Source organism: Melospiza melodia, chromosome Z (genome assembly GCF_035770615.1).
Source record: "Melospiza melodia melodia isolate bMelMel2 chromosome Z, bMelMel2.pri, whole genome shotgun sequence".
Lineage (NCBI taxonomy): Eukaryota > Metazoa > Chordata > Aves > Passeriformes > Passerellidae > Melospiza > Melospiza melodia.
In genome coordinates, this window is record NC_086226.1 from 10623982 (window position 1) to 10687243 (window position 63262).

Sequence of the window (63262 nt, forward strand, 5' to 3'; positions counted from 1 at the left end):
ATTTCATCAGTGGAGTTCAGATGGAGACCCATCAGCAGAAGCTGATGCAGAATCACCAGAGCAGCACAGGTATACTTCTTCTGTAGGCAGCAATGAACATTTCAGCAGTGCAATGTACTCACTAAATGCACAGTAATTCAGAATGAATTACCTTTTCAGCTGCAAGAAAGATGTTCCCATCCACTATCCACTCAGAGTTTCACTTCAATAAAAAAATCTCCTGACATCCTAGGAAAGGTGTAACCACATGATGGGGTCTCTTACTACCACTTCCAGTGAACCACTCACCTCTATAAATGCTCCCCCGGAGAGAAGTAACATTTAGCTTATCTTCCACTCCAGTGTATCTAAACAACTTAAAATGCCAGTAAATGAAGTGCTACTCTAACTCTCACAGGTTTAGCTGGAGGTTAAAAAAGTTACAAGACAAAACATGTGGCCAGTTAACTAAATAACTGTTCCACAGATAAGAAGTATTACATAGTTGATTGGCTAAGCTGAACTAATCAAACCCTGATAGTGTAATTACATCCAAGACATTCCTTCACTCTTAAAGCAGCTGCCAACGGTAAGGAGAATTTCAGAATTATTTACTGATAATATAAAAGTTTGCATTGCTCTGACATTTAAAAGTGGAGTTTCAGTAATTCCAACCTGTGCTGCAGCTGAATGCATCACATTCATCACAGCCCATGGTGCTACAGGAGGGGCAGAACAGCTCAGCTCACTCTGACAGCCACTGACTAAAGGGCAGCTGCAGTTATTCTGAACTAAAGAGAAAGCCTGAAAGAAGAGGTGGAAGTCAGGCTTTTGGTGGAATAAAAAGAGCTGATGGACAGAGTGCATACTAGGACAGGCTTTGCCAGCAGGGGCTTTGACTTTTCAGAATTCAAAAAACCCAACAAAACCAAGAAACCACAAAGCTCGACAACTGCTTCGTGTGCCAACGTTAGAGTCCAAGTGGCCTGTGGAAGATCAAACTTCAGCTTTCTTAATGTGACATTCTTTCTCTCAGGAGAGAAATTAGACTCTCCAGTAGCTATACCTCCCTGCTGGCTGATTTACAGTTTGTGGCTGGCATTTGTTTCAAGGAAAGCTATTTATCATCTCTTTTGTCCATGGCAGAGACCTCTCAGTGTAACACAGCAACCTTCAGAATCCATTCTGTCAGCTAATTTGCTCAGCCTGAAATCCACTCATGCCACCAGCCTGAAAACCCTTCTGTAGACACTGCAGATTTGCCAGATAAGCCCTGTCAAAACTCACTTGGCAGTTTGGAAAGTCACTGCCACAGCGTCTTGCCAAAGCTCCACTTGGCCAAAACCCCTTACATTATGTGAAAAATCACATTAAAAATTGTCAGAAAGTCATTTATGCCACTGCTCAGTTGCTCACACACAAACCCCAGTGTTTTACCTCATGTTGTCAAGGAAGTTGAAACTATGGGTAATTTATGCCATTCAAAATCTTCTGAAAGAATTGTAATTACTGTTTGCAGATGGGATTGCACTTACACTTCCCAGCCAAACCATATGCTGGCCACACCTGAAACTTTTTACATTAACCAAGGAACACATTTAAGCAGCAGTTCTTGAAAGGTGATACAGGATCCATGAAGGGAATAGGGTTTTCCTGCATATCATCTTGTTCAATCATTTGTAAGTTGCCACAATTCCACACAGACCACAGGTAGCATGACGTGTAGGACAGAGGAATATTAAAATGTGAAGTAACAGCTGCAAAAATTTTTGAAGGGTTTGTTCTTTGCTTCAGGAAAAGCATTAAAAAGGGCTAGACTAAAAAGTTTATATTCCAGGAATACTTTCAATAGGAATGACAGTAACTGTGAACATGTCTTCACAGGGTGCTTGATGGTGTCCATGGTAATTAATAATGCGTTGGTTCAACCTTAGACACCTGCAGGCTAAAAACTGAACACAGTATAAAATCTATTAAAGGCCCACTAATTTTATAGGTAATTAAAAATTCTTTTAGTTGAGCTCTAATACAAAGCAGAGTCTTTTTATTGTAGTCTTTTCCATTTTCATTTAAGCTGCCTTTTAATTACAGGTGAGAGCAGAGCTCCAAATGCTGTGACCACAATTTTCATGTCAGTGCTACTGAAATGTTGCTGTCCCCTCAACGTGGCAGCAATGCCACTGGCAGCAGAGGAGCTGCAAGGTTTGCTGAATACCTTTGGCGGCTGCAGTACAAATATGAGCTATCTTCTGTATTACTTTCACATCTTGTTTTAATGCCATACATCTAAAAACCAAGTATGCCAACTGTATGCATAGGTGAATAAGACATATACCCCTTCCACCTTCCTGCCTTTCTACTCTAATTAATCATCTTCTATCAGAAAAAGGAAAGCAACCAAAACCCAACAACCCCTCTCAGAGGAAATCACATGCATAAATTTTATGCAGTTTGAAGTTATAGTTCCCCAAGCAGCTATATTGTGACCACACTGTTCATATATACCAAGGTGTTAACAGCATACACAGCAATGCAAAATACTACCGATGTGGAAGACAGCCAAGATACAGCTATGCAGGGCCCATAATTTTCCATATCCTGCCTACTGACTCTAAAATAAGATTATTCTCCTCCATCTGGAACTGCCCAGCTCTGAATCACTGCAATTACAGCAATTCGTACCACTTCCATGCTTGGTGGGGACCATCAGCATCATCACTTTTTTACTTTTTTTCTATTGAAAAGGCAAACGACATCTCCCACACTTGGTGTCTGCATCTACTTTCCAGTACATCCATAGTGACGTTCAAGTTGTCAAACTCTGGTTTCAGCCCCAGTCAGCAAGGACCCTAGGGAACTGCAGAGGCTGTACCCAAATATTTTGCAAAAATCTTACCAAGTTAAGTAGCTGATGTAATGCTCCTTCTTCTCACACTGTTACAACGTATCTCAAGAGAAGTATTTTTCTAAGCAGTTGCAATTTAACTGCCAGTTCTCCCCTTCTACTCCTCTTTCACCAAGCCAATTATAATTGTGGTCCCTTCTTTACCAGCTTTTCTGAGAAGCCCTGGCATAACTAACTTCTCTCACATGAATTCTTAAAACATATCTTCAGTTGTCTTCTGCTGACTCACTATCCAGCACTATTCACTTAACTCTACAGCAGGGATTTCTTTCTTCCATACCATTTGTTGATGCTGCATATTCCCATTCTGGACTCTGCCACAGCCCATGCTGTTTTAAGTACTTATCTACAGTCCTGAGATGGTCAGGGGCCTTCAGCAGATCTTTGATGAGTTGCCACGACCTTGCTCTGAGCAGCACAAATCCAGAACAAGGTGCTCATGGCTCCCATACAACAGATGATCAAAATATAGAAATTATTCACGTTTAATTGTTTTTTTAAAGATAAAATATCATTATTACATATTGATTTTGTGTTAGACTTCTAGTTCAGGTAATCCCAGTGAGAAACTCTGGGTGGAACTGACATGTAGATTGAGAACGTGAAGCTGTGGGAAGAATATTCTTACACCTGATCATTTCCTGAGGAAAGGTGAAGTGCATTCCAAACCATGTGTGGTTCCAGCTCATGTCTAGCTCCAGCTTTGCAGTAATGTGTTAGTCCTACTGCCATAACACTACCACAAATCATTCTGCACGCTACCACGCCAACAGATTATCCAAGTTTTCACTAACCCACCACCCATCTCAGATCCTCACAGGATGTCTTCATTTGATTGTGCAACAGAAACTCACGGAGCTCCTGAATAACATCTATGGATAACAGCTGGGCAATGCTAACATGCACTGGCACGGGGATCTCCAGGACTCCCAAGCACACCAAATGCAAAGCCACGGGATACACCAATAGTCAGCTGTCATAGACAGCATATCCTGGGGGCCCACAGACAGGGATGGACCCCTGGGGAAACAAAGCAGGAACTGGAAAGGAGAATAAAGCTAAAAGACAGTGAATCAAATCTGTACGTTTAGATGGCTAAGACTAAAAATACAGACTGTTTGCTTGGGCAACCATACTGCACCCCTACTGGACCATAATGCTTCAAACAAACAGTAAGAAAAAGGAAAAAATAATAGAAACACATGCTTTCTTCTGTGAAAGCCATTTCCACAATATTTAATTTAAAACCAAAAAAGAATATATGGCATTATACCAAATTCTGGGCAACACAGCTGTAGCCAAAGAGACCCTCACACTCTATTCACTGATATCCAGTCTCTATAAAAACATAAATGGGCATGTCCTCAGAAAAATGAGGCCAGGGCTCAGGACTTGGTTTTCTAAAGGTATATCCAAACTCACTTTATTATGTGGGGCTGGAACTCACATCTCTCCCTAGGAAAAGAGGAAGAGCATAAGAGTAAAACCTTGTGCATATCTAAGAGAGATCTATTCAAGTACTGTTGCATCCATTTCATGTTTCACAGGGAGACAGGGTTTATGTGGAAATCCCAAAGACATTTTTTTTAGAGGGGAGCACGTGACTTTATTAGTGGGATTCTGCAGGCTGAGGATTATACTCCACCCTAAATTTACAGCTTAAAAATTCAGCACTGCAGTCAAACAAGACCTCACTTCCCTTAAAGGAGGCTTCTTCCAACAAGGCTGCCTGCTTGTGTTCTTCTCCTTGATACATACTATTCACCTTCATAATTTAGCATTCCCTGGAGCAGCAGCGATGCTGAGAGCGGAGGAGATGGGTGTGTGCCCCACCCAAGCACTCTGCACACCAAGCAATGTGTCCCGCACCTGGCATGAGGAATTTGCAACTGAAGCCCAGGTTTAGAGAGCCCCGGGCACAAGCATTGCCTTGCAACTCATCACCCGTCTCCACCATGGAAGAGCCTGCATGCACCATTTGAGAGATGAGACGGGCAGCGAGACCCCTGCTTTTTTCTGCACCTCCTGTTTGATTTGGACACAAAGATGCTGTGCTGCAATTAAGCTCATTTCTTTGAGGGTGAGACCATGCCTCTGCCTGCCTGCACTGTTCAGCTGGTACACGAGCTGATGTGCACTCCAGGCATGCCAAACCACTGCTGCCTTTGTTCAGTCCTGTTGGAATAAGAGGATGCTTATTCCAACAGGACTGAAGTACCACTAGGGACAAACTCCAATCCACTTTAAAGCCAATTGTGGACCAGAAGCCAGCCCTTTGTTCCAAGAAAAGGTCTGCTGAAATAAAATAAATTAACAAGAAGAAAATAAAAGTAAATTAACAAATTTCAGCAGTATCTGTGATTTACTTAAAAAAGGCATCCAAATCCAGGGAGTTAATGGTATTTGTCAGTGAAAGTAATTTTCTTGCTATGGAAAGAAAACTAACCACAAAGCCAGCTTCTTTGCTTTTGTATCTCATCTCATTCTTCAAGCCGCCTTCTTGTTTTTTTTAATGTCCCATTCCTGAATAACTAATAGCTTTACCCACAATCATCTGGCTGGGGCAGCCACAAGTTGCTCTATTGTCTCAGTGGCGAACTGGAGCAAAAATCTATTCAGTCCCAGACTACAGGGCAGCTGCACTGTGAAATATCAGCTAAAACACATCAGGCTACAGTGGCAACTGAGATACAAAGGTGTGGAGAAAACCTTCCACCCCACTGCCTGCAAAAGCTGCCCATTCTCTGTTTACTGCTTGTAACACCCTCCTATGGTTATCTAAAAAATGGCTGTAAACCCCCAGTGCTTGCTGCTAAGAGGCTGGGCAGAAATTGCCAGCTACAGCCAAATGAGCTCCTTCCACTGAACACAGAAAGAGGAACTGTCAGCTCAGAAGAGTTAGAGCCTTGCCCACAGTCAGGTCACACCAAGGGGCGGCAGCTGCTGCACTCACCCCACAGCACTGGGGGCTCAGACCCTCCCCAGACCTGGCCAAACAGGGGCAGGCTGAGCTGAGAACTGCCCTGCTCCAGGAACAGGATGCTCCTCTAGACCAGATCTTCCCCCTGGAAACCCATGTGGGATTTATTTCTGGCTCCATCCATTGTGTGCACTGATTCCTTTTGCAAACTGCTCCCAGCCACTTTACCCCTCTGTGGTTTTGGCTCCTGCATCACCTTCTAATCTTGCCCTTAAAGGGTGCAGCTGATGTATCTAAGGAGCAGAACTGTTTTGTACCAGAACTCAACTACCTACAGAACAATCATTTTGGAGGATTTTCTCCTCTATGTATGATTTACAAAAATACTATTACCTTAATAATTTAGCTCCAAAGGGCCCCAGGTCACCCATCAAGGAAAAGGATAGAATCACAGAACACATTTCTGTGCTTCTGCAGCTAAGGTGAAATATCCCATGTTTATACTGCATCTCTAACATCAGATAAACAGCTAATGCAAAGGATCTCTAGCACATAGCACTGTACTGTGACTGCCTGAATACTGAACAGATTTAACCATAGACAGTGCAGCTGTCATTTATAAAATTAACCTTCCTACTTTTTTAGGATTTCCTGCCTTCTAACAAACTATGTGGCCATTCACATGATGAGTTCCAAAACTATCTCCAGAAATTACACATCTAGTCATAGTGGTGAAACACAAGAGATACTAAAGAAATTATTCCTCTCACACAGATATACGGAAACTAAAATATGCTTGTTTTAAATAGATTCTTCTAAGAATCCCCATTGGTAGTCTGATAATCTGTTACACAGTTGTAATTAATGCTAACATTTTAAGCTGCCATTTAAATCAGAACATTTTAATTGCAGATAAACACTTTGCAGCAAAAAAACCACCACCCCCATCCTTTCATTAGATATTAAGTTTTTGATGTCAGCAGGCAAGAATGTTTTACAAGCAGGAACATCTCAGTTTTCAGGGTGACAGGCACTCATCTGAAAAAATCAGTTCCACTTGCTAAAGTAAGTTAAATTGGTTTAAATTAATGCAGAGATAGAACAAACAGGAAGGACATTTTTTTGTTAAATGTTTATCCTTGTGCAACATGCAATTGTTCTGGGTTCTGGATTACTAAAATTATCACCAAACCACAAAAATCACAGACATATTTTATTTTTTGTGTTAAAAGCTCTCAAGGTCACATCAGTCCTCATGCAAAACTCAGAGGAATCACTGAATCACTTTGGAGACAACTCATATATTCAAACTGAATTTACGCACGCCATAGTAGCTGGTGGGCTGGGGTAAAAAACACATCTGATGAGAAGGACCTTTGCAGCAGATTAGCAAAGATTACCCAGCAGAGCATTTGCTTTACAGTCTTAAGGGCTGGATGAACACAAGTGATTTAGACACAGCCAAAAGTGGTGCTTAGCTCAAAAGTATGCTTGGAGCTGGGTAATTAGTAAGCTAAGATCTTAATTCAGTACCAGGCAAAAATTAGGCACACAAAACCAGGATCCATAAGAACAGCATCCTCACCCTTGCCAGCAGAGGAGGTGGAGAATGAGGGATGATGTGACCCCCTTATTCTCACCCAAGCAGACAACTTTCCACTGCATGAACTCGCAGTAAGGCCTTCACAAATCCTCACAGGGCACCAGTCCTTTTAAATTCCCTGCTCCTTTCATCTAAAAGCCCTGGGCCTCCTGTTACTGAGTTAGCAAGAGAGAACTTCAGGTCCAATGTCTGCTTTCAGAGAATTTGAATTCCACCTTTCCCCTGCCCTGTCTGCAGGGCATCCTGAGGCGGAGGCACTCCTGGAACTGAAATCCAGGTGCTGGGGAAAGGTAGGACCTGCCAAAACCTGGGGGACCTCTGGGCTGGGAGTAAATTATTTCCTAAGAGAGCCCACCTGAGGCTGTGGTTGCCATGACAAATGATCCTTTTATTAAATACCAGGCTAAATGGGCATATGAACTTGTAAACTTTAATGGCATGGAACTAATGCAAACCCTCAGGCTGCTATTAGTCATGCTTCCATTCCAAATAATTTAAAATTTAACTATTTGGTTTTGTTATTTTCTTTCAGATAGTGAATATCTGATGAAAGGTGTTCAGCTGGCTGATTAACCACCCCTTTGCTGGCATCCCTGTGAGGATGCCATTAGCACAGGAGGGGCACAGCAGCTATCTCAGCAGATATTTGTGTGTACCTGTCAGCAGGCACTATGTGTTTCAGGTATGCAGCTGGAACCTTTCTCCCACCCTTCAGCAGCAGCATGGTAGTTAATACCTCTAAATCTGAGGATTTGCAGCCACTCCAAGAAACTAAAAAACTCACTCTTGTAGCTCCTTGCATCCATATTGACTGTCTGATTCCTGAGATCCTCCTTGGTTTTGCTCTCTGAGTCTGTAGTCTGCAGGCTGATGGGCCAACTGGATGCACTGCACACATGCATTTCCCATCAAATGTCAGTGTCCTGCTCAGTGAATGTCACCTTGTTCCCAGCCACAGAGCAAAAGGTGTCCTCACCTACCCTCCTCCTATTGCCCATGCCCCTTCTCATGCCCCTCTTATCCATTTGCCCTGGGACAGAGGCACTCCTTGTCTTCTCAATACGCTTTGATATATTCATTCTTTGTAGAATGAGCTTGACCTTCTCATTTTTGTCCCTGACTTCTCTTCCTAATGAAAAATGTATCTGCTAAAGAGGAAAGGAAAGTTTTGAGCATCCTCCTGCAGGCTCCTATGCCTCCTTGCATGCATGAGAACACCACTGCCTCTATTCACACAGCCCATTCTCACAGGATGACTACATTACCCCCTCTGCATCCGCAAAATTGCTAAATATCCCCTGGAAAAAAAAATAAAAAAATCAGAGCTGGCACACTGTACAATGACCTTTTCTTACAGCCCAACAGAGTGGAGCACACCCAAGCCCTGCTGCCTGTCTTGGTTCTGCCAACATTCACACACCAGGGTGACCTGACTCACCCACGGACTGGCCTGCCCTTCTGTTGAAAGATTTTTTTCCCTCTGGAGAATGAGCCTTTCCTAGAGGTAGGTTCACCTTAAGCTCAAGCACTCAGCCATAAGAAATGAATGTGCTGACATGGCAGCTGATCTCAGACTTGAGGTGTTAATGATTGCCACTTACACTGGTTTCTTAGAAGACTTGTCACTTGTGAATATCACAAAGTTAGACCCTTCCCTGATGTCATTCAGGATCACCTACACCATACCAATGCCCCAGATGAGTGCAAGAAAACTTTCCTGGCCCACCTCAGTCTGGAGAGAGCAACACCTCTGCCCTGGTGCTCTCAAACAAGGAATTCACTTTTCTTGCCTTGAATAATTGTTCTTCCTTTACATCTCTAAAGGAAACAAAGCACGGCTCCTTCCCCACCACTCCTGCCACCCTCATCATCAAACCTTCTGGTTAAACTGCTAGGCCCAGACAGAAATCAAACACTGGACTCTAAACCCCATCTGTGTAACCAGAGTGTGAAGGTACCAGCTCGGGTGAGGTGAACCCTCCACAGCATCTCAGCTGCTGAGGCTGGAGCATCACACCAGCCATCCAGCAAGACAAAACAGCTCCCAGCTGCCTCCCAGGACCCTGCTGCTGGCTGCAACACCACCCAAACCTCCTCTTCATGCCTTGCTGAGCTGAATATTCTTTCAGTAGAGAAGGAAACTTCAAATTCAGTTATATTTTCATGAGATACCCAGGGAATAAGGGAAAAAAAAAGTCTGTTAGGCAAATATATTTCATTTTTCAAGTGACATTTTATACAAAATGAGATAGTCTACCTTTTCCTTCATTCAAACACCTCAGAGCCAGCCTGAAGATCTACACCAATGTCAAAAACCTTTCAAAATTACATTAAAACAATACCTCAATGGGACAAATTAGCTTTTGGCTTGCTTGCAATGCAAACAGCATAGAGAAGCACTAAAACCGGGAAGCAGCCTTTGAGTTTTGCAGGAGGACATATTTTTCACACTTTATTAGTGAAAAATAAGGTATATTTCTAGCAAGTACTTCAAAGAGCACCTTACCCATAAATTTCAGAGTGCCTGTTTAGTAAAGTGGAATGTGAATATCAGTGAAATCCGAGTTAAAAACATGTGGCTATGGAAAATATACAACATAACCATGAAGATCAACTCTAAACTTTTACATTACCAAAAAGTTCAGATGTTGCTATTTCTAGATATACACACAGTTTTACACTGTCTCCTCTATGGTTTAAGACAGCTTCAAATATATGCTTAGATAGGCTAGAAAAACTAAACAAATCCACTGGAAGAGAGAAGAATAATTTCTTTCTTTTACTGTCTTTTATGACATCTGTTACTGGCAAATAACTTTCTATTACACTGTAGTTTTGCCTAAGACCCTGACGTGGATGACACTGCTCCTTCATACACTGAGAAAGCATTAACTTCAGGGGAAAAAAAAGTGTAAAAGTGTCTGCTGTATTCACCAAATTTAGCAGTCCACAGGTCAGCACTCCTCTTTTCCTACAGAAAATAAAGACACTCTCATTAATGCCAAGGGGTGAAGGGTTGGTCATGAAAATCCTAAATATGTTTTACTAATAGAATTCATCTTGTTAATAAGCTGGCATGTGAAACCGTTTTTTCCGCCTGCTGAAAGCAGCTTGTGGTTTGCTTTTATTCTTTCGAACACAATTAGCAAAGCACTCCAGCGGTTGAATAGAACCATTCATTTGAACAAATTATTCCCTGGCAGGGTTTGGGGGTTCTTTCCCCCCCCCGCCCCCTCCCCCTTAAATCTCCTCGAAACTCTCTGCCATCCTTATGCAGTCAGAAGACACAAAAGGCTGCCTGGCATTAATCTCGCCTGCCTGTGCCTGGAAAAGACAAGTGAGAAGGACATTGCTGAATAAGTTACATTTTCAGCATCACAGCTACAAGACTGAATTGCCCAGCTCTCCCAGCCTTATCTTAGCTGGTGTGCAATCCTAATTAAAAGGCTGACGTCAGGAATACACACAGGGAAGAGTCTGGCATGGATGTTATGGATGAGATGATAAACTTTACGAGCACAGCTACCTCCCATGAAGCTTTTGTAGTTAACCGTTGGACCTAAAAATGTTGCTCTAGAGTGCACCTCTTCTCCTTTCAGAGGGCTGAAAATGTTAAATAAAACAGAGCTCCCCTTTCTATTAGGGAATAGCATCTTGCTGATCTAATTAATCTACACAGCTCATTCTTTCATTGAGATTACTGGCAAATCAGGCTCCAGTTCCCTTCTCCCAGTGCTCATTTTCAGGGTGAAAAAGGCTGTGGGTAGGAAATAAATGCATCCATGCATCCACCTTGTGAACAATGCTGTCATGTAGTTAACACAGCAGAAATATTTGTTTAATTAGTTACATTTTCAGCTTTTAAATGAGAAGAAAAAACAAGCCATGGGTGGTCTGTAACCTCAGAAGAGCAAATATTCCTGGCTGTAAACTCATCTGAGCTCAGAATACTGGGTTGGACATAAAAAAAGCATTTATTGAATCCTAGGCCTGAGTCAGGAACAGAAGGTGCATTAAGAACTTCCAAACTGCACCCTCCCACCAATTCATTAAGTGTTCAGCATTATTTAATAAAAATGGATATACTTATGCATATACTTCAACTGAAACACTGTTTATTCATAAACATTTTTAACTACAGTATGTGTTGGGAATTATTCACACACCCCTTTAGAGACAGTTTTAAATTCTTCCTTCAAGTAATTGCATGCAATTCCCACTGCTGTCTGCCTCAACTAGGCTATAGGTCTGCAAGCAGAGCCTCCCCTGTATTTTGCAATTAAACCAAGGATGTTAGTTAGTTTATAGAGAACAGGACTCCCTGCTGTCAATGTCTTGTTAAGGCATTAACATTACAAAAGTAAGAAAACTGCCACCATTTGTTATAAAAGCATTAAAGCAATTCTACTGCATGCTTGAAATCCCAATTTGATTGGATTTTTGAAAATTTTCTTCCTTTTTTTCTTATCTTATCAGAGAAGTTGATCTTCAGGTAGGCACAGAATAAAATGGTCAGACTTTCTACAGAACTACAGGATGTTTCTTGAAAAAACATGAGACACTTGAATGCTGAATGATGGCTGAGCACATTTATTGCTTCAGCCCACAGTTCTTTGGGTTATATTAACATAACAGTAACTGCTTTCACACTCAGACTGGTGAACAAGCAAACTAACAATATTTGCTAATGGATTCAGGGGCTGCTGCAGTGGGACACTGCAGACAGGGAACATCACCGTTGCCCCATGCTGTGCAACCCAAATATTTCCAAGATGCTTTCTCAGAACCTCTCTGCCACTCTTGCTCTCAATGCTGCCTAATTAAAAGGAGCCTAAGGAAGCTTCTTTCTTCACAAGAGAGATTCCTGGAGTGTTGTTTTTTCCACACTTTCCTGCTGCCTCATAAGCCATGAGTTCTCCCACCCTCCCCATTTCCAGAGCATAACACTCATGCAGAAACACTAGAAACTTCTGAGCTGGGAAAGACCTACCCAAAACACGTTTTTCTCTTTTCTGTGTCATCTCACAGCTGGAGATGAAGACAGCCAACACTCTTTGACCTTACTCCTCCAAGGGCCATATGTGTTCTGCATCTGGCAGTGGGACAGCTGCTGCTTTAGGACTTTGCCCTTTCTGTCTCCCTTATCTTTCCTTCTGTCATCTGCTTATTTTCCATTTTTACTATATTCTTTTTTGGTAGATAATAATGCCTTTAGGATTAGTGCTGGCAAGAGGCCAGGACAAAATGGCAGCACTAATGATTTTTGTTTGAGTTAGGGTCACTGTGAGATAATTTAGACCATAGGCCTGGGGCCCCATTTTCCCATGACATTGGAAAAATCCACACAGAAAAGCAGACACAGTGAATGCTTCAAATCCAAACCTCCCCAAGCATCTCCTCTTGGGACACAGCTTGCAGAAAAGAATGAGGACTATATTTCAACACCCCTGGATATGACTTGAGATGGGCTGTACTATTGATTATCTTTCTACATAGTTTTTGTTTTCAGGAGCAGAATCCAGCAGAGCAACATTCATCTCTGTCGCTTCCCACCCACTCAGCTCAAGGACTTTTCCTTCCCAACCTTCCCTTGGAGGACACAGCTTTGCCTAATGCATACCCAGGACACTTTTTTCCCATGTTGACAAAGAAAGCACACTTAATGGGTGCCCACTACCCAGAAATTTTTCAGAGGGGAAGAACTGGCCTTCAGTCTAGCTTTTTGTTTTTCCCCACTAGTTTTCAGAATGCTTTTTCTTTCTTAATCCTGAAAGCTCCCCCAAAATGTTACTCCTCTGAATAGGGCAGCAGGACAATCAGTTAAGGGAATATGATGCATGTCTTTTCCACTGTCTAAAGTGGGGAAATGTATAATTCATCATAAATGATGCAGAGCAAACCAGAAAGTTAAAGTTCACACAGTGTTAATGAAGGAACACAACTATGGGGTTTTTTTGCTATACTCACCCAGAAACTAACTCTCTTAGAGACATTTTATTTTACCATTGTTAGAAGGCTGTGAAAACACAGGTAGAGGAGGCTCTGCTGAAGTCTATTTTATTTAAGCATCCATCTAATAGCAGGATACTCTGCATTTGGAACCAAACCTCCTTCCCCCATAGCCATGACCTGTATCTCCTCTCAGAGAGCTGCAGATGCCAGAGGCCTCCACCATGGAGGCTGCCTGTGAGCCAAGGGCTGATGTTTCAGATGGCAGGATCCTGTGGTAGGTGTACACAGAACACAAGATGCTCTCTGTGTCCCATCAAGAACAGACAGGGAAGCAAGAAGAAAGCCAAATGAGAGAGGAAGAACAGGAAGAGGAGCAGGGAAAGCAGCAGGAGGAGGCCTATGCAGCTTGCCTGGCCCTAGCAAAGGCTCCAGGCTTTTTGTGAAGGAATGCTTGGAACAAGGCGAAGGACCCTGGATCACAGCTGGAAATGGGACACAGGGAGAGGCAGAAGGTGGTCAGGGATGGGGTGGTGGGGAGCCAGCCCCCATTGCTGGCCCAGCACAGCCAGGAGCAGTGACAGCACACACAGGAGCCATGCGGTGAGGAATGACAACAGGGGACTTTGGCAGTGGGTGTGCAGCTGAGGGAGCGTCCCCAGCAAACACATAAGCCTGCAAAATCTCCCCCATGCTGCCGCAGGGGAATTTGATCTACCCTAGATCCAGTTCTGGCTGACACAATAAATGCCCAGAACAAGGCTTGTAACTATGCAGCCCCAATCAACACTGCCCAGGGCTTGCAGTGGGTCCCCATGCCAAAGAAGAGAAAAGCGTCCTTTTGCCTGCCTCCAAACTGCCCACAAACAGCAGCCTGAGCTCTCAGCAGTACAGGGCTTTTCTTATCTGGGGAGATATCACACTGCCCAGACCAAAACAAAACCACAACACTGCAGATGAATGGATGTAAAGTATTTAAAATCCCATTTCTCACCAACCACAACCAAAGGCACATAGCAGGTTTTCAAAGGACATAGCTTGCTACATGAAATCTGCAAAAGGACATATGAAGAGAAAAGGGAGCAACAGTACAAATTAATGTCTCATGGCCTTCTTCAGAACTCATTTAGCAGGTTCTTCAGAGCAGCACCTTGAAACTGTGAGGTGAGGGTTTTTTTCTCTACTAACCCAAGACAAAACATGCCAACAAAAAGGTCTAGATTTTGAAAGTATCACAGGAATAATATAAACGACTGTTCTGATTCAAATTTAACATTTTAGGTAAAATATTGAAATGAAATACATTAAAGTTCTAAAGGTAGCCAAAGTTATACAATAAACTGCAGGAAAGTTTATCATTCCTTAACATAACATTCAAGCACAAGGTGATGAAATAAAGATGGACACAATGCTTAAAGCAAAGGGATGAGATTGAAGCCTAAGTGAAAGGCAGAAAATGAAGGGTTCGTGTTGCTTTCTTGAGTTTCAGGCTCTCATTTTCTGCAGCCAAGGACTGACCACTTTTCTTTATAAGAATATTTGGAAAGCTGACACTGCCCCATGGAGAAGGATGACTGTCTGGGAAGTACTTGTATCAGCATGCAGAAATCCCTGCAGGTACGTCCTATACATTTTTGCTTCCACAGATGACTTTTCTATGAAAATGCCTAATGAACTAATGAACTAGTTTAGCATTAGCTCAGCACTAGCTCAAAAGCAATTTTCAAAGGGGCTTTCCTCCTACATTTTGAGAAGTTAAAAAAAGGCATAGTTTCCCAGGTCCACCTCTGGAAGACACTGGCATTCTCCAAGGCTTAAAGCAACTTGCTTTAAGGACTGTTGATATTCTAGACAGTTCAAAATAAAACCAGCAACTACTTAAATATTCTTTTTCTGAGAAATAATACCACTTTTGTCACTCACATCAGGAATGACTTCATTGTATGTAATACAGATAGTGTAACTTTCTGAGACTGGAATCCAAAAAAAAAATGAATTATTGGGAGAAAACAAAAAAGAAGGCTGTATTTCTTTGCCTGTTAAGAAGACTTATTAGGGGTAGAATGAGAGATACCTGCCTTTGCCCAACCTTTCTGCTGATGAACTAAGAGATGAGCACAGGACAATTGGTTGTGGATGCTGGTGCAGATATAATGCACCTAGACCAAGTCTACCCTTGTAATTTGCATTATCCACCAAAAAAAAATTGTATGTGCAACAGCACACTTTAGCAACTGAGCCCAGGTGATTCTGTCCTGGTAAGGTCTCTCTGCCCCTTCTGCTTTAATTAGGACCGTGTTTTCCAAGATGCTATGACCTGAAGACTGTCATCAAGTACTTACATAGTCATCTTCGTGAAGACCTTGCTTCTGAACAGAACTTTTCACCTCCAGGGAAAACTTCTCAAACTCAGGCTTCACAGTCCTCAGCAGAGTGACAGTTTGGAGGTATGAGTATGCTTTCTTGGCTTCAAGGTCATGCTTGTCTCCTCTTCTCCAAGAGCCATTTCCTAAAGAGGGAAACAAGCATATTTCCAAACTAGGTACCATTATGGGATTCCTTTTTCCATCCTTTTCTGATCATTGGAGTGATGGTAAAGTACAAAGGAGAACAGACCCTTCCTCCAGGTGTGCAAGGAATAACTAAGAAGTGAATGTGCACACCAAAGGACAACTTTACTCCCACACTGGTTTTGCGTATTTTAAAAGGGTGGAATAAATCCTAAGTGTGAGATGGCATCTTGGAGCCAAACACAAATGCCAGATCCCAAATGCAGAGAGATTTAAGTGAGAAGAAGTGAGGGAGGATTCACGCACAAAGTTTTTGTTACATGTCACTCCTCTTGGAGAGTCAGAAAGGCACCAGCAAAGCCAAGGGCATGATCATCACTCCGAATGGGAGGCAGATGGTGCAGCTCTCCCACTGTGGTCAAGGACAAAACCATGTGTGCCATGGCTGCCAGAGCAGCACTGCTTTTAACGGGAAAGCAATACATAGAAATAAAATGGAATCCTGCGCCTACGCTGTATTTACACGTGTTTTGTGTCACAGCAAGGGAACAATTTAACTCAGACCACCAGTAAAGAAACCACATTTTTAAAAAGCAGGATAGCTGATTGGTTGTTTATTAGGAAAGAAGTCCTTCTTACAAACATACCCTGGCCTTAGCAGGCCCTGAGATCCTGATCCAAAGGCTCTGGAGGTCAGTGGAAAGATTCATGTTGTTCTGGAGCAGGTTTTGTGCTATTTGATGTAAATGATAACTAAAAAAGGCTAGAAGGAACAATGGTAGCCCTAAGCAGTGAGCCTTTAAATGTTTACAAGTAATTAAAAGCTAGACAGCCTTTATTTTTTGAACAACGGTAACAAACCCCATTACGGCTAAATGAGCCAAGACAAAACTAATGCTAAATTCCCAAGGTGACCTGGAGGCGCACAGGAATCTGAAATCAGAGAGGATGTGGTTATTTTGCTTGTGGTGAGGACCATATTGTCATTGGACAAGGAGAAGCATGTTGTAGGGATGATAAGGGAGCTGGAATACAGGTAAAAAACCCATGGTGCTTCCCAGCTGCATCACACAGCTGCAGGAACAAACTCTTGGACATGAAGAAGGTAAACACAGCTTGCTTTCTGTCCTCCCAGCACTGCCGCTGGGACTTAACTGGAGATTTGCTCTGCTTCCTCAGGGAGCACAAGGGAAGGAGTAGAGGCCCCGCACTTCCCTGGGGATAAACTCTTTCTCCTGCAGTTTTTGGTCCAGGACTGCTCCTGTCAGTGCCGGCACAAGGCAGGAGACACAGGAGCACCTTTCCCACATCTCTTGTCTACCCTAGTTAAGCTGTATTTACCACAGCCCAGCACCGCCTAGGACTGTAATCTTTAGACACAGCAGGAACTTCGGGGTTTTTTTTAAAGTCATTTAATATTTTTTTAGGAAGGAGCTCTAGATACATATGCCTTGCTTGAGGGATTTATTTCCCAATACAAGGTCAAAATCACTCACACAGAACCATATTCATCACACCCAGTGGAGAGACTGGACAGCAACTCACATCCCACTGCCTGGTTTGGCCACTCTCCCCTGCAGTGCCTGCACCTGACCTCTTCACTGCTTCCAAAGAGAAGGAAATGCACATCTGGCAGCTGTAAGCAAGCACATCTTGCTACCTTCCCAAAAGAGCATACAAGCCTTGCAGGTGCCTCAAAGCTGAACAGCTTCTGCCCCAGCTGGGCACCTGCATTTTGGAGGTGCTGCATTCAAGGAGTGCATCAGAGACTACAGCACAGAGGCTTAGCCACAGCTTTGCATTTGCAAATGGACATAGCTAAAAAGCATGAGATTATAGACATTAAAAAAAATTTAAAAAAAATGTGGTAGTGCTAGTAGAATGTAACTTTCTGTCCTGACACTATAGGTGTTCCTTCTTTAAATCCCAACACTGGGACTGGGAAGGTTCACTTGCATAACAGCGTTCCTAGAATAATTTACATATTTAAATTCCTTCACGGAGTATTTTGTGGGAGGTCATCTTGTTACAATACTTGTGTACAACTGTTGCAGTCTTGGCATTTAATAAGCCTGGTCTTCTGAAAAATTAGAAATATTCAGAACAGAGGGCAACAACGAACTGCAATAAAGTCATCTGAACACAGAGACAGTGCCAATTGCCCAATCACACCCACTCTTAGGTTTTATGAAATATAAAACCTAGTATCTCCAGGCACTGGGAACAAGGATTTTTGGGAGAACTTCTCTACATTTCTCTTGTGTTTGTTTTTCACATGCAATGACCATCTGTGCAAAAGTCAACTTCTGATGCACAATCATTTCCCACTACACGGGAAACACATCCACAAGCAGAAAATTGTTTTAAAACAAATGTCAGGAAATGCCACATTCTAACTACACTACATCAGAAGCCAGACATTTTTCATCCCTCAGAAAAGCTTCAAGAAGACTGGACCAGCTGTGATGCAAAGGAGGGTGGTAATGAGACTCCCACATTGGCTTTGATCTTGATCTACAACTTCATGTTTTAGATATCTGATTTACCTCTTACCTGGCAAAATTTGGCATTCTTTAGCTAATCTTGATGTATGTAGCAGAATCTGTACTTCTGTACATATCTAGATCCCTGAATTTGTACAGTTACATACCTTCACTATACAGTGTGTCACACAGCGCTCTTTACTGTGAAATAATCTCAGGTGTAGTAGGTGAGTAACTGAAACCTTATGCAGAAGAACTCCCAGTTAACAGATTCATTTAAAAAAAACATCCTTTTTTAAATTGAGTTGTTTCTGTTGGTCAGTCTTTGCAGTTTTAAGAAAGAAAACCCCACACTTTGCCTTTTTTCTTAACTTCCACTTGATTTTTAACTTGAAATGAATTTGTTATTGTAGCGGATTAGTTAAAGCAGTCTGAACGGAGGAAATTATTTTCTCTGCATCTGCAGAAGAACATGCTCCTTTCAAGAGCCACGTTATACTTCAACAAAACCTGTCCTAGCTTCAGCCACCTGATGTTTGATCTCAGCAAACACATAGCTCCAATAATACTTTGAATTTAGGTGAGACAGCTGTACCAGCTGAGAGCAGGTATAGTCCCTGCCATGCACTGGTGTAACATGCAGTTACAATTATATTTTGGCATACAGGTATATTAGGTATATTACAGAAAGAAAATACATTTAATTTACATTTTAAATAATATTTTGGTTTGACAAAAATTACTCCTTTTATTTATGAGTCTAAACAGCCACTTTTATTCACTCTGCTATAGAAAATTCGGACTACCTGTGTCCCATCCAGTGCTTTCCCTTTAACACAGCACGGCTGAATATTTTTGCAGACAGAGTCTGTGATCAAAAGATAAATAAATTAGATGTGTAGATGTCCCAGCACAGAGGTGATTTCTGGAGGCCCAAACCTTGCAGCTCCCCAGAATGGTGGCTGTTGCTAATTACTCCTTCCAGCCTCCTGCTCAGCCCACAGGTCACCAGGCTGCCAGGAATGCCCCTGCCCTGAGAGCTGGCAGTCTCAAGGCTGGGCATGGTGAAAGTCACCCAGACCTGAGCTGCAGAATGGGGTACCCACACCATAACCAATGTCTCTGCCTGGTGCTACTTCCCCAAAAGTAATCCCTGTAGCATATTTGGCATCTTGTTACCCACCCAGTAGCAACCATAGCCACCAGGTCTGTTTTATTTCCTGCCGCACCATAGGCCAAGTGGAAGATAACTGCAACAACAGGGAGATACAGTGGTGTTTTCTGGGACTCAGTGCTGCGTGTTTTGAGTCTAACAAATCTAAAAATACTACCACGCTTACAAAAGACTTTGCAACACACTTGGGCAAGAAAAACATTACCATATGATGAGCTGTTGAAGAGTTCAATATTGAAGAAAGCATAGTCCCCATTGGTCATTCCTTGTCGATGAGCAGCCAACATGATGTTCCTGATAGTGTCACCGCTGGCACACATGATTACAACTGGGAAAAAAATGAGAAATACAGATAAGAAGCAGCTCAAGAACTTCAGAGAACAGCATGTGAAGCAAGAATGCTGCCAGAGACACTGATCCCAGCTGTCCTCACAGTTTTGCAACAAACATGAAAACACAGATTGCAAACAAAGCTGATTTCCTAAAGAGCTGACAAGACAGGTAGTGAACACAGAAAGGCTTCCTCTTCCCCTGTCTCCTCTGAAGATAATTAAATAGATCCTCTGTGTAATCTGGGTTTTTACCCCTGCAGAATGTTGTGAGTTCTGGCTCCAAATTCCTTTACCTACATGTATTTGTAGACTAGACCACAATCACAAGCTTCTGTTGTTATTTCTAAGCAGACATAAGATGAAGATGGAAATACCATGACTTCCCATTTCCATTCCATTGAAGAGTTTGATGTAGACTGAACTTGCCTACACCTCAGCTACCTAATATTTAGGTACCTGACCTAGATTTTGCTGCCTCTCTGCTCTTCAGGAAGAGCAGCACCTGTGCAGCAGGGACAGTGGTACGAGTCTTTCCAGAACACGACTTCCTCTCCAGAGACCATGCAATAAGCCTAGGCAACCACCTCTGATGAGATGCCTAATGTTAATAAATGGAAAAACCAAGCACCATTTTATAAGCATGAAGATTAAAGGTGGGTACAAACACCACAGAGCCCCATTTATCATGGGCGAATAGCTAAGCAGAGGCTCTGCTGCTACAATGAGATCCACAAGCCCACAGGTGTGCCCCTGTGAGGGAACCGTGACCCTCACTGTGATGATTGTGGTTGCCAGGTCTCTTCCCACACCTGCTGGGCAGGGGGACTACTGCCCTTGCTATTCCTTCCTCCTGCAAAAGAAAAGGAGAATCCCAACAGGTGAGGTCTTCAACATCGGGGAGAAAACTCCCACACAGAGCAAGTTACACTACAAGCTTTTCCATGGTTTACAAGACTACAGGTATGAAGATCCTGATATCAGAGGGAGGAGCAAAGTGTTTTGTCAGAGTGTGCTTCAGGAGTGTATCCTAAAGCAGAGACATAAGAGATCCTGTCAGAAGGCTGATTCAAAAAAAACTGCACGCACGTTTCCAAGAACGCCGTCACGCATGGCAGGACTCAAAAGCTGCAATAATGTACGCAAATATTTTCAACCCAACAATAAAAATGAAGCAAAACCACATTGGGCTCTTCTGGGTGGAAGTGTTTTCTATTATAAGAAATGAAAATGCCAAACAGGCCAAATCTTTTCGCACACAATGAATCTTCTCCCATCGCCTTTCTGGTTGGACGCCACCACAGGCATAAACCTCCAGATGTGCTGCTGGGGTGAGTCATATTCAGTAAAACCTCACACTTCAGGAGAATTATACCATGCATAGCTCTGTCCTACTGATGATGGCAGAGTAATATAATAATTTCCAGAGCAACAGAGCAAGACATATTTCATGATCATTGTGAAGTATATTAGCATGAAGGAAAACGAACAAGAAAAAAAAATTCTTGCAATAAAATTTGGACCAAATATTTTCCAGATGCACATCAGGAATGAATTTGTCTCACTGTTCTTAATTTCAGTATAGGTGAGAGATTTCCTTTTGAAATGTTTCCTTGCTGCCCTCCCAATTCTTCCTTGACTCTGCCTTTGTAATTCACTTCTATCATAAAACTGTAATCTGTAGATGGAATCAAAGGGATTCCCACAACACCAATAAAAGACGTTGAGCAAAAGGAACAAAAGAAAGAGAGTGTGTGGTGAAGTACTTTAACATACATTAAATCGTATTTTGTAAGCCTCTAAAGGAATGTAAGGGAAGTAATATTAACTGTTTGGAAGGGGTTTCTAACCCAGCAGGAAAGCAAAGATTACATATTTCAAGATTCTGAAGCAAATAAGCTATGGGTATGTTTCTCACAATCTTCCAAAAATGTAAATTATGTGTTTAATCTGCACCTGTACCTTACCATTGTGTACGTACAAACATGTATGTGCAAACCCATACAAAATATTCTCCCTCCACCATAATACATACAGACCACAGTGATTCTAATACTAAAATGCCGAATTTATTGACTAGGATTATTGACTCATCCTGAAAATACTTTAGAGTTTCATTCCAGTTTAAAGGAATAAGTGTTCCCTTTGCTACACACATCCCTTGGACTACGTGCTTATAGACTAAGCACAAGCCTGCATTTGTGAACCTTTCAGTAAAACTGAGCCTACAACATGAACTCTGCAGCAGGCTTACCTGGGCCTGCAAGGAAGCCTGAACTACTAATCAAACAAATTGTAGACAAGCACTGAACTTATAATATTTTCATCATTATGTTTTGTGGCTCCAAGACTTCAGTCGTTGCACATGGCTGTAGGGACTGAACACGCAGTCCCTGGTATGTGCGGTGAGTGGCTGAGTGTGTCTCTTCCTCCCAGGCATCTGAGAGGCCAGTGCAAACCCCCAGACAGCAACAGCCTCACCCCCAGGGCCAGCCTCTGTCCTGCTGCCCTCAGGACAGCTGTGGGGCAGCTTCTGTCCCAGCTCTGGGAGAGTTTTGAGCCTGTATCTGCTCAAAAGCCCCCTTCCAGTCAGGGAGTTCAGTGAAGGCTGATCAATCAGGTGGGACCCCAAACAGCAGCAGCCCTTGAAAGCTAGAGAAGGTGAGGACTTAGAGCCAAGGACAGTGCACAGCAGGTGTGAGTGACACAGGAGCCATTAAAAACTGGAAACCAACCGAGCAAAAATACTTCTAGAAAGTGCTCTGGACAGTGTGCTGCTGCCCACAAGTCCTGCTGTCCTGCTGGGGTGATCTCCAGTGAGTACCCAGAACAAATAAAGACTTTCACTGATCTTCAGACCTCATCTGGTGCATCCTCCACATGGCGTAGAACTCTTAAAATATTGTGGCAACCTGAAAGATGCCATGAGCAGCAGGGTTAAAGGAATCTGCCAGGTGAGTCCTGCAGCCAGTCTTTAGGATCAGAAAGGCACAAGTGGAAGCTGGAGGGCCCCACCTGAGCGGCAGGAGTCAGAGAACAAATAAAGAGGTGAGATGGAAGGAGGGACCCCACAGGGCACAATGGGCAGAAAGAAGAGGGCTGCTTCTGTTCAGTCATTTGCAAGTGGCAAGAATTGTGAAAGATCAAATGTCTCAGCTCAGCACAGCATTTCAGACCAGGCTGAAAGCAAGCTCTCTTCCCTGACTGTCAGCATGGTGTGAACAGTGGGGCTGGGGTGAACACTTGTCTTTTCCTGCTGTAAGCATGCTGTAATGCTCTCAGCATCAGGAAAGCCACACACACACACACTTGACAAGCATCTTTCCCCACACTGTGGTTTCCTCCAGCACTGACACATTTATTTCTCTCCATTCATTATATTTTCTGAAATGATACTCAAAGGAAAGCTCTATTTAAAGCACCTGCTTCAGTGAACAGGGAATTAAAAGCCCTATACTGGTGGAGATCAGTTATCTCACACACTCCTGCACGTTAATGATTTCACAGCAGCACAACATCAGCAGTGCAAGGCTGCTCCATCCACAACCTACAGCACCGTAATACCAGTTCTGCCTGCCACACACAGCATGATCTTCATCTGTCCAATTCTGATGCTATTTTAATGCTCTACAGCAAGATATGTAAGAATTGTACAAAGGGCTTTGTACATCCACGGCTTTCTTGGAAAATACCTAAAGACTTTAACTTCACCCTCCAGTTCACTCCTGGAATACATATTTTCTTTTTGCATGACTTACTGGGGAAGCCTGTGGCTGGTAAAACCCTCTAACAGGAAAAGTGTTTCTGATAAGCCCATATATCCACCCATTGCTAGGCAATATCTCACTTTAAAGCACATCTAACCACAAAACTGCACGTTCCAAAGCACTTTGCTTTGCTGCTCCATGATGCAAAGTCAGTTCATCCAGCCCAGACATGACTGTCCCAGATGTTTTACAAGACATTTATCTCCACGGTCTCTTGCTAACTGTTGGTGACAATACCACAGCATGCACTCAGGTGTTTTGCATGCACACATCCCCTGAAATTGCCATTTCCCCTAAATGCATCTATTATTTATGAAGTACTTGACGGGGCTCCCAATGGCAGAAGTCGTGAAAAGGTCTCCCTCTGCCAGGCACAGCGGGGTGAGAGGAAAACATCTTTGTTTAGCCCCTGAACTTACACATTGTCACTGCAAGAAATCTCAGAGAGCAAGCAACAGATTTGCTGCCCTGCAGACGTGGATAATGTTGGGTAAACCAGACCGCCAGCAGAAAGCTGATTTCTCACCGTGCCACAAAGCCCTCCTAAGGTGGTCCCCTAGGGCAAACCGTGCTTTACGCCGCCGGGAGGCAAAACTCTACCTGTGAGGGCAGAGTTTTCACTCCGGGCTGCAGTTGCCGTCCGTCGGAGGATGCCTGGCCCCGGGCTGCCGTCGCAGCACCGCAGCGGTTTCCCCACGGGCGGGTCGAGCCGTGACTCTTCCCCTCCCGCAGGTCCTTCCCTCCGCGGCATTCCCACCGCCCCAGCCGCCACCGAACGCCGGGAGGAGCCCTGCGGGGCGCTCCGCCGCCACTCACCCCTCTCGCCCGTCTGGAGGGCGCGCACCACGTCGTCGATGTCGAGGTGCCGGCTGGTCTCGTCGAAGCTGTGCACGGCCATGTGGAAAGCCTCCTCCTGGAAGACCACATGGACGCCCTCCATGGCGAAGTAGCAGCTGCGCTCGGGGTTGCTGTCGCTGTAGAGCAGCGTGGCCCGGTTCCACTGGTGGTGGCGGAAAAGGGCCAGCAGCATCTCTCCCATCTTGGCGTAGGCGGGCGCGACGCGGGTGAGGTGCGAGTACTCGCCGCCCTTGGCGCCGAAGCCGGCGGCCAGCGCGCCCGCCGACAGCATCGGCACGTCCCAGTGCGCGGCCAGCCGCGCCACCGGCGCCGCCGCGTACTCGCACACCGGCCCCAGCAGCAGGTCGGGGCGGCGGCGCTGCAGGGCCACCATGTCCACCAGGCTGAACAGGGCGCGGTTGCCGCACGCCGAGTCCTCGTAGGTGAGCTGGAAGGCGTAGCCGGGCGGCAGCCCCGCGCCGCTCTCCCGCAGGCTCCGCACCGCGTACTCGATGGCCGGCCGCACCCGCCCCAGCGAGAAGAGGTAGGCGTCGTCCCGCGGCAGCAGCACCAGCACCCGGATCAGCTTCTCCTCCTCCTTCTCGCCCCAGGAGCCGCCGCCCAGCGCCGCCCGCGCCGCCAGCACGCAGCAGAGGCTGCCGAGCAGCCAGGGCGGCATCGCGCCCGCCCCCCCGCAGACGCCCGAGCTCCGGCAAACTTTTCGCCCCCCCTTCCCCGCCCGCCTCGAAATTGTTCGGTCGTGCTTTATTTCTCAGGTGTTTGGCGGATTCACAACCTGCCCCTCCCCACCCCGCTGGCGGGTCACGGACGGAGCATCTCGGCTCTGCTTTTCTCGTTCTCTTATAGACGGACGACTATTACTATGACCACGATCCCCCCGCGGGGCTGCCGGGCTCCCCGCTTAAGTAGCGCGGGAGCAGCAGCAGCGTCTCTCTCCGCACGGCGGGCGCGGCGCGGCCGGGTTTGTGCGCAGGGAGGAGCCGGCCCGGGCGCTGCCTCCCTGCGCCCCTCCCTGCGGCCCCCCCGCCCCGCACACCTCCGCGGCCGCGCGGGGGGTGCCCTTATCGCACGCATCCAACACTCGCGTGTGTGTTCGCCTGCCTTCCTGCCCGGCCGCTGCCCTGCCTCGCCAAGCCAGTCCCCCCGCCGGGGAGAAAAGGAGCCCATTGCGCTTCCATTTTTTTCTTAAATATTTTTTGGGTGTTGTTACAGACCGCTTAAGCCGTCCTTGGCTGCTTGAGGAAGGCTTTTGAGGCACCCCGAGGGCTCAGGGGTTCGGTGCTCGGCAGGGCTGGGGGATCTGGGGAAGGAGGGGCTGCAGCATCAGCACCAGGGGATGCTCGGCAGGGCACAAGCGAGGCTGCCCTGCTCCCATCTCCTCGCCCGGAAAGGTGCCCGTGCCCAGCATACGGGGCAGTTGACAGTGGATCTGTGGCCCCTGCCTGTGCCCCTTTGGGATCTTTCTGAGCCCCCCGCGCCTAGAAGGTCTGGATGCCGGGTTTTGCCATTTCCCACTCTGTGGAGAGACACAGTTTCATGCCCCGAGCAACAGAGGTTAACATTAGTGAAGGAGACGTCTGAGATTATTTTCCTGGGAAAAAGAGAACTTTTGGAATTACTGCGACAACACTGCCTACTCCTAGGAGCATCCCCGTTGAGTTCTACTTACTGGCTTAAAGCTGCTATGTTTCAGTTTTTGTTAGCCTTTTCTGAAATAAAGTGGTGTGAAATGTGCAAGATGTTTTGTGAAAGAGGCTTTGGAGCACCTGATGCTTTTTGACTGCAACAGCCTAAAGGATGGTGTGCTCTGTGGAGCTCTGTGTGCCCTGCACCAGCATGCATCCTGAAAGCCAGAGCAGGGCCGTACATTTTGATGTTTTACGGTTGCTAGAGAGTGCCAGGTTTGTGTTTGAAAGGGGAGAGAACTGCTCCTGGCTTTACAGAAGGGGTTTGTTTAGTTCAGCGCAGAGGTCGTTGTCAGGGCAGTATGTGTAAACTTAACTTTTGTTGCTGCCTTCGCTGTGCAGGCTGTGAATGGGAAACCTGCACTCCTGTGGTGACCATCTGCTCACCTTTAAGATGCCACAATTAAATAAAGCGAGCTCAAAACGCTTGTGCAATTACAACGGAGAAGTGGAATGAAAACAGCAGATAACACGATGTAGAGAAATAATCATCAACATTTATCTAACAAGGCTCGGTAAAATAAAGAAGCTCAGAAATTCAAAGATGGCTAGTGTCTCTGAGAAATGTGCCTCTCGTAGTTTTATTTGATTACTGAATCAAACTTCAGAGTGTTCTTGAAGATTACATAAACATCCACCCTGGAGAAGCTGGTTTTGTGTGTTCCTGTGCTGTAAGTTATGTCAGGCATTTTTTGTTGTAAATGACTCCATATAACATAGAGGAGATTAAGCAGAATGTTACAATATACAACACACCAGCCATCTTTACCACAAAGCTTGCAAAAACATTTTCTTAAGACACATTTTGAAATGCTGACCTTTGTAGTCATTGCTTTATGGTGACCCAACAGATGTGTTTACAGCACCGAAATCTGGTTGGAACTCTCTTGATTTCCTTCTTCCCCCAGCAGAATATCTTTTACATTTTACATGAAAAAGACATTTTACATGTGAGCTCCATACTCTCCTAGCTGTCATATTTGAGCATAAGCTGTGTAAACACAACAGAAGAGATAGTAACCCCATAAATCACAGGGCTGCTGCCCCTTTACACGGGCTGCTCCTTGTGAGGTAGAGTATTGCTGGGAATGAATCAGTGTGGGAGAAGAAGGGCCAGCATGAGGCAAATCAAGAAACAAAAGGCATCTAGCCAGTACTGTGTAGCAGTAGTAGCGTCAGAGTCCAATTTCAGTATTTTCATAAAAACGTTTGGCCCGCACTATGTGGCTCTTGCTTACCTGAGTAATTGCATTCAGTGTTATGGGAGTCAGTGTCTCTGTGGGCCTAGAATGCTAAAAACATTTTTGTTCCTCTTTGCTCTAAGTGTTTTTGTAAAAAAGAATCCCAGCCTGTGATGGACTTTTACTTTTCTGAGCCAAGAAGTTATGCATGAGAATTTACTTGTTAATCCCAATTCAAAATGTCACTTACTACACCATCATCAGTTCACTTACAGTATTTTCCATGGCTATAAATTCAACATTTCTCCACAGACATTATTTTTTTTCTGCTACATAAATGCTTTTTAATAGGAACAAATCCTGCAGTTGCAGATTTGTAGCAGGCAGAGTGCCCACAGACTGCAGTGAGAAGAGAGATTTCAGAATAGCCCATTAAGGACTAAAGTAATTTCGGACACAGGCTATTTTCTCCCCAGAAATAACTCAAACACAAGTCAAGAATCACTTGACTCGCTCCAGCTAGCATTAGCAGCAGTCTGAGCTGCCTGATGCCAATTCAGAATTTTTTTCACAGATGGGTTCGCTTAAAACACAGTCCCACCTACAGGCTGAAAAGATGAAATGCTTTAGCATTGCCTATACTGCAAATATACCCAGGCACTGAGACTTGCAAACTCCTTCCCTGTTTTGCAAGGTCTATTATTTTCTTATTTTAAGGAGTCTATACTCTCTTGCACCTAAAGGATTTCTAAATGCATCATGATGTATCTTATGTCTCTTTTTGTGTTTTGTGACCTTACCTTCATATATGTCTGCTATGTAAAAAAACAACATGGTAATGTGAATTTATTTTTTCCTTGTGACACCAACTTCTGTGGAGCTATAAGAACCACAAGGTCACAAAAATGCACATAAAACATAGATGTACATACATACAGATACATATATATATATATATATATATATATATATATATATATATATGTATATGTATATACACATGCATAGTAATAACACTTTGTTACTGTTGCCATCTGAACATATTCCACTTCACAGCAGAAAGAAAAGGCAGGCAGGTAGATGTCATTTTTATTTTAAGAATGAGATGCTAGGATGCAAAAGACCGGCTCCCACTCTGTTCTTTTCTAGAAATAATAAAGGTTAAACTCCTTGTTGTGAATGTTTAAGGAGGAACAATACTTCTTTTCTGCTGCCTGCCACTCCAGACAACATGCAACATCGGCAAAATGCAACGTGCAACATGGGCAAAATGCAACATGCAACATGGGCAAAGTGCAGCTTTACACACAGCAAAGACTAGTTGCCTTATTCATTAGTGTTTTATAGAACACTTGTGTTTCCACTGAAGCCTATGAAAGAACATAATGGTGAGAAGTTGACATCACAACCCTCCAGATAACTTTAATTTCTAAGAAAGATGTTCTTGCAATTATTCTTACTTTTAAAAAGTATACCTACATTACCTATTTTGCAAGTACTTGTAGTCAGGATAGTAATATTAAAAATGCAACTATTGCATTCTTTTTAACAGTGTAACCTTATGCACTACCTTAAGTCATACTGCCTCTCTGCTAAAGGCACTTTCCTCTTCTGACTGGACTATGTTAGAACATATTCACTTTGTTCAGGCAACCAGTTTCTGTATTTAGAGGCAATATCTGGATATAGATAATGTCTGGGTACAGAACAGACTTTTTTTGCCAACTAAACTAAATTAGAAGGATCTAACTAAACTGAATTGGCTTGGATCCAGGTTGTTCCTGTGATTTTCACTTTTGTTTTCATTTCCACATGTCTTAGATAGGTCAGTGCTGGATGGTCACTGGAGTGCACATGATGGTGGCCACATGCTCCTCATGTGCATCTGCCTCCATCAAACAGCTGTATCATAGTGTGAGATAAAGATACAGCTGTATCATAGTGTGAGATAAAGAGCGAGTGGTGAAATACAAATGCCAGCTGTACCTTACCAATATAATGGCATTTATGTCCAGAGGGTTTTAAAGGTTTTGGAGAGCAAAGATCTTTTCTGCTTGAGATCTAGTGGCACTACAATATGTACCCATATTGCTTGTAAAAGAATAGTTAGAAATACTATCACGGTGTCCCTCAAAAAGAGAGTTGGGATCGGACATCCCAGACCACTGACAACCAAGAAGCTGCATTGCTGTTATGTGTAATCTCAAGACAGAAACTAATCCAAAGTCTACTTCCACATGCATTCTCATGTAGGAGGAACAGAAGCATCACAACAAGAAGTATCACACAAGAAACCAGACATCTATGCTTTGTCAGGATATTCAGCTCTGCAGAATGTGTCAGTTTACACAGTAATATCGCCCCAGGAACTGATTGATCTTTAGAAGTACTCTGAGGCAAAATGTGGATTATTTTTTTAACTAAATCAACTCATTGATATGGTTTGTGGTTGTGTTGGCACAGCAGGGCAAGAGATCTGAAACAAGAGCAGAAAAATGCCAGAGATGAGAGACAGAAACTTCTTAGTGGAAATTAGTGCTGAGATCTCTGTATGCCTTTTCTCTTGCATGTTAGTTAATGATTAAATTACAGGGAATGCATAGAAAAAACATTTTTAATACTATTGACAGGTCTTATTCCACTGAGCTGATACAAAAATATTTAAAATATTTACTTAAATAAATTATATTAATAAATTATAATAAATTATATTAAATAAACTTGTGCCTTATGAGTTCTGTAATTTCCAGTTTATTAAAGCACTAATGTGGTTTAAAAAATTAATGTATGGACTTGGTGTAATACACAGTTGTCATATGTCATCACATCACAGAAATGGGAACAAATAAGATTACTGAGTGAGGAAAAAAGCTCCAGAAACAGATGAGTTGATGAAGGAAGACAAAGTACAGAGCAGAGTGGGATGCCAACAGTCAATAAAGCGACACAACAAAGCAAATAAAAAAAGGAGAACTTATAATTAATGGCAAACTGGCCATTTCACACATCAGTTAATGTAATTTAATCATAGCAAGATGGATAAGGGCTCAAAGCAAACAGTACTTCACAGGTTCTAGTTCCTGCTAAAAGGCAGGAAGTGAGCAGTGATCACTTCTGACAGAAGCGGAGCAGGAGGAAATGGAGGTGTCCTCATGTTCTGTGCAGAGAGAGAAAGGCCTTTTGGAAGTGTGGCTTCTATTTTCACACTGATAACAGAGACCTCTGGAAAGTGATTACAGAAATATAAAGAAATATTCTTTATGTGCAGTTTGTCATGTATTTCTTAAGAACCTGCTTGTTCTTTCTTTATATTTTGCTCTTTATAATAAATTTTATAATAAACTCTATATAGTTTTATATTTTGCTCTTTCTGACAGCGTAAGTGTTTTTATCACACACACACAGACAGAAAACCTGCTTGAAAATATTTAATTTATTCTCCTGTATGTACACTTGTAGACTAAGGTCAAAAGGACATAAGCATCCCTTGTGTTTGTGAAAAAAAATATTTCCTCATGTCTTTTGCTGCCAAAGCAGACAGAAAGAGCAAACGTATGCAGTGGTGGAAATGTTACCAGGAGTTAGACATCTTTCTGAAGAAGTAAGCAATTCTTCACTTCCTTTTTCCTCTTAAATTTCCCCAACAGTTTTCACATTAAAAAAAGGACAGAAAATATTGGGGTTTAATTCTTTTTGCCTTCAACCTTAATTCTTGTACTGTTCTTCTTTTAACACCAGACAGATCTTTTTAGGCAGATGTGTTTGGTCAATTTAATTTTCTCAAAGGCAGCTGGGAGCTGGTCCAACATAGGACAGAGAAGAGCAAGCCCCCAAAGTAATTTGTAGCTGAAGCAGGACTATTGGGTTATTGTGTACAACTGCCACAATCAATAGGACTGACATGAGTAAAAAAAAGGCAAAAAAAAAAGACTTAAGGTCATGCCCTTTCTGGCAATAGTTGATGTGAAAAATGGGGCTTTCTGGCTGGTTTCTGCTGCCAGACTTTACTGCCCTTCCAGATATGTCAGGACAAGTGTGTGTGTAATTGCTATTTACCCTCATTCTGTCAGCCTGATTTGAGTGTAAAAGGTGTTTCTGCTAAACTAGGTCACTAAAACTCGGCTAGGGAGCAGATCCATATGAAGAAATGCCAAAAGGCTGGAAGGGGTGATAATCTCTGGTGGAGGAAACAGCTCCAGGTGAGCTGCAATAGCAAGGTTCTAATCCCAAGGCAGTTGCACCTGAGATGGCATATTAGGCTCAGGTTATACAAAAGACAAATAAGGGTAGAAATCACGTATCTTTTACTGTATTTCTTTCTCTTGTGGTTAACCCTCGGTGTCACTATTAAACCATGTCATTGTTTAAAGGAGTGATTGAACCTACGATGTTTGTGAAAGGAGAGCTTTATGTAGCAACATGGGCTGTGTTCAATGAATGATGCAGTGCTTTCCTTGTAAGGGAGAATCACGAGAAGACAAAGCCAGAATCATGCCAAACCAATGGAGAGACATCAGGGAGACATGAGAGCAATGACAAGTGCAGCTAGGTGAATTTATTGAAACAAAATAATTAATGTAGGCTGCATTAATTACTGAACACTTCCATGATTAAATGAAGCTGTGCTAAACTAGAGGATATTTCAAGCTGGTTCTACCCTGATTTTACCCTGTGTTTGGTTCTTGCCCAGAAAGTCATCAGCTGTTAATGAGGGAGGAAAGAGTACATGTTAAAAATCCATGACCAATGAACTGGAGAGGTAGTTTGAAATCAAAGAGACAATTTGGTACTGCCCAGTGCCTTTCTGTTCAGGGAATTGTACAGAAGAACAGGACACAGTACGGAATGGAGCTGCTCATCCTAAAAAGCCACCAACTGAAAGAAAAGTGAGCAATACTGAGCTGTCATATCAAATAAAGTGCTCTGTGTGAGGTCTGAGCCGTAGTTCTCTCTGCCCTACAGGAATACTGTGCTTGTTTTAAGCACCATTGTTTTGAGAAAATTTAAGCACCATTGTTTTGAGAAAATCACAGACTGAGAAGGAAAGAACCATCTGGAAGTACATTTCCCGAAACAGATTAAAATAATAAATTTGCTTAGTCAAGGAAAGAAAAGACTGAAAAGATATGTTGTGGTCCTTCCATATGGAGTAGATGTTTCTAACGTAGTGATGAGCTGGTTTTCCTGTTCCATGCAATTGCCAAGACATCCCATCCTATTCTTCTAGGTGAATTGTGAATAATTTAAACTCTGTATGTCCCCTTGGAATATCTTTTTCCTCTGACCAGCAAGTAAGGATGGAGTCCCTTCTGCCCTCTATCCCTGCAGTTAAAAAACTTTGAAATCATTTTCCAGCTTAGTATTATTTTTAGTAATGTTCCAAATACTTCCAAGTGAAAAGGACACAAAGAAAAAAGCTTTTATATAACTTGTCACAAGAGGTCTGACAAAATTCACAGTTATGATGTACCTCTTTTCATCAGCTTTCATGTGTTCCTTTATTTGAAGCAATGTTACTGGATTGTGTCCATGAAACATCACTAAAAAGGGATGTTAATGAGAACATCACCAGAACATTTGAGTCATAGCTAAAAAGAGAAACCAAGAACAGACTTTTCAAATAAAATAAGTTTTTCTGGAAATGAGTGAATTTAGGTCATTACTGCAATGAAAAATATGGTCAAAGAGAAAAAAAAAATCCTAGAATGCAATATCTGACTTCCCTGTGTTGTCTGCAATTTCCTCCCAAAATTGTGAGATGGAGCCTCAGCAGAAGATAATCCAAGCATTTTTCACACCTCGGTATCTGGAGATAATTCCTAGTGCTATGGAATATGACAGATATTGCCTGTAGTAAGAAACTGAGTCTGGAAAATCAAAGGTTATGGACTGTACCCAGGAAATTACTGGAAATAGCATTTCCTGCTTCTAATGGCATTATGTACAAAATTGCTCCATGTGCCATGTCATGCCATGGCATGGAGGACTTTGCCCACAAAGAACATGGAGAAACTCCTCAATCTCAGTAATGTGAAAATCAGTGTTTCTTCTGGTAAGAGTGTCAGAAAGGGGTTTTTGGTGTGGGATTTTTGTGTTGTTTGTTGGGGTTTTTTTGGTGCTAATTATTTCTTAAATTTTAGAAAATATAAAATTTATCTTCTAATTGTATAGGTACCACATAAGTGTATCCATGATCTGCCATTACAGAAGAAGAAAATTTTATTCTGAGGGGAAATTCATCAGTTATATCTGTAAGAAAAAAAGGGAATTCCATTATTACAAACGTATCTGTCAAACCCCAGATTCTCAGACTTTGAATTCTGAAATGCACACAAAAATGAATAATACTATATCCATATAATATATAATATATAATATATAATATATAATATATAATATATAATATATAATATATAATATATAATATATAATATATAATACATAATACATAATATATAACATATAACATATAATATATAATATATGATATGATATATGATATATGATATATGATATATGACATATGATATGTAATATATATAATATATTATATATAATATATAGTATGTATTATATATTATATATTATGTATTTTATATTATATATTATATATATTTTATAATAATTGGGGGGGTTAAGAACAAAAGTTTAATAATAAAGTAGTTTTATTCTGAAAAATTACATGTATAACCAGAAAAGTTTTATGTAGTGCAATGACTTGGTGAAATGCTCAGTTAAAGTGAAATCTAGTTTTAGTTTACAAAAACCAAGGAGGCATCCAAGATCCAGAAGTTTGGCGAAAAATATACCAATGTGATTTTTAACATGGTATTTAAGGACAGTCAAGGACACATGATTTTAATTTTTTTTCTTAGTTTATCATCCCTCCTCCTCACTACACAAAATAGCTAACATTTTATTTTCCTTGTAAAATGACTGATGCCTCACTGTTTGATAACCTACAAACAGGAAAGGGAAGGCAGGGGCTCGGGATCCTCATCTCACAGCCCACACATAAGACAAGAATGGAGACCAGAGTGGGAGTCACATCTGCAGACAGCACATCTTTTTCTGAGAGCAGTATCCAAAAGAAAAGTTTTAAATGAAAATAACAAGATTTTTAAGCGCAAATCCTACTGGAAAATAGAATCATAGAATAGGAGGAATCTGCTGTTATACTGTGAAGCAGGGGAAATTCATACTAAAGGCAGGAATTTGGGAAAGTATCTTAATCCTTAAAAGATACATCAATTAATAATGGATTAACAATGCACCCTCCAAAATGACATGTCTGAGCTCTACAAAAAGAACACAGGAAAGAGCTGAGTTTGTTTGGATGCATGCACACCTACCACTTGTTATGATGTGAGACAAAATATTGCTGGCTCAGCTATACATGCTAAATGCTAAAATATTTAACCAAGTGAACTAGGGGCAAAATTGAGATGCAGGGTAAATGAGACATGAGTTATAATTGGCATGTTTGTTATGAAGAAGCAGAAAGCCAAATTTTGTTTTATTGAAGGGAGAAAAAGCCAGGGAGGGAGGGAAGAGAAAATCACCCAGCATCTCCCTCCTTTAAAAGGCCCAAGGATTCCTAGTAGAATTCTGATGCCCATCGGATGTCATGGAGTGAACCCTGGTTTGTAGTTTCACCTGGAATGTGTAACCTCTGGTCTCAGCACCTGTAACTACGAGAAATCAAACTGGTTGCCTCCTACATTTTACCAAAAACACCGTTAATTGTGTTCTCAAAAAACCTGGCTGGCCATAGAGAACAAACTGACTCTGAGTAACTTGAATGTGTTATCTGCACTGCTGCAGGTGTGAAAGGGGTAAGAGGGGAAAGTGGAGAGGAACTGCATCCTGGGGGACAGAGGTGGGATGAGGCTGTCTCTGTGCCTCTGTGTGTTTTCATTTTACACAAAGTCTGGCATTTCTGCTGTTAGTGAGGATTTTCTCCCTAGCATGCATGAGCGTGTGTCTCTCCTGGAAAAAGCAGAAATAAGCCCAGCATCTGGGCAAACCTCTTGGTGCATGAAGATTACCAGGCTACAAACGATAGTGTCTGTCCACAAAGCCACCATGGACACAGAACCAAACCAAAATGGTCTCCTTTTTTGTGTGAAATACCAGTTATTTTTCTTCCTGTCCTAAAAACATTTGTATTTTAATAAGTCACCAGAAGCTGAAGTAATATCAAAAGTCATGGCTTAGATTTCATTTTCCTAGCATGTTCCAGTTTGAATCAGGGCTTCAGTTATTTTCACAATATTTAAATTTTATGTAAAATTAATTTTTTTATTTACCTTCACACATTTTTCAATTTCTGAATATACATTTCTAAGACAGTTATACTAGACTTCTAAAAAGTTTACTGCTTTGTTGCATTAGCCTAGAGTAAATGAATACAAGAGAAAACTTCACAAGAGTATTTCAATTCTTAAACCTGAGATTCTCATATTTGTATGTTTTCTTAACTTTGAGATAAGAACACTTTGCTTGAAGTGGGCTTATGAAAATCCACTAGGCCTGGAATTCAAATTATATATTTTGAATCCTCAACATAAATGGATGGCATTCATACAATTTTATTTTCAAAATAATTCAGAGTTTGTGAAATTACAAAATACTCTGCAGTGAACAGAGTTGATTTAATGTACACAAATATGAACCAACCCAGACATTTTACAGAAAGCCTAGTGAGTGCTACATTACAAATGAGATGGTTTCCTTCAAGCAGCTGGTGCAAGTAAATGGTGTAAATGTGTTACATTCATTGCTCTAAATTTTTACTTGCATTTTGATCTTTAGTTTTCCTAAATGAAATATAAGCCAAGTAACCCTGCAATTCCACTAGAAATTTCTGACCACATTTTTCCCAGCGACTTTCTCATGAAACAGAAACATCTATTCATTGCTGATAATCATTATAGCACACTGAAATCAATTTACACTATTAGAGCATGGGTGAATTTAGTCGCACATCATTAATTACACTGTTTAAGAGCAAAGTCAGTGAAGCATTCACTTAATTTTGTGCTTTTTGCCATAAAACCTACTTCCTAAAGCCAAGAGCAGAGCGGAATTTGAGTCTCAGCACATCAGCTGAGTTTTCTGTGTTTCTCTGCTGCCATCTTCTGGCACAAGAGAAAGTTCTACAGTTTCCCAATTGATTTTGAAATACTTAATTGTTTTTTCTCTAGAACAGCATCAGTATACGGTTTTTTTTCATTTTGGCCTTACATAATTTATCTGTAAGTTTTGCAATGTTCTGTCACATAGCCACTTGTAATTTGTCCACCCAAAAAAGATTTTAGGAGACTTGCAAATATAAAGATTAGTATTATAAAACAAATGCCCTTTGTATTACTAAACATTGTATTTCTACAAAAGAAGCTACATATATTATTAAATTTAGCTGTTTAATAAATGTTTTTGCCAGTATTTATGCTGCTCATACTTTACTTTCAGACCACAAATGAACTATCCAGATCAAGGCCTGATTCTGTCTTTAAATTCTTATTTAGTACACCTTTCCATTTTGATATTTTAACAAATAGATTAAAATATTTGCATTATTTTTTAAGCTCCTACATTTGTGGTGAAATAGCCCGATGACATTCTCTCAACCATCCTTCACCGCTACATAACTACATATTTGAAAGCTATATAAAACATTCTTTTTTTTTCCTGAGCCTTTGGCTCATAGCAATTAAGTCCATGGAGGATAAGGTACCCTGATATCCATCTGGGAGCACTTTGGACACTCTAAACTCCCCAATTACTGCTGCAGATGAAGAGAAGGCAGCTATTTCAGGAGGCAGAATAGTAGTTTTGGGTCCTCTGCAGGCAGCAGAAGTCCAAGGCAAGATCTGACCTGTGATCTACTCTCTTCAAAGTAAGGATGTCATGCCAGGATTTCCTGAAAATATGAAATCTGGCAATGAACATCTTGCTTAAACTGGATGAGCTCACTGGTATACCGGTATGCCTAAGGTTACCAAACACACGTAAGGCCTTGGGACTGGCCACTCTGGGAGTACACAGCCACCAGGAGATTGTGCTGCAAGACACTAACTTTCCTGAATGAAAATGTCATTATTAGAGAAAAACATCAGGAGAGGAGGGAAAGATGGTTGCAGAGTAAAAGACAAGCCTGAATATCACATATTTTTCTTAGAGGTGTCTGTAGCTTCCGAGCCACTGAGCTGGGAAGCCACTGGCTTCCCTTGGGACAGCTGCAGGTGCTCCTGCGGTTCAAGTCCGACACAACCACCCCAGAATCTCTTCTACGTTTTTTTCCCCTTCCCCTGGGAAATCAGACAGTGGTCAACCCGATTTTTATTTTATTTTAAAGAGTACTCGCAATCACTGATCCATCATTGACTGAACATCTGCATCAGGGGGAAGGGTAGCCAGGTATCCCTGTGTTCTGAAGTGAGTCCAGAGAAAGGTCAAGGAGCTGGGGAAGGGTCTGGAGCACAAGTGTGATGAGGAGCAGCTGAAGGAGCTGCGGGTGTTTGGAGCTCGGGGAGACCTGATCGCTCCCTACAACTCCCTGAGTGTAGCCAGGTGGGAATCCACCTCTTCTTCCAGGCAACAACTGACAGAACAAGAGGACCGTCTTCAGCTGCGCCATGGAAGGTTTAGGCTGGACATTAGGAGGAATTTCTCCACAGACAGGTTGATTCGACACTGGAACGAGCTGCCCGGGGATGGTGGAGTCACAGTCCCTGGAGGAGTTCAAGCAAAGACTGGAAATGGCACTCAGCGCCGTGGTCTACAACTTAGCGAACGTGGCGTTCGGTCACAGGTCGGACTCGCTGACCTCGGGGATCTTTTCCAACTTAATCGATTCTGTGATTCTTCCCGCGACAGTGAGCAGAGCGCGGTTGTGCGAGCGCCGGGCCGCGCTCGCCGCCCTCACGGGCGCGAACAGAGCACGGGCCGCGTCCAGCCGCTGCACCCTGTGACGGGCAGCCTTCGCTCGCACCACCCCAGGGCGGCCCCGGACAGCCCCGCCGCCCCGCTCGGCTCCACCGCCCCGCTCCCGCTGAGGCCGGGCCGGCGCGGCCGCCCCCGGTTGCATCAGCCGCGGGCCGAGCGGCGCCTGCGCCGGGCCGTGCCGTGCCCGCCCCTTCCCGGGCGGCTCCGCGGCCATGGCGGGCGCTGACAGCCAGGTGGGCTCCGCGCCGCGGCTCGGCAGCGCGGGCCGGCGGGGGAGCTGGGCCTCTTCCTCAGACTTTCCCCCGCTCCGGGGGGCGGTGGGGTGTGCTCCAAGGAAAAGGAGCAGGGAGCTGGGGGCACGCGGGATTTTCGGGACGAGGAGATCGGGTCTTTTCCGCCGTGTGCGGGGCAGGGGGGACTTAAAGCGCCTTAGGTGTGAATGACTGCCGGGGCATGACTAAACGGTGCTTGCCCTCCGCAGGTGGACGCTGGGGAAGAGAAGAAGGCAGACTGCGGGAAGAAGAAGATGAAGGAAGGGGCTGGCGATGGAGGGCGGTCGGAGGTGAGCAGCCCCTGGGCCGCGGGGGTGGGAAGATGCGGAGTCCTCGTTGCTGGTCGGTGCGCTGCTGTCATTGCTACAGTTTGTCCTTCTGGGGTGTTTTATCAGGCGATACAGTTACACCTCCGACTGTGTGCCTTGCAGTGCCGTTGTTGGCTTTTTAAGTTGCGTTGGTGTAGTAGGAGAAGAACTCAGATTCCCATAGCTGGGTTAGGTTATGCTTTTCCCAGTTCCTCTTTGCAGCGGGAAGCAGGCAGCAGATGGCCGAGGTGGAGGAAGCGTGCTTAAGGTGCTCCTGTCTTGGTGGTGGGTAAGCAGAGATGGCTGTGGGCCCGCGGGCAGCTCGGTGTGAGCCGAGTGCGTGGCTGTGCCCGGCGGACGGGCCTGACGTCAGGACACGTGTTAAACTGGAGTCGGTTCCTGTCCGGGCGGCTCGGGCTAGAGTGCTCCCTCAGCTTTTTCACCTAATAAGAAAGTCTTGCTTTACGTTGAACTCACGTTTTTTCTCCTAATTGACTTTGGCCCGTGTGTAGTTTGTCAGATGGTGTAGTTGTTTGGTAACATATGTGGTTTATTGAACAGGTGTACAGTGGTACAGATTTCATTAAGCTGAAGCCATGTGGTATTATGACAATTAATACTACATAATCTGAAATAATGGTGATTACTTGTTACATGTAGCGCACAGCTGTCACGACATAGTTGCTTATGAAAAGTATAGCTGTTGTGTTGCCATTGTTGACATGCTGTGCTATCAGATTAATAATTTTCCTTTGTCTTTATTATATACAGCTAAATCCCTGGCCTGCCTTTATCAATGAGCGTTTGGAGATGTACAATAAACTTAAGGCTGAACACGATGCACTCCTTGCAGAAAGAGCTGCAAATGACAGTAAACCCATTAAAGTTACGTTACCTGATGGCAAGCAGGTTGATGCCGAATCTTGGAAGACTACTCCTTATCAAATTGCGTGTGGAATTAGGTATGTTTCTGTTCTGTGAAGCTACACAGTCAGTTTCAGACACTGAGTTTAAGGGGATGAGTAATTATAATTAATTTCTTTGTAATTTATCTCAAGTCTTCTCGAAGCATCTTGTATGCAATGAACTGAAGGTAACTAGCAGGGTTTTAGTTTTGGAGTGCAGTTTTCTTTTGCCTTATAAAGATGAAGTTTCTGACATTAAATAAGAATAAAACTGGGGTATTATAGACACATTTTAATAGTGTATTTTTCCATCCAAGTACTGCTGTAGCATTAAGAACTGATTTGCTAGTAAATTACCAAATGGAATGTTAGCACTACAAACCAGTTTGCATTGATCCAAGGAAGATGACTGCTGGGTGATGTTTCAATTGATTACAGAGAAATTGAAGAGTATGAGTATTCTTCACTTTAATTTGCATGGGAGATATCTATTAAAAAGAGCGTTGCACATCTCCAGGTTACACATAACTGCTGTGGAGTATTTTTGAATCATACACAGTGAACACCCTGACAGTTAACATTGCAAAGATTGGATGATTCCTAAAGGTGAAATGCCTCTTTTAAAATTTTTTTTCCCCTGTCCATAATAAGGTGCCATGTCATTGGAACCTCCTTTGCTTCTGTGATTTGGGATCATGAAAAGAGTATTTTGCCTAGCTGATACAAACAGTAAAGCTACTATGTCAAAAATTGTGTTTGATAGCTTTAAGAGAGTAGTTTGCTCTTATATTGCAGTAGGATTGTCAAGTCAGGTTTGTACTTGGAGGATGCTGCCTCTAAGTCAAATATGTATGAAGGTTAAGTATACAGCAGAGTTTTCTTCCCATATCCCTAAAATATAAGTAGGATTTTTCATGAATGTTCAGGACTGGCTAAAATAGTCATTTATTTAGAATTTATTTATGACATTATGTCCACTCTGAGCACTGTAAAGTCTCATTCAAACTGGTGGGCAAATTTGGGGAACTTCTGCTTGCTGATTTCAAAGTACAATGTACTTTCTTATAATTGTACTTCTGTGTTTGTTCTGTAGTCAGGGATTAGCTGACAACACAGTTATTGCCAAAGTGAACAAGGTGGTTTGGGATCTAGACCGTCCTTTGGAGGAGGATTGTTCCTTGGAGCTGCTGAAGTTTGAGGATGAAGAGGCTCAAGCAGTGAGTATCTTTTGCCAAAACGTTTTTTGTTTCAGGTTTACATTTAACTCAGCCTCTTGCAGTTATTTAAATATTTACTGTGTTCAGAAGATGGAGAAAACAGGTACATCTACATTTCCTCATAGCTCCTTACTGAGGAGTTGTGGTACTACAGGTAATTTACATTCTGCTGCATACTTGTAGCCAAGTCTCCTTGCAGTTGCTGTAGTTCTTGTTAAAAATTTATATTTTCAGCCTTCAGGTTAATGTAAAGTAGGTCTTTTGAACTGACATCTTCAGCACTGATTTTGGGAACAAAAATACTTTCTATGTAGTATCATAAAAGTACAGAGCAGACTGCTCTTTGTGTTTGTGTGTGTGCAAAGGTATCTGCTTTTTTTACTCTGGCTACGCAGTCATATAAATGTGTACAGCCAGTAAACTTGTGATTAGGTCCTTTAGAAAAAAATCAGTTGGTACAAGAAGCTGTCAGTGAAATTCATCACAGAAGTTTTACATTCAAACCTAGGGTTTTCCTGTTGGCTAAATGACAGTTTATGATTTCAGTTTGTGCTGTTAAGAGTCTGCAGTTAGGGGCAGGCTAACTCTTAAAAGATTTGGTTTTGTCAAAATCTCAGGTGTTCTACAGGATGGAGTGCACAGGATTTCTTATGCATAAGATTGCTGGATTAGAACCACAGCCTTATGTTGAAAGCACATCTTTTGGTCAGTATGCAGATCTGATTGATTAAAGTTCATAGAAAAAAAGGTTTCTGAATTAGTGTCTTCACTTCTTGAGAATAATTAAATCATGTTAGCAACAGTTGAAAGTAAGAATTGTTTGCTACCAGAATGTAAGTTTTTTTTGGAAACATTGATGCTGAGGATGCTAGTGGTGCTGGCAGGTCAATTTTGTTCTGCACGCTGCTCTGATTTGGGATGTGCCTCAAGTGTCCTTGAAAGCAAGCGTTTCAGAAAAGGTTTTAAATGGAACAATTGGAAATGCATCGTGTGTATTCAAACTGATACCTTCTTTTTTTACTTCTGTTAGGTCTACTGGCACTCAAGTGCTCACATAATGGGTGAAGCTATGGAGCGAATCTATGGTGGTTGTTTGTGCTATGGCCCACCAATAGAAAATGGATTTTACTATGACATGTTTCTTGAGGAAGGGTAGGTTTTGTATTTTTCTTTGTTCAGGAGCTGGGGTGGGTGGCAGTGACAGAAAATTTCTGCCTGTGTGCTTGTTCCTAGAATAAAGTCATATGTACTGCTGCAGATGGCTTTGGTTCTTTTGCAGGATAGCCCAACCACACGTTGGTGCATTGCACCAGGATGACAAATTGCAAATGAAAGCAAAAATTACTCACTTCTCTGTGTGTGTTTATTTTAGGGGTGTATCGAGTAATGACTTCTCTGCTTTGGAAACATTATGCAAGAAGATAATGAAGGAAAAACAAGCCTTTGAAAGACTGGAAGTTAAGAAGGAAACACTGCTTGAAATGTTTAAGGTGGGCTGTTACTGAAGGTTGTTTCTCGTGCAAGTATTTGTAATTTCAGGGCATGTGTTACAAGGTGATATGTTCTTAGAAACGCATTTTTGATACTTAATTAAAAAAAAAAAAAGAAAGGAAAAAGAAAGTCATTTTTAGGTTCTTGGAAGTAGGCGTTTTGTTTTTCTAAAACTGAGAATTTTCTAAAACTTCCCCAGGGTGATCTAACTAAATTCTATGAAGCCACATTCTTTATTTACTTCCCAGAAATGTAAATTTGCAGCATATTATGTATGCAGTTATGTTGTGTTACCTTGTCTGTGATGATACTGTGACTGCATATGTTGCTGCATTCAGAAAGCTTTATAGAACATTTTTTTTAGAAGAAGAACTTCTAAAAGAGTGCAAGCAGCATTAAAACCTGATCCTTTATCTCTCGTATCTAGCTGCAAATAGTTTTTTGGCATTCCTGAGGTAGACATTGAGTTTCCACTGTTAGGGCATCAGGAGAATCATAGCATCATTCAGGTTGGACACTTCCATAGGTGTCCAGTCCAGTCTCATGCACAGGGCATGGGATCAGGCATGGAGACACTGAGGTCAGGTTTCCTGGGCTTGTCCAGTTGGGCCTTCAGAACTCCAAGGACAGAGATTGCACACCCTGCTCTCTAGGCACGTTGCTCCACTACTGTCTGTACTCCTGTCTGTCTCTTTTACAGGCCTGATGCAGCACAGCATCAGGTTTGCAAATAATTTAAACTGTTGTCCACTACTCTTTTTGAAACAAGGAATTAACAAGCGTGTGTGCTGCTTTTCTTCTCAGTACAATAAATTCAAGTGTCGCATTCTGAATGAGAAGGTCAATACCCCAACTACTACAGTATACAGGTAATTATGCATGGATTGTAATATTACTGGGTTTGTGGCTGGGATTAAATACACCAAATAAATGCTTTCCTTTTCTTAGGTGTGGTCCCCTCATAGATTTATGCAGAGGGCCTCATGTCAGACATACTGGCAAGATAAAGACCATAAAAATTCATAAGGTAAGTGCTGGAACTCTCCTACACAAATGTTTTCAATGCAACACTTCTGGTGCCTTGCTGCCTTTAGGCTTGGTTTCACAGTACATTCCTGGCTAAGGAATTCCAGGTTACTGCGTAACCTGGCCAAAAACTTGGTGTTACAGATTGTGAAAGGGTTGTATGCTAGAATGATATTTGCATGGTGTGAAGCCCAACTAGGTGTCCAGGGCCTGCACTTCCAGTACAGAAGTGTGAGTTTGGCTGAACTGTATCAATTAGAATTTATAGTTTCTGCTCAGCTGATGTTTATAGCTATTTGTGAATAAACAGTTGGAATAGGATAGCTACAAAGCAGATGGACTTTTAAAAAAGACAAGAGCCTGAAACCATTTTTACTTACTGTATTTACCTTTAAGGATTTTTCCGATCAGTGATCTAAATTTCACATTAAAAATCTCCTTATGACTTAGTTGTTCCACAGTAATCATTTATTAATAATTGTATGCCTTTTCATAGCAGGCAGAAGTAGTAAAATGTGGAGGCTTCCCCTTTTCTTCAATCTTTAATTTGTTTTTGCATTCAGAATTCTTCTACCTATTGGGAAGGCAAGGCTGATATGGAATCCCTCCAGAGGATCTATGGAATTTCATTCCCAGATACAAAAATGCTGAAGGAGTGGGAGAAGTTCCAGGAGGAGGCTAAAAGCAGAGATCACAGAAAAATTGGGCGGGTGAGACAGCTTTTCTGGTAATGTATTCCAAAAGCACTGTGTGGATATAAGCCCTTAATTGAAACATCTTGAAGACAGCCTATACTTGCTGCCACAACCAAGGCGTGACACAATTTTATTTTCAGTTGGGCTGTGAAGTCACCTGCTTTTCTCAGGAGCATCAAATCCTAAAATAAATAACTTCTTTATTCTTTCAACACAGTGGCATCCTTATTGCACACATTGATCAGAACGGAATATAAAGACTTCAGTCTGCAACCCATGAATGCTCCAGTCTGCAGGCACTGCTCATTCCTACACAGTTTGCTGCAGCCTGTTCATGCAGTTCTTTCCTTCTGCATAATTTCAGAATTTCCCAAATACAGCTGTGTTTTTTGTCTGGCTGGTTTTTGGAACCCCTGTCAGTTAACTGATATTTCTGAACAGGGTTAAAATGTCTGCTGCAAGTACATTATAACAAAAATGCAGATCTCAGGTGTGTGCATAGTTTGTAACAACATTAACCAGCTGTAGTTCAGGCATTCAGTTTATGTACAGATAATTAGAGAGCTGCAGAAGCAGAACTAAACATTGACAAGTAAACGTGCAGAGAGAACTGTGAGGGCACAGTTGGGAGTTAAGTGTAAAGTTTTGGCACATCAGTAATGGTGAAAGAGGAAACTGAAAATTTTCCTCCCCTGTAGTATTTTTGCGTCTGGCTGACAGACATAAAAATACAAGTGAAAATGCATCTGGTGGTGTTTTGGATATTGCTTTTTTTCCCATGTTTTTCTTTTTGAAACTTTTGTTAGTGATGACCAGTCAGTAGCAATCCATTTGTGAATGTTAAGTGAAAAAGGTAGGGTGTAAATACTAAGTTATTAAAGTGTTATTTTCCTGCAGGACCAAGAACTGTTTTTCTTCCATGAGCTCAGCCCTGGTAGCTGTTTTTTCTTGCCAAAAGGAGCTTATATTTATAACACATTAATTGAATTTATACGGGTAAGTAATATCTTTTGGAAATCTTGTAAGAGAATTGCATGATTTTAAAAAAATACTTAACAGCATGCTATGTTTAACTGTATTAATGGCCCTTCACTTCAAGTTGTCTTTTAGTTGTGTAAGTCATGGAACAAAAGTAAGCTTGGTTCTTTGAATTGGTCTTGTCACAATCCCTGTGAAGTTATGTTTTATCAGTACTTTATACCTGCAGTTAAAGCTGTGAATAAGGTGCTTTGTCATAGGAATTCTTTGACATCTAATAATAGAGCCAAGCTCATACTACTGCTGTTCCATTGATGCATATTGATTTGTTTTAATAAACATACTTAATTTGACCTTCAAGACCTATTTGTTTTGAAAATATATGTAGGAAAAGAATTCTGATCTTCCTGCTCTAAGATTTGCAGTCTGTGTTATTACTGTATATTTGGGCTGCAGTGAAATATATCTAGGGTCATGTAGTAATTAGGACTGCAGCATTGCTTGCAGGGAGGAAACTTGTTCTTCTTGCTTACTTTCTACTAGAGAAATTGTTTGGGGGAAGGATGGTGGAAGGAATGTATCCTGGCATGTCCAGCTTCAAGTTGAGTCTTTCTTCCTCCATTCCCTTCCTAAGATATGGGACTTTCATATGGCATCACTTTTGTATTTTTTTGGCTGCAGATTGAAGCCTGTACTTATCTTTGTTTTCTTTGTTAGTTATTTTCTATACTGTGCCTGTTTCAGAGTGAGTATCGAAAACGTGGATTCCAGGAGGTTGTCACTCCAAATGTTTTCAACAGCAAACTGTGGATGACTTCAGGGCACTGGCAGCATTACAGTGACAATATGTTTTCCTTTGAAGTGGAGAAAGAAATCTTTGCTCTGAAGCCTATGAACTGTCCAGGACACTGGTAAGTACATAGCAAATTCAGTTTACCGGAGATTGTGCTGATTAAAAAAAAACCCAAGTGAAACCCACTCTGCTTCCTTTGCCTGTGTAATGATAAGGATGGCTACCTTCAGTTATTCATTCTGTCAGGAATGATGTAATTATATGTCTTGCTGTGTACATGCTCTCTTCACTTGAGACACTGAGAAATCTCATGTCATTTTACCATCATTAGAGTGATCCCATCATTACTGGGGCATTGTCAGTTTTGTGCCAGTTCAGGCATTCGGCTTTTAAAGCTCAGTTTTAGGAGCTGTTTTATCTCCTTTCTGTGAAGAGGGGAGGGCCTACCAACTGTTGAAGGAGATTGTTTCCCTGACAAATCTAGATAAGACTGATGTCTCTGTCCAGATTACACCAGTGGCCTTACAGGCATGTGCTTCGTCACTGGCTGCTTCTCCCTGACTGTTCTTTGCTGAATTTTGGTTCTGAATGAGCTTCAAGTAATGAACTTTTCCTTCAGCCTTATGTTTGACCATCGCCCGAGGTCGTGGCGCGAGCTGCCGTTGCGGTTGGCAGATTTTGGTGTCCTGCATCGCAACGAGCTGTCAGGAGCTCTCACGGGACTCACCCGAGTACGCCGGTTCCAGCAGGACGACGCTCACATCTTCTGTGCTATGGAGCAGGTGGGGGCTACTGCTAAGTGAAACTGGGTAGTAAAATCAGGCAAACTGAAATTTCCATGTTTGAGACATGATTTCTGTTATCATCAAGATTGAAGATGAGATAAAGAGCTGTCTGGAGTTCTTGCGTACTGTGTATGATGTCTTCGGATTTTCGTTTAAGCTGAATCTCTCCACCCGTCCTGAAAAGTACCTGGGAGATCTTGAAGTTTGGAATCAAGCTGAAAAGGTAAAACAGTAGTCTTGTTCTTTTCTGTGATGTAAAGCTTCATCTTCTGTAAGACCTTACTGCCTTCTGGAAGGTAGAATGAAGCTGGGCTGAGCATGAGAAAAATCACTTTGATAATTGCCTTCAGTTCTGTCTGCCTGCTGTAAATAGTTTGCTCTCAGTACAGAGACAGTCTCCATGTAAGCATCAAATGAACTCTTTCTCCTTGTCTTTTTTTGATAATTAAAAAAGGAGGAAGAGAATCAGGTCAGGCAGCCCCTGTAATAAAACTTAGAGCCATCTCCCAAAAGTGAGGCTGAAAGGGATGGGGTTGGCGACTGCAGGTACAGTACTGGGGAGAAGATAGGGCAGGAATAGGCATTTGGTGTACCAGGGCAGATTTCATCTCAACATTACCTACAGACTTTGAATTTAGTATAAAAAGTTCTTATATCTTAGCTAATGCTTGTTTGGCCTCATCTAAAATGAGTACATTGATTTTGTGTGTTTAAAATCAGACTTTTTTTTTTTTTCTTTTTTTGCTGGTGCTCTTATAAATCTTCCCTTTTTCAGAAAATAGAAGTGTTTTGGCAGTTACTGAGAAGTAGTGAGAATTTGGTAGGGTCACCTATTTGTAGTAGCAGGCTGACCTGAAACTGTAATGTGTAAAGAAATGCTGAGTGTGTGTGTCCTTTATCTCCAGCAACTTGAAAACAGCCTCAATGCCTTTGGTGAGAAATGGGAGTTAAACCCTGGTGATGGAGCTTTCTATGGACCTAAGGTTAGTGTGTTGCTAACCCCTCCCTGGATTTCGTTTTTAATTCTGTTTGGGTAAGGCAAAAGGCTGGGATGAGGAAGAAGGAATATTTTTTTATGTTAGCCCATTTTAAGATGTTGTCTGACTGAAATTCGCTGTTTTTCCAGATACATGAACTCTAACATACTTGAGAGAGAAATAATCTTCTATGATTCTGGTTTTCACATAGTTTTAACTGCTTTAACACTCATTTAGTTAATTAAACGTGAAATTTATCTGCTGCTTAAACAGCTGACAGGTGGGTGGCATAAACACAAGGTGGCACTATATGACCTGTTTTAGCAGAGCAGCTTCTGCATTGCAAATAATCCTTTCAGCAGTGAGTGAATCCTGAGTCAGGAGAAAATCTAAAGTAAACTTTCTGGTTAAACAAATTTTTATTCCCTGAACTGCACAGTTTTGAAGTTGCATTGAGTTACTGGTGGTTTTTGTTAGTTTAAAAATCCCCATGCAGTGATCATGTGAATTTGTTGAGTTTCTTAAGAACAGTCTCCTTAGTTTAGACAGAGTAAATAGGGCTTTTTAGAAACTTCATTGTTATCCTTGCTCCTAAGGACACAGAGTATTATGAAATAGCTTTAAAATCTTTCCCTAATATGCCTTCACTACATTTATATTTGTGTTCTCATCTAGTAAGCTGGTTCTGATTTCTGTATTTGTATGCCAGTTGAATCACTTTTGGTTTGTGTCATTTTTTAGGTAAAATGTGTTACAGCAGCTCATATTTATTAATTTCTGTATTTGACTGAAGGAAGACAAATATACAGGAACTTTTGTTAACATTAATTAATCTTACATGTGCTCTTCATATAGTCTGGATTTGAAATGAAATAAGGTTGTAAATAATTTATTTTGACTAGAAGCTCTTTGATGACTAGCTGAATTCTGATAAATTGAATTCTAGATGCAAAATTGAAAGACATTTAGTTCTTGAGTTGTTAAAATACTGCTCTATTTGTTTATTACACAAATCAAAATAAGGCGTACTGCCTTAATATATAGCCTGATGTATACTGGTAAAATGATGAGTAAGTGAGCAATGTAATAAATAAATAATGTCAGGACACTATAAGTCTACTCTTTTCTGTACGTCCTCTAAGTTGTATCATAAGTGTACTCAGAATTTAAGTGTTAGATACAAAAGAAAGAGCAGGCTTCACTCATAGGTCAGAACAAGTGTCACTGATTGATAGGAGTTCCTGCTGGTAAGTGGACTATTTAACAGATTCTTGTCTCTTGTTCATGCCCTGAATTTGTAACACAAGCTGCAAAGTCCTCAAATACTGTATAATAAAGAAGTGCAAATTTGCTGCTTTGAGGCTGAAGAAGTCTCATTTGTGGGGAGACATGTTCAGTTATGCATTTATGTTCTGCTGTACTCACTCAGTGAAAAGGCCCATGAGAAAGTTCCAGGCTTTCAGACTCACAAAATGTCTGAGACATTAAATGTAGTTCCCATCTGATATATTATCTCTCTAGTTACTCACCCTGTTTTAGCTCTTAACATTTTTTGCATCAGAACCTGCAAATCATTTAAAGCCTGATGAAAGCTGAAGTAAAACTATGCTGCTTAAACTTTGAGTTTCACTCAATGCATAGAATTTCTCTGCATTGAGGGAAACTTTCCATCTCAAAACAATGAATTTGCTTTCAGAGGGAAGTGCTTATCTCTTAACTCTAAAAGTTTATGCCTTTTTGTTTTTCAGATTGACATTCAGATTAAGGATGCCATTGGCCGCTACCACCAATGTGCTACAATTCAGCTCGACTTCCAGTTGCCAGTCAGATTTAACCTCACCTTTGTCAGGTAAGCACAAAAGCTGGTGGCTTTGGTTTCTGTGTAATCTAACTTCAGTAACACAGGGATAAAGTTGCATCAAGACAAAAAGCCTCACAAAAGCATTTCTTTACAGCCATGATGGCAATGACAAGACAAGGCCGGTTATCATTCACCGGGCTATCTTGGGATCTGTGGAGAGAATGATTGCCATTCTAACTGAGAACTATGGAGGCAAATGGTAAGGTTGAAAATTTATTATTCCGGCTCATACAAACTCTTCATGTAGGAGAGAAATTAGCCCCAAGTACTGGAGAGTTAAGAGGGTCTGTTTGTTGCACTTGCTTGCTAGGGCAACATGCCTGGGAATACCACAGGGCAATTTCTTCTGAACCACTGCCTTAGATGTTAAATTATTCAAGATATGGGAGATTCTACAGGTGCAGCATAGAGCTAGTCTGCCCACAGCATATGCATTCCAGCTGCTTTTGCAGCAGGACCATCTTGTAAAGAGTCATTTATGTAGGTGATCTGCTTTACCTGTGTTAATACCCAGTAGGAGTGACACCTCTGATTCTGACAAGACTCAAAGATAAAGGTTTTCCTATCCTTAGTTAGTAGTGAGCTCAATCTGTTAGGCTTTGTTATCTGTCATAAAACACAACAGCAATATTCCCATCAGCAAGTGCTCATGCCCACGCTGCAATCCTTTTAGACACTCATTTCTTTTGGGGAAATAATGGTAATGAATATAGGGCTCTCATCACCTCTGAATCCAATCTGTGCAGCTGGCTTTAAGAGTCTCTTGTGTAGATTTTATTCCTCTCTGTAAATAGTATTTTTTGTAGTGAAAAAAACAATGAAAGCTATATAAACTTGTTTTGTTTGTTTATTGAAGGCCACTCTGGCTGTCCCCACAGCAAGTAATGGTGGTACCAGTGGGACCAGCGTGTGATGAGTATGCTCAAAAGGTGATGTATATGGTTTCAGGGCTTTGATTTCAGTAGATTGTACTGATCTGAAATACTTAGTTCTTAATGATTAATAGTATTTATTTCAGAGACGTATTCCAAGTCTTTGCAGATTACGTTGAGTCATTTTTTATATCACAGTGACAATTAGCCGCTGAAGTTGTAGAGCTCTTAAAGATAACCTGAGTTAGATTTTGAATATGTGAATAATAAATGTTGATCTTTGTGAGACTTTTATTTTTGGAAAACTTAGTTTTTCTCTTGCTCAGATCTGTCTTACCCTTCAGGTTCTAGTCCCCCATGGCCATGTGCCTCTTGCAGAGCAGTAAGAAAGATGAAGATGAGTCTTTGCAGATTTAGCATCCAGCACACCTCTGCCTGTAGTTCTTTCAAGCACGTTATATACAAATAAAATAGTTTGCAAATTTTTTTTTAAATGTCTTCTAATCAGTAAGCTCCATTACCCTGTTGCCTTTTACAGTGTCAGACTTACTACTCAGCCCAAACATTGGATGTTCACATCACTGCTTACTTATTTATTGTGTGTATAGTTGCATGATAGCTGATGTATTTTAATTTCTTGAAGTGGACTCATCTCAGAAGCCTGAACCCATGACAATGCCTTTGTTTTAGGGTTCAGATAATCTGAAATGGTTTAAATCTACAAGTCATGAATAGTTCATGGTCATGAATATCCAGTAGTGACAGTTCTGATATTTTTTCCTTAGGTCAGGCAGCACTTCCATGATGCTGGATTTATGGCAGATGTTGATGTAGATCCTGGGTGCACACTGAACAAGAAGATCAGAAATGCTCAGCTTGCTCAGTATAATTTTATTCTGGGTAATGTATTAGTTACCTTGTACTGGCTGACCCTTTTGTTACAGGATTTGATCATTTTGTGAGCAAGGCAGAGAGCTGTAATCAGTGTTTCAGGTCAGTTTGTTCCTGAGAGTTTCCCCTGCAGAGAACCTCTCCTGCTGGCATCATAGGCATTCCTGGTTTGGATAGCTGTCCCTGAAGGGAGATCACTGTGACCCAAGGCATTATTGATATTTTTGCTGTCTTCTGGTCAGCAGTATGGGGATAGATGGGAAGTCTCTTGTCCTTTATCAGTCAGGTTTTAAGTAATTTTCCCTCCTCCCAATAATTTATGCTCTTGCTTCTACTTCAGCAAAAGAAGTATGTTTCCATTGCATTCAGCCATAGTACACTTCTGAACTAGGCATGCATGCATAAGAGAAGCCTCTTTCAGAGAGAATGCAGGAAAAATTACAAACTCATCCTGAAGTACATGATTTGAAGCAGCATGTTAGTCCTGTTGTGTAAACTGGGGATCTAGCATTGGGCTTAAAGCCATCTGGGATCCATTAAGAGTAGAAGGAGCCTTTGACAGAGAAACTCTACCCTCCAAGTAATTGAAAGAATGGTGAAGAATCATTTAATTCCTTTGCCTCTTGTTTGTTTGTAGTTGTTGGTGAAAAGGAGAAGACAAGTGGAACAGTGAACATCCGCACCCGAGACAACAAGGTGCATGGGGAAAGAACCATTGCAGACACTGTGGAGAGGCTGCTCCAGCTGAAATCCTCTCGTTCCAGACAAGCTGAAGAAGAATTTTAACACCATCTGCTCTACCTGGCATATAAAGAATTTGTAGTTTTCCTAATTTAGTTAACCAGAGTTTTTGTTCTGAGCCAGATTTGAAGTATATTTCTCATTTGGACATCTTGCTCATTTTAATGGGGATCTTTCTTTAGTCAAAAATGCCTCTTTTTGTATAAAAAAAATCAAGTTTTTTGAAAACATTGAAGTAAAATTGCGTGGCTTTTAACCAGTGACTTATGAAGCAAGATGAAATTACTTTCTGTGACTGCAAGGGAAGATTGAAACATTAATCAGGGCTATTTCTGGCATTCTATCTGCCCTGTTAAGAATAACATACATTTTGATAACATATTTTTCATGTCAGTTTAACAATAGACCTCAGGCTTAAGAACCCAGATAGTAACCATGTGCTGCAGCAGCAGCTTTTGGAGTGTCTCCATGAGTGTCTCCATCCTGTCTCATGGTTTCTTACCAGCTGTGAGTATATTGGCTCTCCAGAGCTCCCAGTCACATGAATGGGGACATGAATGGAGGCTCGTGCTTCCATAGTGGTTGTTACCTCTGGCAGTGTCCCAGCCCCTGAAGTCAGGCATTCCTGACTCCACCGTGGGGCCCTGTGCCGCAGAGCACAGGGCTGCTAACCAGAGCCTACTGTGCCCCTTTCCAAAGGCAGTCTCTGAAATGTGCTGGCTCTGCAGGCAGGGGCCTCAGAGCTCTAGAAAGGGGATAACACTGTCTGGAAAACGCAGGGCACAGTAAGGCCAAAGCAGCAGGTAGTACTAGGAATAAAGGGTGTTTCTGTTCATATCTCTGAGCTGTCGTTGCAGTAAGAGCATCTCTCACAACACAAACAAGAATGTACTAGTGATCATTTCTTTAAGACAAATGCTGCTTTTGACTTTAATAGGTACAGTCCCATCCAGACTTCCTTCCCAAGCCTCTAATCCAGGGTATCACTTAATTAGCAGCTCTTCCTATCTTACTGCTGAGGGCTCTCATCTATTGATTCTGGGTTTGGGTTGGGATTTTCTTCTACATCTGGCTAACAAAAGGCAAATGTCTGTCACTGAAAAAAAATAAAATCTTGATCTGAGGTTTTTTTTGCATCTTTTTTATTTTATTAATCTTAACTAACTTGAACAGTTTGGTAAATGAAACTGTTCATTTAAAAAGAAAAAAAAGCTATTGCTACAGCCTAAGCAAAGATCAGACAAGTCTGAGGACAGGTTTGAGCTCATTCACCTTTTGAAAGCCTTCATGTCTTGCCATTTCCATTATTGTCTGGTCAGAAGCATTTCATCCTGCGTTTTCTCACCTATTTTACTTGGGGGTGATGGTCACATCTAATCAGTATTTGAACCCTTAGTGAATTCAGACTCAGCAGACTCTAACCCCAGCAATTCTCTGCAAAATCTATTTCATCCTACTTTCATTCATGGCGATTAAAGGTTCCATCTAACTGCTGTGGGGGGAAGAGGGAGAAATTGATTTTTCCCTGCCTTGCTGCTTTCAGAGTTACTTTTGTAAGGGTTGTTATTTTCTGTATTTTGCACCTGCTCTTCTTTCCTGAGAAGTGGCTGTTGCCCATGCAGTCACTGCAGTGGAAGCAGATGTCAGCTATCCCTGGGGCAGCAGGACTTCATCAATTGGTGAAGCAAACCCAGTGTAGGTACCAGTGGCCCAGAGTAAAGGAGCCACTAGCTCTGTTTCTCTCTAGAAATTGTGCTTCATATTGCCTTTCCACTGGTGTATTTGTTGATTTGCAGAGAGCTCTCCTTTTTTTTTGTGGGGATCCCTGGGCACACCAGACTGCCCAGGTTGTGTAGTGAGAAGCTGGAGCTGTAAAGCAGCTTTTTATGGCAAAGCAGGTGTCAGTTTTGGAGAGGCTGTCCCTCTACAGCAGCCTCATTTGCTGAGATTGTGCTCTTAAATACCAGCAGAGCAATGGGTATGTACTGTGTGCACACATTTCTGGAAACACTGCCCAAGGCAGGGTTCAGCACAGCACAGAGCCCCTGCAGGGTGCTGACAGGACTGGGGTGTCTGCCTCCAGATCAGCTCAGCGCGGTTCAGCTGTGGCTGTGCACAGGAATAAAGCTGGCTCTGAGGCTGTGCTGCCCCAGCCCTTTCCCTGCCCGAGCACAGCCTTCAGCAGTGCTCTGATGGCTCCATCTGGCTGCAGACAGCACCCCAGGAGTTAACGTCATAAATCTTCCTAGCATGTACCAGCCCAAGAAGCATCTGGTATGCAAATATTACTCTGAGTCAATTGTCTTATTCCATAGATAGTGACAGCTGAGGGCCTGATGGGCTCTCCTTTATGGCAGTGCCAGCATGTCTCCTTGAGTAAGGACTCTGCTCAGGGGTAATCCTTGAGGCTGGGAGAATCCTTGCCACAACCTGTTCTCAGCAAGTGATTAACAGCATGCTAATACTGGCTGAGTGGTAAAAAAAGATGGATTGTGCCCATGTAATCCTTTAGACAGAAGCTGTTGACTGAGTCTGGGACTAAACCTGAATCCAGCTGCACCTAGACTCCCCTCAGAAAGGAGTGTTGAATGCCTGGGACTCCTCCCTGAACCTCATGACTCAATGGCAGTAGGGTCTCCCTACAACAGTTTTGCCTGATCCTGTTCTTTATGCAGTGAAAATCAAGTGTATCTTGACACTGAGTCTTGTTAAAGCACTGTTGTATTTACGATCAAGCTTCATTAGATCACTGTTTTACATTGATAAACATATTGCTATTTCTTGGTTACAAGTGCAGTGCTTCATCTATAGCACTGGCCTGGCACAAGCAGCACATTCCCTCCCTTGGTTCAACCAGAATTCCTCTTAACAGTGGCTTTGGTCACTGCTTACCATCCTTGGTAGCATAAGCTCTCCCCCAAGTACTGTGTGTGTCTCCTAAGGCAAGATAATGCAGTTTGGCTGTCATAGATTGATGGTGGGACCACTTGTCAAGCAGGAAAGAAGCTCTTAAATAATTCATTCCAGGAGAAGGCTGAAAACCACCTCTCCAGTTTGGCAGGGCCTGCTCTGATTGCCAGCATTAGGTACGAGACGTTCAAGTAATTTGCAATTTGCTTTTCTCTCTGTATATCCCTAGGAAAGTTTTCATGGGCATTTCTTGGTGAGTATTTGGTAAGGTATGTCTCCAACTCGGCTTCACAGCAAATTTAGTTTGACAGAATCACTGAATATGCTGAGTTGAAAGGGACCCACAAGAATCCAAGAAGTTCAGCTCCTGGCCTTCCACAGGACCATCCCCAGAGAGCACACCTGAGGGCATTGCCAAATGCTTCTTGAGCTCTCTCAGGCTGCTGCTGTGACCACTTCTCTGGGGAGCCTGTTGCAGTGCGCAGCCACCCTTTGGATGGAGACTCTTTTCCTGATATCTAGCCTAAACCTCCCCTGACACAACTTCAGGCCATTCCCTCAGTTCTTTCACTGTCACACAGAGCAGAGATCAGTGCCTGCCCCTCCTCTTCCCCTCATGTGGGAGTTGTATCTGCAGTGAGGAGTCCTCAGTCTCTTCCAGGTTGAACAGCCCTAAAGACCTCAGCCACTCCTTGCATGGCTTCTCCTCCTGACCCTTCACCATCCTCATGGCCATCATTTGGATGCTCTTTAATGGTTTCACGTCTTTCTTACACTGTGGCACCCAAAGCTGCCCCAGCACTCGAGGTGAGGCCGCCCCAGCTCAGAGCAGAGCAGGACAATCCCCTCCCTTGCCCGGCTGGTGATGCTGTGCCTGATGCCCCCAGGGCAGGGCCGGCCCTCCTGGCTGCCAGGGCACTGCTGGCTCCTGTTCAGCTCCCCATTGACCAGGAGCCCCAGGTCCCTTTCCATGGCACTGCTCTCCAGCACCTCCTTCCCCAGCCTGTCTGTTCATGCAGGGCTGTCCCGGCCCGGGTGCAGAGCCCAGCCCTTCCCCTTGCTGAGCTTCATGCAGTTGGTGATTGCCCAGTGCTCTCATTTGTCCAGGGCCTCTCTGCCCTCAAGGGAGTCAACAGCTCCTCCCAGTTTTGTGTCATCTGTGAACTGGCTTAGCATCCGTTCCAGTCCTGTTTCCAAATCATTTATAAAGGTGTTGAATAACACAGGGCAGAGGATGGAGCCCTGTGGAACCCCACTGGTGACAGCTGGACATTTTGTCCAGATCCTGTGAGAGACAGTATCGAAAGCTTTGCTGAAAAACAAAAATTGAGAAGGCACATGGAATGACAGGGAAGGAAGATACCTTATTGACAGATCATCCAACTATATACAAATAATGTATGGCAGTAATTTCTGTATCTGTCAGGAATCACTGTGCCAGGATTCAGTGTTCTGTGTAGCTCCTCAGTACTGCAAACTTCCTGGAAAAGTTTCCTCTAGAGCAGAGCCACCTGGATGCTGCTACTACAAAGGGTAATTCCAGTAAGGTGCTCCCTGTCCTATCTTGGGATGATAATACTTACTCCACTGCACCACTGGGTCAGTCTGATGCAGTTGCAGTATTGAGATTCAGTCAAATATCAATTCCTCTAGAAGCAGAGGAGGAGAACCCAGCTGTGAGATAAACTATTGCTGTAGGCACCTTTACTCAGTCTGTCTTGCCTGACTGCATTTTTCCTGACTGCATCCAAACCCAGTCCATATATGCTCCTTGATAAAAGAGAATTGTTTCACTAAGTGACTTCTTCATTGTAAGACTAGACCAAGATTAAGTGGTCTTTGAAAACTCATTTGAGGCCTTCAGCTCCTGTCCTGTGTAATTTCCTTATTGCCTTCTCCATTATTTCTGAATTGCACAGTCATCTCTGGCAAAAATCTAAGCAATTGGCCCTCAAATCTGACAGTGATGAAGTGATGTGATGAAATTGAGAATTGCTAAAGGTTACACTTATTTTTTAAAAAGATAGAATTTAGTGATTGGTGCTTAAAGAGAATTGACAAAATCATTCAGCCTTTCTACACACTAGTGCTTTCTGTCTGCCTTGGACAGGAATATTCTTTCAAAGTTGTCTGGATGTGGCTGATGCCTTGTTAACCACTGTGAGCGAGCATGTTCACACAGAATGAGACACTTTTGGACTTCCACCAAAAGTTTTTTGTTTAATTTTTTTCTTGGAGCCTCTGGAGGCTACAAGGCATGCATTAACAGCTTCTGATAAATCACTGCAAGAACGTGTGCTCAGATAAACTGGAGCAGCCAGGGACATTTTGTAGCGTTCTCAGACATCAAGGGTAAATCATCTGGGCTACATGTTTAGTTTCAATACATCAGGTATCTGTATCCTTCTGAAAACGGCATCCTTCAAACTGGATCACAAAGCTCTTCTGTGAACAAAAAAAAACCTGCTCTATGTTGCCCAGAGGGTAGCTGTGAAAACTGGGAAAAATACCACTGACCAAACCTAAAATTTTCAGCATCCCAAAAGGAAAGAAATTATAATTTAAAAAACAAGGAAACACCATGAGAAGGACCCAAAAAAACCTCAAAACAAAAACAAAAAACAAATCTATCTATCTATCTATCTATCTATCTATCTATCTATCTATCTATCTATCTATCTATCTATCTATCTATCTATCTATCTATCCATCTATCTATCTATCTATCTATCTATCTATTCTATATGCCAGTTAATCATGACAGAGATGCATCATGAGACAGCCTTGTCTTTCCCCAGAGCCTTTAGAATTGCCTCTCTGAGATCCACACAAGACAAGGAGAAACTGGAAAGAAGCAGAGATGAGACAACAAAGTATGGAACAAAGACATGCTGTGCTCTCCCTGTTGGCATCCAGATGTAAAGTACAACTAAGCTCCTTGGAGTCAGAACATCCCACCCTGTGAAAAGTTTATCTCACTAGATTAGAATAGTTTGGGGCTGACACTTAGAACAGCTTTTGCTACACATCACAAGAGGAAGCAGGCTTTTAAACCAGACTTTCATTGATTTTATTGCATTCCTGAAGCATGACTCTTCATTTTTGAAATATTCAGAACTTACCCTTGTACACTGAGTGTGTAATGGCCACATCAGCACAGGTCAACTTAATACTCTGCAGGAGCTTAGATGCAGAATGACAATCTAATCATGTTTGATGTGTGGTTTTCCAATTGCATGCTTCAGGGACAGATTGTAACCTGTCTAAAGCACATTGGCAATAAAATGAAAATTTCTCTGTGTTTTTCCTTTACTGGGATACAGGCACATAAGGACGTGAAATCTCTATTCCCTGAGTATCTGCAAGGATGTCAGGCTGCACACTGGAACAGCTTTGAATGAATTTGATTTTTTGGAAAGGCACCTTTTGTTGGTGCACTCACTGAAATGTCAAACTGTGTTGAATTGCTAAGCATACCTTTCCAAGAAGCCATTGTCAGCTGAGATTTAATATCATACAATGACATTTCTCATAAACACTCCATTTAGCTATGGGAAATGAGATCACACATAAGTATTCTGAGTTCTGCTCCTCACATCAGGACAGGTGTTGCCAGAAGAGTGGAGTCTAAACACCTTCAGATCATAATAACAGCACAAAGAGATTAAATACAGAGTTTATTTAGGAAAAATATTTCTTGGGATTTTTAAATCATTTTATGTCTTTGAACAGATAATCCCTGAACTGACTGTACATGTATTGTATCAAGTTTCTCCTTTCTGACTAACTCCTCAGCATCAACTATTTGTATCTTTTCCTTCCAGAGATTTTTCTGAGATTGTTCACAGGGTGGAAATTAGAATTATTTCAGAATGTTTGGGCTTTACTTTCCAATGACAAGTTAGTTTTAGTTGTTTTCAGTGTCAGACTTGTTCCACAGAACAAGACTTTCAGGCTCTGACTAGAAACGACCATCAAACAACAAATCTCTGTTTCCTCACAAGATGCATTAACTTGTGTCATCCTGGATTTACAGGTGGGAATTCTGCAACCAGCTGCAGCCTGGCCCTGAAATACCTAAATTGTAGGGGAACTGTCCTACTAATCTTGAAACTTGCTGCTTGTCACACCAATGGCACATCTGAGTCCCTGTCCCAGATGTGCCATTCCCTCATTCAGTTCCCTCCTCTGCCTGAATGGGTTCAAACCCAAATCCCCAATATCCAAAGAAGAGCATATTGAGAGTTCAGGGTATCTCCTGTATAGAAAAAGGCATGAGAAAAGTGGAGACAGTAAGGAAACAGACAAAACAGGGCCTGTGCTGCCAAACAGATCTGAGATTCCTGTTGGGGATTTCAAACACATTTATACTTTTTCAGGAAGGAGATGCTCTCTTCTCACCACCAACATATAAAGCTAGAGGTTTTCTATTTCTGTTTTAACAAATCTTGAACTCTCAGCAGCTAAATCCTGCATTTTCAAGATGCTCTATGCAGATCTGGCAAAGCACAGAGTGCAATACTTTGGTGTATGGCTTTTTGTTCCCAACAACATGCTTTGCAAAGCAGTGCTCTGCTTACAGGATAGTCTCTTATCCTGTAATTAACAAACTCATCAGAACCAGTGTCATAAATCACTGATAAAATAATTTCAATCATCTTTATGTATGGGAGATAATGCAGGGGGACTATATGGCAAGCTGTCTCTCTGATTATCAGTGTTTCCAATTGAAAGTAGCAGCTCCAGTTTGTGACATCGGTCTGCACATGATTAAGATACACCAAAAAATGCTACTTTGCTTTCTGGTCATTGAAGAAAAGCAAGTATTGTTTTGCTAAGGAATAGTGCTACCCATAAAACTGTGAATGGAGAGAGGTATCAGTATGCATTTCATATTTCATTTTCAGCATGTCTCATCACAGTAAGTGAAGAACTGCTGGAGGTCAGAACACTGACAGCATTCTTGTCCAGCTTTGCTGTAACCAGGATAAAGCACTGCCACTACTGGGAAACTGCAACAAGCACAATTCAGCTTTCCTGAACAGCAGACAGGAGGCAATTTGGGCTTGAGCTGAAGTGAGAGGAGGAAAAGGATGCAGGAATTGCATGAGAGAAGGACAAGAAAAGAAAGAGACAGCTGGGTACAGCAAACAAGGGAGTGCTTTTAAACTCAGACCTGGAATGGAGAAGCAGAGTTGTTACCTGCCTGTTTACATTTCTGTGCCACTTTGCAGCCAGCACAAGGCAAGACTCCAGGCAGAGGCAAAGCCAAGCTCTCATCTCTTTGCATGGTTTGCTTTCCTCTTCACTTTCCCTTTCACAAAAGTTCTTTGTCACACTGCTGCAGGAATTATACCTGAAACAACCAAGGTGCAAGTGAGGACAGCCCAGGAAGGCTGTTCCAATACCCCAACTCAGAGCTGAGTGAGCAACTGCTGATAATCAATTTTCCTTTCCAGCTTTTACCCAGATTTCCTGGCTAATGGAGAACCTCCTCCACAACAGCATCACCTCTGCAACCAAAAAGGATATGTCAGGAATTATATCTCCAAGGTCAAAACTCTTTTCCCCTCCCTCTATGCTGAAGAATGTGCTGGCCTCCAGATACTGCTTGGTTATGGAGCAGAGCCTCCGCCAGGAGGCTGAGCTGAGTGCAGCTACCACGCACCCACAGTCAGTGCAGAGCAGTGTTGATGGGCTTGCTGCACTGGGGGCTGCTGGGGAAGCACAGACACCTGTGCCAGGCCCACAGGGTGCTGGGGGTGTGCTCTCCCCTCTCTCCTAGAACAGATGGCTTTGTAGATAACAGAGGAGGTGGCAGTACAAGCTGAGCTGCATGTGTCCACCCCAAACAGGGGCTGTGACACCTCTGCTCTCGTTTGTGTCACGAGCTGCCAGGTGGGGCCTCTCTGCAGCTCCTTCCTGTTCCCCAGCACAGCTGCACAGCCAGCTCATTCTTAGCTCCAAGCCCTTGTGACAACACCATTTGGTTATGGACTGTTATTTATATTCCCTTTGTTATGTAGCCACCTTTTGAACATGATTATATGAACTTAACTCAATTATCTCTATCACGGAGACAAAATACATCACCACAGTACCAGAGCAATCTCAAGAGAATTTCTGAAAATCCTCGTTCGCTGACAGCCAACCTGTGCAAGCCAGGGATTTATGCCAGCTGAAGGAATAAATGTCCAGCTCAAAATTATAACAGAAAACCAGGTTAAAGTTTCGATTTCCCATCCTCAGCTCTGTCCCTTCATCACAGGGCCAAGCCTTCTTAAGAAATGTCCTGCTGATGTGGCAGTAAATCTTATAATAAGTCTAATGAAATAGTATTAATGTGGTGCCAAGGAACCCCAACAAGATCAAAACCTCATTGTTCAAAGCTGTACAGAAGCAGGCTCTGCTCTGAAGTGATGGTGATCTAATTATGTGGGGGCACCAGGAGTGCACAGCCCTGCACTGACTTAATCCCTGTCACCCTGCCCAGCCCTGGAAGAGCTTCAGGCTTGGCAAACAGGGCTCTGCTCACCACACTGCATCTCTTCTGTCTGCTCTGCCAAGCCAAGCCAAGCCAAGCCAAGCAGCATGTTTTATGAGATGCCTTTTGTTAGAAGGAGCAGCCCTGCCTGTGTGTGTGCAGAGGTGCAGAGTCTGTCTGACACTGGGATTGCTGTTTCTTGCAACACACACTCTCACCAGCTGACAGTATGCCCTGATCCTGTTTTTCACATCAGAGTGGCAAGTGGATCCCACTACCAGCCACAGAAAGAGAAGAGAGACATGTTCAAAACTTCTTTTCATTTTGAAAATGATAGAGCTTCTCTGCTGTTTAAATTGCAGTCATGAACAGCCCTTCTCCAAGTCACTGCATGTTTTATTTTTGTCTTGAGACACAGACTCCCTCTTTTCAATGGCATCACTGGCACCTCAACTTTCTGACACTTTTTTCCCACATACTTCAGGTGCTGGTTTGGCCCAACAGCTGCCCACCATTTGTGGAGAGGAGCCCTGGGAGCCCAGAGAGCTTCAGAAGTTGCCAAAGGAAAATCAATCAATCAATCTGTCCTTCTCTGGCCTACCCTCACTTATGGTATGTCAGGCTCATTATTGATTTAGTGCTCAAAATAACAGTGCCCTTAAACTGCTTTGATCAATAGAAGGTGTCCAGTTCTTCAGGAGACAGCTAACTTCAGAAACTGTAATGGATAATAAAGTCTGGGGAAAACCAAATCTAACTCACTGATTACTTTTCCCCCACTGTTCATCAGCAGGGCCTTCAGCCCTGGCACATCTGCCAAGCAGGCACTTTTCATCACACTTCTTGACCAAGCACAATTCTAGAGGAAAATGAGGTAAGCAGAGGGTTTGCAGCCTTTTTGGCATTATTACTGCACATAACATTCTGCACTGTTTAGGCACCATTTTTGTTGGTTGGAAGATCTGTCTGAGCCATTCTCAAGGGCTCAATCCCTCTCCCCAGTGATTTATCACAGAATTATAGAATGGCTTGGGCTGGAAGAGACTTTAAGGATGAGGGTGCTCAGAGCAACACCCAGCCTGGCATTGAATAGCTCCAGGGTTGGGGAATCCACAGTTTCTCTGAGCAACCAGTTCCAGTGCCTTACCACCCTCCCAGCAAAGATTTTCTTCCTAATATCTAATCCAAATCTACCCTCTATCAATTTGAAGCCATTATTCTTTGTTCTGTTCCTCCAGACTCTTGTAAAAGTCTCTCTCCATTGATCTTGTAGGTTTCCTTTAGCTACTGTAAGGACACAACTGGGTCACCCCAGAGCCTTTTCTTTCCTAGCCCCAATTCACTCAGCCTGCTGTGCATGGTGCTTTGGATGCAGCATCACTTTTCCCCTTTTTCCCTTTTCCCCCCTTTCCTTTCCTTTTTCCTTTTCCTTTCCTTTTTCCTTTCCTTTCCTTTTTCCTTTCCTTTCCTTTTTCCTTTCCTTTCCTTTTTCCTTTCCTTTCCTTTTTCCTTTCCTTTCCTTTTTCCTTTCCTTTCCTTTTTCCTTTCCTTTCCTTTTCCCTTTCCTTTCCTTTTCCCTTTCCTTTCCTTTTCCCTTTCCTTTCCTTTTCCCTTTCCTTTCCTTTTCCTTTCCTTTCCTTTTTCCTTTCCTTTCCTTTTTCCTTTCCTTTCCTTTTTCCTTTCCTTTCCTTTTCCCCTTTCCTTTCCTTTTCCCTTTCCTTTCCTTTTCCCTTTCCTTTCCTTTTCCCTTTCCTTTCCTTTTA

General features: G+C 42.5%; 1 protein-coding gene across 2 annotated transcripts; it reads left to right on the forward strand.

Annotated features, from left to right (window-relative positions):
* Positions 1 to 24529: 24529 nt before the first annotated feature.
* TARS1 (threonyl-tRNA synthetase 1) lies at positions 24530 to 53228 on the forward strand. 2 transcript variants are annotated; one of them, XM_063181465.1, is made up of 19 exons: positions 24530 to 25000; positions 38775 to 38855; positions 39645 to 39835; positions 40872 to 40995; positions 42026 to 42147; positions 42368 to 42485; positions 43291 to 43355; positions 43435 to 43513; positions 44076 to 44222; positions 45105 to 45203; positions 45930 to 46096; positions 46598 to 46760; positions 46849 to 46986; positions 47669 to 47746; positions 49489 to 49589; positions 49696 to 49800; positions 50458 to 50530; positions 51259 to 51373; positions 52002 to 53228. In XM_063181465.1, the coding sequence occupies exons 1-19, from the start codon at positions 24545 to 24547 to the stop codon at positions 52148 to 52150; spliced, it is 2571 nt and encodes an 856-aa protein (XP_063037535.1). In that variant the 5' UTR covers positions 24530 to 24544; the 3' UTR covers positions 52151 to 53228. The 2 variants fall into 2 exon arrangements, with proteins under 2 accessions (XP_063037535.1, XP_063037534.1); XM_063181464.1 differs by lacking the exon at positions 24530 to 25000 and adding an exon at positions 38480 to 38526.
* Positions 53229 to 63262: the final 10034 nt, after the last annotated feature.

Excerpts from the sequence above, each read along its gene's own strand:
- TARS1 (XM_063181465.1), top strand. The coding sequence starts at position 24,545 with ATGGACGCCCTCCATGGCGAAGTAGCAGCTGCGCTCGGGGTTGCTGTC. Across the intron at positions 43,514-44,075 it reads AGACCATAAAAATTCATAAG|AATTCTTCTACCTATTGGGA; the intron begins GTAAGTGCTGGA and ends TTTTGCATTCAG. Across the intron at positions 49,801-50,457 it reads GAGAACTATGGAGGCAAATG|GCCACTCTGGCTGTCCCCAC; the intron begins GTAAGGTTGAAA and ends TGTTTATTGAAG.